This window comes from Lagopus muta, chromosome 4, assembly GCF_023343835.1.
Source record: "Lagopus muta isolate bLagMut1 chromosome 4, bLagMut1 primary, whole genome shotgun sequence".
Classification (NCBI taxonomy): domain Eukaryota; kingdom Metazoa; phylum Chordata; class Aves; order Galliformes; family Phasianidae; genus Lagopus; species Lagopus muta.
In genome coordinates, this window is record NC_064436.1 from 22,356,742 (window position 1) to 22,428,830 (window position 72,089).

Sequence of the window (72,089 nt, forward strand, 5' to 3'; positions counted from 1 at the left end):
AAAACACACTGTATAATGCACAGTTGTCATGGACTGAAGCCTATCTGAAAGTAATGCTCCCACCAAGCATAATATTGACTTATATTTCATTATATATTTGACTAACATAGAAGTATTGTCCAGCTCTTACTGGCTAAGTTAATAATTTTCTGAAAAATAAAAAAGGAATAGATACAGCTGTTATTAACATCCAACTTTTTATAACAAAAAGTGAGAAATAAGAGTAACCCCTTTTATTAGACAGGGAAGGCTGGGAAACATAAATGGACGTCTGTTTTGGAGTGGACTGGGCCTGGGGTAGAGCCAGGAAACATTGGGGCCAGGCCACAGAACGGGACCTTGGAGCAGCTGGAGTGAAAGTCCTGGTACCCTGGCTTACTTGGGAACCCTCTGCATCCCATCTGAGCTGGAGTGAAGGGGCAGGAGCCTTGATCCTTTTGGATGTGTGGTGAGTGTTGCAGATTGGAAACAGCAGAATAGCAATTGCATCTCCTGTTGTGCTCATCCTGCTTAGCAAGGATATTTTGAATAATATGTCCCTAAGTGGTTTGGTACTGTTCTCACTGTACTTAAATTCCTCTGCACCAAGAACAAATTTAAAATATTCATACTGTCACCAAATTAATTAACTGTACCTGTACTATTCCCACAGGAGTTTTCAAGCAAAAAAACCCACGTGTATAGACATATATATTTCTGATACAAAAGTACATGTAATGAGCAATTTGTCGCAAGTATAAAAGATACACTAGCTTCTGTGGGCTCCACTTTTTGTTGTTGTTCAGTAGATATAATTTGAAGTTCTACTGTCTCCAGCTTCCTGATATCTGTTTTTACAATCTCTTCATGTTGTAAGATGATCTACTTCCAGCTGGAGATGCATTTTCTCTTTATTCTATGGTTGTTGTCATAAATTACTTCCAATACATTCTCTCATTTGTTTGGTGACATATAGCAATATTTATTCTACATTCTTATGCTACTACTTGTATCTTCACTTCTTCATACTGTCTTTCAAATCTGAAGTGTATTGAACTTTTTCTGACTGTTCATCATATGCCAGAGAGAACGGAAGACAAATTTGAAAGGGTAAACATGGAGACTGACACTGTGATGGTATTTTTGCTGGTGGACGAACATCATTTTCTTGCTAATATATTGCTTATCAATAGCTGACACACATATGCATACACACTTTTTTTTGTTTGTTTTTCACAAAGTATTTAATTCTCTTTTTAGTATCTATTAATCCAATATCTTTTTCTAAAGACATAAAATTAAATCCTTGGAGGGATATGAAATAAAGATACTTAGAATTACTTGTAGATATGAACATAAAGCTGCCTAAATTTCAGAATAAATATCCTGATTAAAAGAAAGAGTAAAGACTTTGTTGATGCCTCTAAAGCAATAAACTGAGAATGAAGATTTAAGAAGTAATTATTAACTTGATGCTCTGGGTTCTTGGTTTTCGTTTTCCATCTCACCAAAGTGCTTCATGATATATGATACATCACAGCTCTGAAGAATAACGGGAAAAACTCTATTTAAATGAAAGGAAGAGCAGTAAGAGAGACATATGTCCATCAGAAAAATGGAATTTTTAGAGAAGCATATCCAGGAAAACAAAGGAAAAATGGAGATTTATTGTTGTCTAACAATAGACAGAAAGATATATTCTGGTGTAGTTTGTGCAAAGTCTTTATGATGAGGATATAGATGGGATGTGAGATAAGATCCAAGATCATTCAGAAATAAAGAAAGGGAAAGGCCTGCTCCCACCACAATTAGCTGCTTGTAAACTACATTCAAGTAGAACCATTATGGGAAAATAAACCAAAACAAAACAACCCATCATCGTCTTAGCTGTATTTTTTAATAAGCCCTAGGAAAAAAAAAAAATCTGTATTTTGGATTAGAACCCTTTCGTCAGTTTTAATTAGATTGCAAGTGCTCTGGAGACTCCATACCTTGCCAAGAACTATATTTTTAGGCCTAGATCCTGCAAGCATATGGATGTTCACCTTCATGTGACTATTATTGTGATATTCAATGAATGTCATGGATGATACTTTATGCAAATTGTGCAGTGAACTAATTTTCACAGCTGCAAATCATTTTATATAACTTCCATTTATGATCTGCCTCAAGCAGAGTCAAGGGTAACACAGAGAATATTAAAACTTGTGTATGAAGTTTTTATGTGAGTAGTTTCATGAGAGCTGTTTTTTTCAGGTAAGGAAAGGTAAATATCTTAGTGTTGCTGGAGATCTGCCAGTTTGCTCTGTGCAAAAATATCTGGATTAATGAGAATACTGAATGTCTGAGTATGTGCTCAAAATCTTGGGTATTTCCTGTTTTGACTAAAGAACAGTTCTGTTCTGACTAAAGAATAGTTGGTAGAAGGAAAGGTGGAAAGCCTATTGGATAACGAGATCCAGAAGAGGACTGGAGTATGAGAGCAACTGATATTTTACATATTTCTGTGAGAGAGGGAATTAAAATATGGAAGCACTGTAGACCCTATCTTGTGCAGTGTTGAGAAGTTACCTTGACGCTTTCTAGGTAGAAGTAGATCAGGCAAAAGACTCTTTGAGACAGCACTGAGAACACTCAGTGTCCATGATCTCTCGCTTATTTCTACTATTATACCTGCTCATCTTATTCATATTCTCTGCCTTTCTGCTGGGGCTTTAGTAAAAATACATTAAAAAAAAAAAAATTTTTTTTTTTTTTGTTTGGTGTCTTCTTTGTTTAAAAAGGCAAAACTGAAAGAAAATTCCCTATTCTTCCCATTTTGCCTGGTACATATGGATACAGAATGTGGATACTCAAATATAGTTTGAAAATTGACCTTAGAAATGTTAATATGTTCAGCTAAACACCCATGTTTCTGTTTCTGGATTCTTGCTTAGGTTCTTGTTGAATTTCAGTTATCTCTATATTGACTAATTCAGAGGGTCCTTTGGCCTGATTTTACCTATAGACACTAATACAATGCAAGCAACAAATATTGCTCTCATTTTACAACAAGAGTCATATAATCAATTACATAATTTCCACCTGACTATGCAAATGTGAAAAGTATGTTCAGCTCATGATCCAATCACTGAAAATTTAAGAATATGTAAAGGATACTTAAATTTCAAATGCTACAGTAGTAGAATGTAGTTTAAATTTGGAATGCTTTCATTTGACACCATTGTGATCCAGAACAGATTTTTACCTTTCAGTTCTTGAGTGAAGCCATTTGCAAGTAGAAGAGGCTGAAAAAGAGGTGATTTGCTGTATCTAAACATAAGAAGAAAAAAAAAGATTTTATTGTAAGAAATTCACGTTTTTTATTAAAAAAAAACAAAAGCAAACAAACAAACAAAAACAACAAAACATCAGAGATATGTTTCCTGTGCATAATGGTAACAGTCACACCAAGAGCAGTAGATGGTGTGATGTGACACAGGAGCCTGTGAAGAAGGAAATCATAAAACACAGGATAAAGCTAGAATGATTGGGTGTTTCCAATTTTTCCTGGTTGGCTTCCCACTTCAAATTTGCCTGGTTGTATGTGATGAGACTTATGATGCAAAGTATGTGAGAGAAATAGTGAAGGAGAGATAGAGAGATGAGAAGGCTTTGGTTTTGGTATGAATGCAAGGGTGGAGAGAAAATACATCTCTAACTTTTTGAATATCTCTGAAAGAAAGAAAAAGAAACAGCTTGGTGTAAAACTATAAAATCAAATAACATAGGATTAACTCTAGTTCATCATGGATTAAAAATAATTTCCTTTGAAAAATAATTTAAATAAAGCCACTTTGAAATTTTAAGTAGAATAATTTTAGAATTAGATTATTTTCCTATGAACTAAGAGTTGTAATAGCAAACTGCATTATTGGTAGTGGGAGTTCTTTGTGCTACGCAAGTATGTCCAACCCATAGCCTGCTGGCCACATACATCCAGCACAGCTTGCAATGTGGACACCTCTTAACCTGCACAATCATGTCTGTGGCTTTGCCCTGGGTGTGCACCCACCACTCAGTAAGTATCAAATCATCTGTGTGTGGTTGACACTTTGTGGGCTGGAACCAGGGGAAGAGAAGTGCACACTGTGTGCTGACTCTGTGTCTCACACCCATCTCATGCACTCGGTCACACTGAACCCCAGGCTATTCTGTGTGGCATATCTTGTTCTGCTTCTTGACAAAAACCCAGCAATTGCTGGTGCTAATATTACAACTTACCTTGTGGTATCTCAGAAGAAAACAGCACTCAGAAAAAGAAAAATCATGGATGAAAGAAGACTATTCAACAAAAAATGGACAGATGAGTATACTTTTTTTTTTTTTTTTAATAAAGACACTATGCTTGATTTGTAAACTAATTATGTCAGTTTTCAAAAACATGCTGCCAAATTAAATGTGTATCAAGGAATGCTTTGTAAAGACAAAATGGTGGAACTGAAAGAAGTCTGTCATTTCAACAAAATCTTTTTTAAAAGTTAAAACTCAGACTCTATTGTAAAAACTAGTCATGTGGTAGCAAATCTGATTAAAAAAAAACAACACCAACATTTCATAATAATAATTTTGTTAAATAATATCTTGATACATTATATCTGTTACGTTTTTTTTTAAAAAAAGGATTTTTCTAAAATCATTTTGTCTCACCAGAGTGTAGCCAGGTGAAGAAACAGGAAAATCTATAAACAAACAAACAAACAAACAAACAAAAAAACCTCAGAGAATAAAGCTGCTAATTTCAAATGTTATTCCTTGGCAATAGATGAAAGTACTGATGCTACAGATATGCTCACTTTGCCATTTTCATTAGAGGAATTGATAATGAATATAATGTCACAGAAGAAATGGCTTATTTGGTGCAACTGAATGACACAACTAAATCTCTTAATTTTTATTGCTCATTTGAGTTAAGCATGTACCTTCAAGGTGAAAATCACTTATCTTTGCTGTGTTTCAGACAATAGCAGCATTTGAAATGAAACTTAAATAATGGCAAGCTCAATAATCATTTCATGCATTTTGATACATTGGCTAAACACAGTCCTGTAAACAGTGAAAAATGTGCAGCTGTGTTTTCCATTGTGATAATGGAGTTTGAGAATAGTTTTCAAGATTTTTGAAAAAATCATCAATTTTTTGGGATATTCACAACTCCATTTTCAGTTGACATAAATACATTACCTGCACGTTTTCAAATACAATTTCAAATACAATTTCAAAAAAATGTATAGAGTTGCAATCAGGCATTCCATTCAAAGAAAAAACTGATTGCATCATCTCTTTAACTAAACTTTTATATGACCTGTCTTAACAGAGAAAAATATTCCATGATTCACAAACTCATCTTATTCATGTCATTGCTTTTATATTTGTGAACAAAAGTGTTTTCAAGGAGGAAGCACAGAAAGAGTAATACTTCATCGAAAATCTCTGATGAATGCCTTGAGAGTTCTCAAGGAATTGTAACCACTTCCATTGAGCCAGATATTAATGCATTAATTTCACAAAAAGTAAGGTCAAATATCTCAATGTTTCTATGTGGTATTTTTTTTGCTGTTTTTCATATTCTAACAAAAATATGTTTTACAAAAAGCTTTGTTACTTGTGTTTGTTATATTATATATTTTACATGCTGCTCAAGATAATTCCTATTCATTCAATGAGACCCAGACAAGCCAAAACGCTGAGCACCCATGTTGCAAAGTAATATGTAATCATAACAAATGTACTCATACATTTTTCTACTGTCAAGTGGAAATTGGTGAGTGGTGCTGAAATCAGGATGGTAACAGTTTGAAAATAAAAAAGTGTTATATTGTTCTATGCATTCTATATGCTACACGTGACTAAAACAGGAAAAAAAACCCTGCCATTTGAAACTGGCTTAGGCTTCATTGATTCTTTACTGTTCCTCGTAAAGCTATAGCTGAAGAAAAATTAGGAACAAAACATGCTTTGTGGCTGTGATAATGACATTAATTTTTTACTTTTCTATTTGTGAAGTTGGGTTATGGAGAGAGATTCCTTTTTGTTTTTTTGGTCTGTTGATTTGAAAAAAAAAAAGATTATACGTTTTTCAGACTTATTGTTGTCTCCTTTAGATTCATACTACTGCCAACACTTATTTTTAAAACAAAGTATACTTTTAATACTATTTAAGTTCTATATACTTTTCAAGGAACTCAAAATTTCTCTTTCATTTATCTCCAAAATGATTAAGAATTCATAGTCTTGGCTAAGATCTCCAAGCAACTGTGGTAAAAGACAAACTGTTTTTTATTGCTTTGCTGGTGGTAAATATTTGTTCAAATAATAAATACCTCAACAGTGACAACAATCTCAACAAAAATCTCAGAGAAGGAAACTGTGAGTAAGAAACAATAGATGATTTCTGTGGACATGTTGTTACTTACCAGCCAACAAAAAGGTGTAAACTGTGTTTAGGTGGCTCTGTGTGAAAGCTAGTGTGCTACTTCATGTCCTGTTGTAAAGGAAAGAGCCTAATCCTCAAACTAAAGAATTTGCCTTTGTCTCAGTACAGAGGTAAAGGATGCTTAGAGTGAACATAACCCAATGGTGCCAGTAGCACCCGGTGCTGTGTTTCTGCTCTGTGTGCAGTTGTGAATTTCACTGATACAGACATCAGCATTAGCTGCCTTATAGTCAGGGCAAACAGCTGAAGTCCCTTTTCTGGCATTCTGGATCAGCAGCTGGAGAGAGAACCAGTGCCTGAGCCACTGGTGCCTTAGAGAGCAAGTTGCTGAGGAACATGCCAGCTGGCCTTGCACTTAGGTCTTGTCTTCTCTAAGCTATCCCTGCCCATGTGTAGCTGGGCCTCAGGAGGACAAAGAAAAAAAAAAAAAAGGACAGCTGTGGGAAAAGTTTTGGGATACTGCACAAAGGGGGAAAGTGAGTTTCAGATTAAGGAAACATCTGTATTTTGTGCCTTCAGCATGTAAGTGAACAGAATTCTTCACTCTGTTTTGTTAAGACTCCATTGAAAATATACCTCACTAGCAAAACCAGTTTTTCCAGCTAAGAAAGGCAATACATTAGATAAAAATACTTCATTTTTTGGGACTGGAAGAGGTGAAACTAGTATTAGGAGTGATATCATTTTATCAGTGGAGCAGACTGTGTTCGCATTGCTGTTGAATCAATATGCAATAAATAATGGAAATAATCATAGATATAAAAATAGCCAAAGGAATTGATATGAGACTAAAAAGAATTAAAACAAGACTTAAAATTGAGCCAGGAGACTCCACAAAATGAATTAAAGCAACATCTGGAAATTTCTCCAAAACAATTAATGATAAACTATTCTTAGAAACATCTTTTCTGAGTAGCAACTACAAAGCTCTGTCTGTTCTTATAAAATGGATGGCAGCTGTGAATTGATTGCTCTATACCAGCAGGTTTTCCAGGAGTAGAGGAGACCAAGAAAACTTTGTCTAACTTGAAATTTGCTAACGGAGATCAGCACTCGGTGGTTTGGGCTGTTAAACAATAGCCTTGAAAAGAGAATGAGGGAGACAACTAAGAATTGACTAGAAGTCAACTCTTTGGGCGAGGAATTGGGCCAGACAAGAAGGTGATTGAAGCAGAGAGAACATTTGTTGAAGTTTTCCATCCTGTTTTTACTCAAAGATGCCTGGAGGGGAGAGGTCAGATTAGTTTAGCTCAGATAATACAACCCTCCACCTCTGTATGTTTGAAGGAAAACTCCCTGGGAAGCTTATTTGGCACAGTTCAACATCCTAGTCCAAATGAATGGTTGGGGAGATGAACAGATGAACAACATATGGTCAGAGACATGGAGCAGTTGTGAGAAGCACTGTTTGCTCTGAACCCTTAGGCACATTTCCATGTTAGCGGCTGACTGTCTTGTCTACCCCCTCATCAATTCCTTCTAAACACTGTTCTTAAGCACATTTGAATAATTTTGGCTAGCAGGAGAACTAACTAAAAGCTTAAAAATACCAGCCTTTCAAATTATTTATGTGTAGAGAATTGCAGCCAAGCAGCTGCGCTCCTCTGAAAATTTATCATCCTGATACAAAGTCTGGTGAAACACCTTTGCCTGCTGTGGTGCCCACTTTTCCTCCTCTTTAGCAACTATGAGATCAGAGCAGGTGTAGAGTTTCTTTCCATATTGCTGAACACAGTTAACATTTATTCAAACTACAACTGTCTTTCTGCACAGGTGCTGTGCAAATGCTGAATGCTGAGGGATAACATAAAGGCTTTGCTCTTCCTTCAGCAGTATGCTGTAGTTTGAAGAGTCAGTCCCAAAGGGATTAAGAAATTTCTTCCATGAAAAATTGTTTTTCTTTAACCAGTGCTCAGAATGCTTCCAACATCTTCAGCTGACCCCAGAATGATAAATGAGGGCATCTTGCTTAAGTCTATGTTACTTTTACATTATGCTACTGCAGCTCAATAAACACTCTTAAAGGAAAATCTCATTTTCATAATAGAAAAAAATGAAATGCCTTTCTGATATGACTTGCACCATTTCAGGTCACTCTGTTCTCTCTGCCATTTATTGAACTGCATTAGCATCACCTTCAGAGGAAGCAGGTCACCCTTCCTTTTATATGAACGTACAAAGTGAAAAGTGAAAAGGGTGGGTGAAGCAAAAGCAAGAAATCGCAATTAGTTTAAGTGCTGCTCTTAGAGCATTCCAGTCAAAATTGAGAACTGAAAGGAAGAAATAAGGGGAGGAGGAGGGAACAGTTCTAATTTGAATGGTAAGTTTTCATTTAAATTTCAGTGCCTAAAAAAAGGCCAAGAAACTAGGATATGAGTAGTGTGAAACTGTCTTATCCAATATACGTTTTTATCTGGAAATGGTCTTAGGTAGGTAGTCAACATGATTGAAATACATGCTGAAATTTGTTCTTCCAGAAATATTTAATCTCCTTCTCTAAATGAAAGCTATTAATTAATGAAACTGTGATTGTTTTTATCTTCTCTTAGATGAGGTAATTTGTCTGTAATAAAAAATGGCAGGATTATGCCCTGTCTGCTGCCTTTTCTATTAAATGACAATATTACTAAGGAAGATAACTAATGAGATCCTTGCATCCTACATTTATGAATACACTTACACTAAGCTGTCCCTCTTCCTCAGAGATACAGCTGTTCTTACAAGTCTAATTTGAAACAAAATTTAGCATTCAGATGTGTGGATCAGCATTTTCCAAGTTGTTGATGACTGTGGGGAGGCAAAATTTGACTTTAAAAAGGTGTATACTCAGAGAAGCCATTACAAATGTTTTCTTTTCTCGGGCAAAGGTTTGTCTTATTTTTCCTGCTTTGTTTGTTTGTTTGTTTGTTTGTTTGTTTGTTTTAGTAATTAACCATTCCAGCACCTTTGTTCTTCTGAAATCTATATCTACATTCGCCTATTTGTCTATTCATCTGACAAAATCAGTACTTAAAGAATACATAGTCTAAGATAGACTAAGAAAGAAGCAAACAGGGTATTTCAGTCAACAAGAAGTAAATCTTTACATAAAACTGCATTACCATAACAGATTGATATCATAAGGTCGTCTCTAGAGCTTCCTGAGTTTTTCTTCTCTACCTGCAACTGCTTTTGCATATCTTCATCCCAGAAATGAAGTATTTCAGTAATTCTCTGGGACATGGACATTCCTACAGGTTTGATCAAGACATTTATGTCTGAAAGTCCTCCCAGAAGCTTATCATAAGCAAACAAAAATCTTCATCCCTTTCAGGAGTGAAATAAGAATATACAGAGATTTTTTAGTATTTTTTTTAGGATGTATGGTGGGCTGTTCATCTTCTGAACTGACTGCCATGATGTAGAAGCTGAGAGCTGATAGTTAATCAAGTTTCCTCACAGTAGTTTGACAATCAAGTATTTGTATATACTATTCAAAAGTGTGACAGAAAAAAGAAATGGTAGAGAATGCAAAGTATAATCAGAAGAACAGAAAATATTCATATTTACTTAAACTGTTGAATCTGTTTATTTCAGTGTTCAGCTGTAGGATGTTGGCAAGCAGGAAGTGTTCTGTATGGATAGCATGTTTGTCCATGCTATATGACATAAAGAAATTAAATACATAATATATCTTAAGAGAAAAATTGATTTTCTAATATGTGTACATTTTGACAGATATTTAATAGCACAATAGATGTAAAGCTGCCCTCATTTTTGTTTTGTACCAGAACTGTATTAGGTAAAAGAACTGACGATCTCTCCCTAAACCTAAACTGAATCACACTTCTTATGCACTTAATGATTCAAAGCTGGGAGGAGTGGCTGACACATCAGAAGGCTGCGCTCCCTTTCAGTGAGACCTGAACAAGTTGCAAAGTAGAGTGAAGAAGAACCTGATGAGAATCAACAAGGGAGGTGTAGATTCTTACAAGTTGGGAAGAATAACCACATGCATCAGTACAGATACGGGGATGACCTGCTGGCAAGGAGCTCTGTATAGAAGGAACTGGGTAAACTGGTGGACACCAGGTTGTCCAAGAGCCGGTAGGCTGACACTGTGGCCAAGAAGACCAGTGGTATCCTGGTGTGCATTAAAAAGTCAGTGGCCAGCAGGTCAAGAGAGGTGATCCTCCTCTCTTCTCTGCCCTGCTGAGGCCACATCTGGAGTACTATGTTCAGTTCTGATCTTCACAGTTAAGAAAGACAGGTTACTTCTAGAGTTCAGAGGAAGGTCACAAAGATAGAGAGGGGCTTAGTACATCTCTCCTCTGGGGAAGGCTGAGAGACCTGGGACTGTTCAGTCTGAGAAGACAAGACTGGGTAGGATTTTATCAATTCTTATAAGTATCTAAAGGACAGGAGTCAAGCAGATGGTGCCAGGTACTTTGCAGTAGTGCCCATCAACAGGACAAGGGCAGTGGGCACAAACTGGAGCACAGGAGATTTCATCTAAACAGGAGAAAGAACTTTTTTACTTTGAGGATGACAAAGCACTGGAAAAGGCTGCCCAGAGAGGTTGTGGAGTCTTTTTCTCTGGAGATATTAAAAACCTGCCTGGATGCTTTCCTGTTTAACCTACTTCAAAGAATCTACTTTAGCAGGGGGCTGGGCTAGATGATCTTTGGAAATCCCTTTCAACTCCTGCAATTCTGTGATTTGGCAGTGGGAAAATAATTAGAAATAATATGCTATATTATTTATATGTAAAATGCTTTAAATGGAAGAGATATATAGAAAAAAATGAAATAGTATATTTTTTCTTTAAAACTAGGCATGCTGCATTTGACCACATCAGCTCTGAATTACAAATACTGATGATTCATCTTTAAGTCTTTTTTACGTATGGACAAGCTGTCCCTGAGACGAAAGATTAACACTAATTTCATATCCTCTAAATTTTCTTTATGATACTGTATAGGAACTGTTGAGTTATGGTCTGAACCACTGATTGATCACCTGAGGCAAGGACTCAGTCAGCCATGGGAGCGCAGGTGAAGGCAATTCAGCTGCATGACCAGAAAGGGTGGAGCCTGTCTCCACCTCTCCTAGACCCCATTTAAGGGCTGACTGCCTTTAGTAAAAGATTTCTTTTTGGAGAGATCTCCTTTTGGAGGTGTTTTTTTTTTTTGTGTGTGTTTTTTTTTTTTTTTTTTGTGTGTTTTTTTTTTTTGTTCTTGTTTTTACACTGTAAGCTTAGGATGTAGGTGAACATTGTCTCTTTTTGCCACAGTGATCTTTCTAAATATAAACCTGTAAAATACTATCTTAACCATACTGCTCTTCTAACTGTACATTTGTTAATTAGACGTATGCATAGGTACCTAATGAGAACATGGTGACGACTTTGTCTCACAGACAGAAAAACTAAAACTCATTGAATAATTTTTCTAGTACCATAACGTGAGGAGGATCATAAGAGCTTCTTATAGCTCAAGAAGTCTCAAAAATTAAACTTACTGAATTAAAAAAAAAAATCACTTTTTTGATAGCAAAACAACAAAGTAGTCAAAATGAGTAACTTAATATCTGATTTCTACTAGATATGCAAAAAGATTTTAGTGAATTTTGTAAACATGCTTTTTCAGAGTCTTGTTCTTGAAAGTTTGTCTTTGTTTTGAAATGTTTCTTCATTTCATTAGTCATTAATATGTAGTAATCAATATAGCTTGTTTTTACACAGCTTCAGATCTTTCAGGTTATCCTGCGTGCTTGAGGGAGAAAAGTATTTGCTCTTGAAGGTAATTTATTATTCATATTTGTATATGAATCTGTATGTTGTGATCTTTTTCTAGCTGTGCTGTTATTTAATGGTTTACTTCACTTTTGAAAATAGAAAAAGGTGTCTACATTTCTCTATCATCTTGTAATCCTCATTTTAGGACAATAGTAGAAAAAAATTGAGATTCATTAACAAATAAAATTATAAAATTTTTTTTGTAAGATTTAGAAAATACCATATCTAAGCATTAATAGGATATTTCTCAGGAGTTGAAAATGTCAGTGTAAATTTTTGTGCATTTTCTAATATCTCATGCTGTTTGTTTGTCTCTTTTCTCTACAACACGAAGATCAACATCCACTCTACTTTTCTTTACTTTGTAGCAAGCCTGTGAAATATTGATTTTTATATGTACTTAACTCCTTGAATAATAGATCTCTTAATTATCACACCAGTTGCTAGCCTAGAATACATTTTCACAGCGCAGAATTATGGAGAATGTATGTGGTTAGATTAGGAAACTGATTATCTGTACTTAAACCAGGAAGTTGAATTTGTGTTTTTCGAAGTCCACAAGTAGGTTGTTCACCTCTCTTAGGTCTGTTCTGGATGGTCTGCAGATGGCTTATTGTGCTATAATTTCAGTAGTTTCCCTGTTAGCCTGACATTTCAAAAGATTGGGGACTAAAAAGCACAAGTGATTCTGCTTTATGTGTGTGACTATTTTATAAGTAAAAAGCTGGGATCCCTTTGTACGATTTCAGATTTGTTTTTTTAAGCCATAAATATTACAAACATATGTTGAATGAATCCCTGCATTCTGAATCAAAACAGTGTATTTTGCTTTTCCTCCTTCTGTGGCCAATAATTTTTACTCAGACTGTGTCAGCAACCAAACAGGAACATAAATTTCTTTGAATCACTTCTCCTAACCTTTATTTCTACCAGCTGATTATCAAGAGGTTTTTTGACCATTCTACTTTTGAGACATAGCCTTATACTACAAAGGTTAATATAGCCTTTGGTATTTTCAGCAATACGAAAGTCCCGAAGAAATCCGGTGATGAGTATAATTGAACAAACATCTACTGCATTTCTCAATCTCAGTCTTCAGGTTCAGAGCTGATGGATTTTTTTCCTGTTCCAGCTGACATCATCCTGACGAAGACTGTTTTCACTTCCACATTCATTGCTGTCTGTGTCTGACTGGCCAGAGACTTATTGAGAATTTGTCGACTGTATTATCAAAGCAGACTCTTGTTTGACTGTCTTTGTCTATTGCTTCCTTTAATTTCTGCTACTCCCGATCCTCTATGAAACATGTAAATGAATTTTTTTTCACTGAATTGTTTGCAAAACTGCTAAAAGGAGAACTGAGCAGGGGTTACGCTTTATTTCAGGAGTCTTGCATTTTCCTCAGCACTTCTTAACTGACATCTGGGTCCTATTTTAGTTTGATAACAGGGTTTATTCAGTAATATATACCTGCGAGTTCTTATTACAGATGTAAACATATGTATGCCACAGAAGCCTCAAACCCCAGCTAATAACAAATGCTACTGTATGTTTAAATACTGCTGTTATTAAACTATTTCTACCAGTACAATCACCCTAATCACCTGTTTTTGTTCCAATTAAGTAATGCATTATTACTTTGTTTCTTTGAAAAACTTCTGAAATTTATTTTCAGGTGATTTAGGTACCTGACCCATTTGTACTTGATGAATGCTTAACTCACTCCTGTAGCGAGTTATTTCTGTCAGGTATGGTGTGACAGAGACAAGATAGGTTTCATCAATATTTGCAAAGCACAGCAACCTTCGTTTCAATTTAATGTCAGATTTTTTTCTACAGGAACCTGTAATCACCTCACCCACTATGTCATTGCTACTAGAACTTCTTAGACAAGAAACATGGTATGTGGCTGTCCAAAAGGGCAAAGCTGACAGGAGACAGGTAAAAATATCTTTGTTCAGCTCCAAACATCTGAGAATCTGAGACTATGAATTTTCTGAAACCTGTCTATAGCCCTCATGTTTAAGAGACATGTAAGAAACGGAAACAATTCCTGTCCTTCATCTTCTGCTCAAGATGAAAGAATTCTAACCTAACCATACAACATCAAAGATAATATATTTTAGAAATTCTTATTTTCTGATGTTTTCATGATCCGTGACTTTCATTGTTGGCATTATCAAAAGGCTGCTGGACATGTATTCATCCTTTTTCCCTCTATAAATCATAGTTGACTTAATTTGAATTTTAACTGGCTCTGAACTCTTCATGTGTGATAACCTCTTGCTATAGTTCCCTGCTTGTTACATGTTGCACTATGTTTCCGTGTAGATGCCTAGTTGTTTAGATGTTCAACATTTCCTTTTTCTTTTCTTTTTTAAATGTATACTATAGGTTTAGGAATGAACTTAAAGAAAAAAGTGTATACCTGCTATATTTACCTTATTTAAGAGACAAAAAGTAGGGAAAAAAATCTCTTCACATATGTGTGTGTGTGTGTGTATATATATATATATATATATATATATTATATGTATAATTCACAATACATATATTTTGGTGAGCATCAGTGACAGTTGCAAACAGTAGGAAGTATAAACATTTAGTTATAATAGTTAGAAAAAGCTTGTATGAAGACTAGCTTGAATAATTTAGTCATATTTTCATGACTGATAATTTTAAAAGTGCAGCACAGAATATTTTTAAAACTGTATAAAATATTCTAACTGCAGGGGCTTTCCAATTCAGTGTGGGTTTTTTTTTCGTAGATATATTCAGCTCATTGAAGTAGTCTTTTTCTTTAGTTTCTCACTCACAAAGATGACAATTTCTTACATCTGTTTGCTTCAGATCTACTTTTATTAATTTTATATTATATTGATAGAAAGCTGCTCGTTACAAGTTATACTTCTTGTTTCTTTTGATACTAATGAAATCAGTTTCAGTTGTTCCGTTATGCAGAATGTTCCCTTATACAGAATATGAATATAGACTCCATTTTTAGAGCATACATTTCCAATATCTTTATAATTTTTCATGCTTCTCACACTCTTTCCAAATAACTATTACTAACCACATGCAGAGGCAGAATTTTAGCTGTTCTTATGTCTTTTGTCTTCTCTTGTAAGCTTCTCTAAACTTTTGTGTAGACAGAGACAATATATTTTACCACTACTCTTCACAGGTAAAAAGAACAAAGGAAGAGTTCGAAAATGGAGTGTTCTTTCCGACTTGAAAGCAGAGTAGGCTCTAATAAAAAGTTTTATTTCTGTTTTTCCCAGTTAAATACGAATAACTCTTTCTTCCTAACTGCCTTTGCCAACTTATATTCCTTTGTACGTTGCTGACCTCTGTTATGCGTGCCAAGGTCCACATCACACACAGTACCACCATATCCTCACCTCCTTTCTTCAGAATTGCTTGTTACAGCATTTTCACCTGCTCTCCATATTCACAGATTATTCCTTTCTATGGGGTCAATACATCTTTTCCCCTGCTTCTAATTGCTTTCCATCTTCCATCTTATCTGATCCTCCAGCTGCTCTCTCACACAAACCCATTTCCAGTAACACAAACGTAGATGTTCTTCATGTTCCAATGAGTCTCATGTCACTATTTCTATATAGACTTCTCAGTTAGTATTGTTTAACTGCACTGAAAATTGTATTTTTCCTAATACCAAACTGAAGCAAGTTTGGTGTGGGGGGGAAAAAAGATGATCCTCAGAGTGCTGTGAAAGACAACTCTATCAGATGTCTGCAATCTATGCTTTATGAGTCTAATGAAGAGAAAATGCTGAATGTATACTGAAACACGTGTTGAATTCTGAGTGTTTTTTCTTTTTTACTATTTTCAGCAGAGCTTTTTCACAAAGACTTGTGGGAAGCCTATACGAAGAAGCTTAGATTCACTTACTGAAGAATAATTTGACAAATATTTATGAATTTAGCTAGGATTTTCTCTTTATTTGGAGAAGGAAAGGGAAATATAATTTTCTCTTCCCTCTCTCCTCTCCCTTTCTATTTAAAACCTTTGCAATAACTTTTCAAATTGATAAATACGTATAGCAGTGGAAGGTAAAAATCTGCAGCTATGTACTTTTCTGTGTCCTAGGCAGTGAAAGTAACCTAGTTATGTATTTCTGGAAAATGGAATTACTCTCCTGGAGTAATTTTATGTCCTTGAATTTTTTTCAGGTAATTCTAACTATTTACACTCTTTTGTTTCTCAACTCACGTTTGCACTCAGCATTTGGGACCCATTTGTTATATAAGGTGCAGTCACACATCATATTCCATACTGATTCAGAAGAAATGTACATATGTTTGGATGTACATAGTGGAAATATGCATCCTCCACACAGAAATTTCCTAACATTCCTGTAGAAATTTGAACATTGTTCACTTCCAGCTCCATAGGAAAACCTGCAGCTCTAAAACATACAAGCTGCCTGTTTCAACATCCTGCATGATCTGTTCCAAGGCATAGGAGTAGAAGGTTTTAAATGAGCTTAAAACTCAGTGTGAAAAAGCTCAGAAAAGAGTAACCCTCTAGTAAGAGGCCTGACAAATGCCTAGAAAGACAGCACTGTCAGACCAGAAAATATATTTGCTTTTTCTTATGCAGTCCAAAATAGGCTTCCATCTCTTTTGCTGAGCGTACTACAATATAATATTCTGAAGAATTTCTGTCATGTCACTTTCTCACAAGCTTTACAAAAAGCACCAGACCACTAGCTCATGGCAGCTTAACAAATTTCTTTTATAAGATTCACCTTTCAAATATGTCATGGAAATAGGAATGAAAAGTTCCTGCAAATTAATAAGAATCAAGAGGTCTCACTGGTAATGCTTGTAGGAAACCCTTAAAACAGTCCTCAGGGGCAAAATAATTGCCTTCACTTCAAGCAGAAAAAGTAATGGCCAGAGAAAGTTTAATCCCTTCAGACTATACTTGAACATGCTGAAAGAAAAGCCTTGGCAAGAAGTTGTTAAAATCTGTACAAAGAGGGAGGGCTTTACTAATTTAAGTATTTAATGAAGAAGCGCAGTAGTAAAACAGTAAATGTTTTGAGTTTCAGCTTACCTAAATTAAAGTATGTTTTCAGTGGTGGAAATGCTGGTTCTTAAAAAAAGACAACATTCTGTATTTTGAGATCAAGGCAAATCTAGCTAAAATGTAAAGGCATCAATTTTGCATATAATTCAACAATGGCTTAAAAAATAAGATGTCTAAAACTAGGTGCTAATGACTGAGCTACGGTGCTGAATTGCTTTGATAAAAGTAAACTTATTGAGTAGTATTTGACTGTTCATAGTACGCTTGGGAGCAAGAGAACCCGTGGGTACTACTGAATCCCTTAGAAGAGCCAGAATGCTTCAGCTTGATGAACCAATCCAGGCTGCCGAAACAGTGTAATCCACCTACAGATTTTGAAAATCCTAAACTAGAGTTTACGCTGAGATGAATTTATTACTTCTGCTAGGTTTGTTTGTGATAAAAGTGAAAAGTAATTTTACAGCAAAGTGAAATTTCATTTTCTTTCATTTTTCCATTGTCTGAGATCCAGTAGCAACACTTATATAAATACTAAGACTCCATGGTACAACAGTTATAATTTGAACATAACATTGGTGTTCATACTGTTAAATCAGGTTCTACAAACTGGGTATCTGCATATGCTTCCTCAGCTACAGAATGTCTCTACAACTCATTTCCACATCTGTAAAGCTGACATAATAATATTCATCTTATTTCTGAGGACCATTGTGAACATAAATTCAATAAGAGGATAATACTTGTGAAGATTTCTAGTAATACTTTTCAGATTGGAACAGGGATGTATGCTGTGAAAATTAATAAATTGGTCTTCTGAATTTGATTTGACTCCATTAAATAAGGACTAGAGGTATGCATTAAAAAGTCTAAAAGAAACATAGTTTAACTTTGAGTATTATTAAATGACAGGCAATCATGCTGATACAAGAATCTTAAAATATTATTATACTATCACGAAGCTGAATAGTGTACAACAATAAATAGAAGAAGACGCATGATCTGTTAAGGCTGTGATTCTGTAGTTTCCTGACTTCTAAATGCGTACTCTTGGGATACTCAAAATGCTATAATATAGGTCATCTCTTTATATGCATTTGGTATGATGCATACTATGGTCTATGTACATAAGATGTACATGTGAAAGACTTAACACTTTGAAAAATACCCTTCACGTTTTTGTGAAACTTCAATAAAGTGTGCCTTGTATGACACAAATGCTTTAATCCTTCAAGTGTATACAGTACTGAATACTTAGAACAAATATTTCAATACAAATACAATAAAAAATGCTGTAACATTATCAGTTTTTTACTGATTGGTTCTATATCCACACTCGGTTCAGCAATAAGCAAACAGAGAAGTTGAGTTTCATCTGTTTCTGATTTATGAAGTGAGAAATGATCAAGGGATGATTATTTAGGTTCATTTTAAAGAATTGCTTCCCATTTATACATAGCTCCCTTAGAGGGTCAGAGCAAATATGTTATAATCTATTTCATATTAGCACGAACTGTGCAAAAGATTTTGTTGTTTGCTGGTAGAAACAATATAAAATAAGAGGAAATAAAACATTTGATGTTAGTGATTTTTAAAAAAGAAACCTTTTGAAATAAATTTGGAGAAACTATGCAGGTAAAATCCACTTTCGTAGTGATACACTTTCCTCCATTATGATGCTATATTTCCTTAAGAAAGAATATTTTTGGTTTTGTCTGGCACTGAAAAGTATTTTCTATGGAATTTTCTTCAATTTCAGTGGAAGTTTCTGTTTCTCTTTCATATGAATTCTCCATTCCAGACAGAGGTCATCACAGCTGCTATGTTTTTGCAATAGCTTTACATATAATTGTGGACATTTTTCCTTTATAGCTATATATCTGGCATAATTTAGTATAACCTTGTTTAGATATGGTTTAATCCAAAAATCATGAAACAGGATCTTCCTGTCTTTTTCAGTTACTGTGGATCACTACCAAGTTTCATGTAATTTTCTGTAAACACAGTAAGTCCTGAGCTTCTAGGCTCAGCCTTCCTTTAAAAGGATGTCATGTCAAAGACGTGTTATTCTTTCAAAAGTCAAATCACTTTTTGAACCCACATATGCCTCACACAATTGCCTTAATGGATATCAAATTTTTGTTCTTGTTTTCTTATCAGAGAACAATTTTGCAAAACTACTGGAAAAAATGAAAGAATGCTCATTTTTTTAATTGGGAGGATGAATCCCAAAGTCTGTAGTGAAATATGAAATTGTGCTCTTGAAGGGACTTAAGTATAAAAGTTGAAAGAATTAAAAACGTAGCTTTTTTGATTTTCGAGTTTGTATTTGTATTGCCTTCAATGCTCATTTTGTTTTAAGATGCGTGTTTCTTTAACTGACTGAAAAAAAGTGTCAGCATGATGTTTTCCTTTGCTGCAACTGATAAGTTATCTTCCTGTATTTAATTCAACATACAGTCTTTTTGACCTTATTTTCTTCCGCTGTCAAACACAGGAATGAGATTGAAGCTGGATAGGCACCCGGCAGCCAGCCAAGATCAACCCATCACAGTAGTTTAAAACCCTAAATCTTACTGTAAGTAATGTTTTACATTAACATTAACTGAACTGTTAAACATAAAAGCTGTAGGAAAGTGGATCATAGATGAGCATTTTTGGGACTAATGTTTTGTTAAAAATGTAGAATTTCTTTTATTGCAAAATACACAAATATAGTCAGCGGAAATGTCAGCAAGGCTGGCGCATCTTGTGCATTCCCATATGCATAAGGAATAAGTTCAGCGCATCTGTGTGCTCTCTCCCCTACCACAGATTTGGTTCTTCACTTAGAGTTTCTAAGCGTTAAGAAGACGGGAGGGAAATCTGTCACAGAAGTGACTATAGCATCTACTCAGGCAAGGGAAATGGTAATGTAAAGGGCAGTAACCAGTATCTGGAGTCCACGATCTTTCCATCATCAATATTGTATTATACACAAGAGATTGTTCTTCTGCATGAATTGCAGGTTCCTCTGCAGAATTGTGAAAATCCTTTGCTGGAAGGAATGCTTGTTACTGCTTTTTCAAATATCTGCCAGCAACCACTGAGAATATAAGGCTTATGACCAACAGAAGTATCACTTCAAGCAACAAAAAGATAGGACAGTGAATAAACTTCCCTAATGGGAAACTGACTGTGACAAACTAGAAGAGAGAAACTTCTTGTCAAGCTGCAGAAAGTAGATCTACAAGCTGGCCTTGTTAGATAAATTCCCTGAAATAAAATAACTAGCTCTCTGTATCCATTGTCACACAGTTTCCCCTTTCTCCAGGATATTTAGTTCAAGGCCAAGTAAGCAGCTTCAATAGATGAACGCGGTCATTCAGGAAATTCAACTGCTCAAGTCAAAGCACTCTCATGGCAAGCTGTGTCCTCTCTTGGAGACGCTAGCAGAGCAAAAACTTGAGCAGTAAGCAGAGAAGTGATTGTGTTGCTTTTAGTGACTTTGGATTGCTCCTCAGCCTTTTAAATTTGTATTCTTGGTGCAACTTTTCATTGTACTGTTGTAGTACAATAAACCTTAATGATTAATCATCTCCTGCCACTGCAAACTCTTTTCAGCATGAATGCATATAAAAATAAGCACTCAGTTTTGCTAAAGATTAGTAAAAATATCCTTAAGTTTTTTAGTAAACAGCTACTTTCATTATTTGCAAAAATATATCTATGAAATTAATATTTGACTTGAAAAAGTCATTACTAAACATGTGAACTTCAGGCTGTTACTGAAAACTGATGACACTCTTTATTGAGCATTTAAAAGTTAACCCTGTAAGATTTACTACTACATTGGATTAGGATATTTAGGATATCATAATGAGAATATTAATGATAATGAATCAGAGAATGACTAAATAGTCTGTCTCTCTAGATCAAAGCCATCTTTTAACAACATAATCTGTACTCTTTGGTCTTTTGCCTGCACTTACCTGCACTTATTAGTCAAGAAAAAAGATATAAAGTTAATAAAATTACCTGGGTAAGGATTCTACCAGTCATTTTTACGGAATGGCCTAAAAAAAATAGCAATGTATGAAAAGGTCAAAGAAATTATAGCGTTTCTTTTACAAGCAGGTAAATAATCGTGGCAACTAGATATTAACAAGATTATTTCCTGTGCATTTATTCCTCTCCTTTATGCTTCAGAACCCCTTTTCCAAAGTAAGTTGACTGACTTCACTGTTATGTAGCATTTTAAAGGCCATATAGCCACATGCAAATGTTGACAATATTACAAAAATAATATTAAAACCAAATGCCACAGCATTAGGAATAGCTTCTGTATATGTTTTTAAGTAAGGTTACTTTTTATAACTTCCATGAGCATTTTGGAAAGTCAAGAACCATTCTGGATTCTCTTGTCCATTCCAGTAAGTTTAAACCAAAATTTCTTTGAATGATTGACACGGGAACATGCATTCAAGAGCTGTATTTTAGCATATATATGTATGCTAAAACGTTCTCTCAGGGAAAAAGCCCAAATCTTCAATTATCCTTCAGAACAAATATAAATTAGACCTGCAAACTTAGCTATGATTACAGGAAAGAACTCATAAGCATTTCCAGTATTTCTTCCAATATTCATTGTATTCATTGCACTTGTTGCTTAGGGACATAACAGGTGCTGATTCAAAATCAAACATGTACTTGAGTACTGTGCCCCAGAGTGGAACTAATACAAATTTAGTCCTGTCTAGAGGCCAGAAAGCTTTTGAAAAAGAGAAGAAAATAAGCTTTTGCCCCGTAAGAAGACTGTATGGAATGTCCTGGACAGGAAAAATGCTGGGAAATGCTGAAAAATCAACTTCCACAACTTATTAACATGAAAACTATTCTGACTTCTGGTCAACCATAAAAGCTGCGTAGGAAAGAGAGAGATATGATCTAAGCTATCTTTCAACCAAGTAAAGGAAAAGAGAAAGACTGTGTTTTATCACATAAGCTACCTGTGATACAGCCAGTGTACTTAATTAAGAGGAGTTCTAAGCTAGGAAGTTAAGATACTCTTCTTCCTTCAGAAAAACTACTTTGATTACTATATTTGTGTGAACTTGTGAGATGTGATTTAATTTGTCTACAGCCCTAACAATTGTTTAAGGGAGAACTGTTTTTTCTCTTGGTTTGTTATTTATTAGATGATTTCCTCACTATGGTTATTGCCTGTAGCATGAAATACACACTTGTCTTTTCTTAAGACAGAAGATTTTTCTTTCATTAATGCATCAATTTGAAGATGTTGTGGAAAAAAAACCAAAACCAACACTATAGAAATCAGTACAGAAATAAAAAATAAAAAAGCTCCATTGGCATGAAGGTTGAGATGAGATTAGTCGTCAATATTAGTTATGAAAATAAGGACTTTTACTGGGCTATTATTTTCATTCAAATGAAGGAATACATGTGCAGGCTAGTGACTATTTTAGATTATCTTAGACGGTAGATCTTTTACATCAGGAACCATATATTATATGCCTTTTACCTACATCACTGAAATCCAGAAAAATCTTACTCAAAGCTAACACAGTGCTTATCCAATTGTTGTTGAATAAGTGCCTTAATAATCATTATGAACAAATAATACTTTTTAAAGACTTGAGTGAAAAGGTGTTATTGAATATTCTCCCTTAGTACCACTTCAAATGCAGTGTAATAATTTCACCATAATCATAGACTCATAGAATCATTTGAATTAGGACCTGGGGGTCCTGATGGACGAGAGACTGAACATGAGCCAGCAGTGCGCTCTGGCAGCTCGAAAGGCAAATGGGATCCTGGGCTCCATCAGGAGAGGGGTGGCCAGCAGGGACAGGGAGGTGATTGTCCCTCTCTACTCGGCTCTTGTGAGGCCCCATCTGGAGTACTGTGTCCAGGTGTGGAGCCCTCAGTACAAGAAAGACATTGAGATTTTGGAAAGGGTCCAGAGGAGGGCGACTAAGATGATCAGGGGGCTGGAGCACCTCCCCTATGAGGACAGGCTGAGGGAGTTGGGCTTGTTCAGCCTGGAGAAGAGAAGGCTGCGGGGTGACCTCATTGCAGCCTATCAATACCTGAAGGGAACCTACACCCAGGAGGGGAGTAAACTCTTCAAAAGGGCTGACAACAGCAGGACTAGGGGAAATGGTTTTAAGTTGAAGGAGGGAAGATTTAGGTTGAATGTTAGGGGGAAGTTCTTTACTAGGAGAGTGGTTAGGCCCTGGAACGGGCTGCCCAGGGAGGTTGTGGATGCCCCGTCCTTGGACGTGTTTAAGGCCAGGTTGGACGGGGTCCTGGGCAACCTGATCTGAATGTGTATGTTTGGTGGCCCTGCTAGGCAGGGGGGTTGGAACTACATGATCCTTGGGGTCCCTTCCAACCCGGGTGATTCTGTGATTCTGTGATTCTGTGAATTAGAAGGGATCTTTTGAAGGTCCATGGACCCAATGGGCCTACATCTCTTCTGTACTGAGGACACCACATCTGGACATAATACTCCAGGTAAGGTCTCACAGTGCAAAGCTAAGGGATAGGATCTCTTCCTTCACCCTGCTGGCCTCCTTTTATTGATGCAGCCAGGGATGTGGTTGGCTTTCTGGATTACAAGGGCACATTGCTGGCTCATAACCAGCTTGCCATTCACCAGCCGATAGGTGATTTTGTGCCTCACAAAAGCTGTGGTTTACCGTCCTATTCTCACTGAAGTTTACCAGATAGTTTGAGTATGAAAGTAGACTTAAATTCTGCTTCTTTTGTATGATGGTTATGAGATCTACAGGAAAGATAGTGACCTCAGATAGATTTAAATGCAGATCTCCAACACTTTTCAGTGAGCTTATTGGCTATTTACTCTGTGGATTGTGGATAGAGCTGAATAATCTGATTGTAGATCAGATTATCAGTTATATTCCATTTTCATGTTCTCTTGGATTCATTGGACATTCGAGTTATCTGTAAAATTGCTACTTCTTACTTTGTCACGTTTTAGATGCGCGCATGCCTTTAACACTTGTAGTAAAGACTTCACCATTTCTGGCTTTGACAAATTTAAATTCCCTATATTTATGATGGTTAAAGTCTGTTCTATACGCAGCTGTTCTTTTTCCTAACTGTGTCCTTGCCAAAAGTCTCTGTCTTCTACACTGTTTGAATGAGGTCAGACTCATATATTTTTTCTGTGATGTTTGGCCATCATGTTAAAGCAAAGTAAAAAAGCCATCATACCTTTTTGCTATTCTATGGGTCTGTGTTGAGGAAATTATCCTGAATGGTTACACCTTTGCATATAGGATAAGTAATTTATACAGAGGAAAGCCTAACACAGTTGAATTTAACTCTGACTCTTTATCACAGCATGAGTTAAAAGAAGGATACAGAATCATTCCCCTTTCATCACTGTAAATGCAATCTTGTCTTAAGGAAGCTGAGTTTCACATGGGTTTGTTTGTGGTTCATCTCTCATTTCCCTCTGGATTCAATAGAAAACTAAATATCACAGGGTAAAAAATGACACTCAGTACATTATCAGGAATGAGACAGAGCTGTAAATGTGTTAGAGAAGAAAAAACAGCTTAAGTACATTGTGATTTGAATGTATGCTTTTATTTTTAAATTTAATTTACTTTTTTTTTTTTTTAATGCTTTATCAAAGGACAGTAGTTTCCTTCCACAATAATGAATACATGCTTTTGATAACTGTAAAATACTCTGTAAAACTTTGTTTGAAATATTAAACTGTTTGGGAATCTATAAGGTTTTTTTCAGAAATTTCATCAAAAATATTAAAAATATTTTTAAAAAAGTAAGGGAAAAATAATTTAATTTGAGTTCCTTTACAAATTAAAAATGTTTGTTATTGTTGTAATGTACAACAAAATATTATCAGACGGTATTGTTACATGAACCATATGTCTGCATCTACTGAAAAACATATGGTAAGATTTTAAAATAAGCAGAATTATAAAAATATGATGGGTTTTAAAAATGTATAATTTCTCACAAGTAATTTTTTAAAATTCTTTTTTTTTTTTTTTAAACAGGAATTTACAGTGCCTGATGTAGAATGTGACATTTTGTTTATAGAAAGTGTGTAATATTAGGAATATTTCTTTTATTTTAGGCTGCATATTTCTTCAGTAGGGATAGCTGAAATTACTTCATCTCATGACCAAACTACAAGAAAATGTCTTCTGCTGAAGAAAAAAAACCAACAAAATTCTGTAAGATATTGTAGATGGTATACCACCATATTCTACTAAACAGAGTGGAAAGCATTCTGCTTTGTGTTGTGGACTCTTCCATTGGATCATGGTCCCTCTTGTAGACAAATAAATGGCACAAAATTGTAAAGCACTCATTTGTTGATTCACCTTTAAACTCCCTTACTTTAGAAAAGATTTGTTACTTTGGGAGCAGGAAGATGATAAAGGAGCTAAAAAAGGGACAAGTCTTTTTCTTTCCATCCTCTCTACTAACAGGTCACTTCTGTATTGAAAAGCTTCATTCTGTACAGGTTCATATAATGTTCCTATTACAATGATGCTTTATATTTTTATTGTTGCTCCTTCTTATACGTCCAGTTATATGACACTGATATTGAATCTCTTTTGTAGTGACTACATTAGCTCAGATTTTATCATTTAAATTCTATCACCATTCTTCAAGAAATAGGTATTTAGTATTTACAAACCAGGCAAACAAAAATCTTTCTGTGTCATCTAATAAGTTACCTAATATTTTTGATATTCTTTTTAAATGAAAATTTTCAACTTCAGTGCAAGAAGGCACCATTTGTTTCTAATTTGTTCCTGTTTAATATACAGTTGTCAAGAATTTCATTCTTTCTATCTATCCGTCTTTCCCTCTTTCTTTTAGATCTTTTACTATTGCTATAGTAAAAAAGCAAATATTGATAAATGAATCTTGTCGTTAAGGGAGAGCAGTTTTGCAGCAGAATGAAAAGTTATATCTGTGCTTCAAGTTATTAGAAGGCAATTATTCTTTTGAGACATAAATGCATGTGATGTTGTGAGGGAGTACAAAAGTATTTTTTCTCCTTGTAACTTTTTAATTTTCTGAGTATAGGTGTAAATGTGAACAAGTAACTCACACTTCAATTTCTTGGTCAAATTTTATAAAATAGAAAGCAATCTACCATAATGAGTTGTTTGTTATCTTTTGTTTGTTTGTTCTTTTTATTTATTTATAACACTTAAAAGTTGATGGATTTTTAATGCAATGTTTTTTTTTAAATAGATTTCTTTTTAGTTTCAAGATTTTACCTTTGATAAATTCACTGTTCTGTAAACTTACAGAAATTCAGAACTGTTTCTCTACCACCGGATTTGTATGTATTGTGAACGGTTTTAAAAACAACGAGGTTGCATTTACTTACATACAGCAAATCACCTGATGGAATATTATCTATCTATTTTAGTCTTTCCTGTTTTCTCAATCTAGCCTTCCTATGTTTTCTACAAAGATTCTTTCAAGTGTAGTCCAGGTTGAAATTCTGGTTCTTATACTTCAGAACATTTCACCTATTTCTTTTTTTTTTTTTTTTAATGATTTCTCTACTTGTCTCTATTCAGACACAGTCAAATAATATAATCACTCTCCTGACAATGTTGTTTCCACTTGCGATCCATTGCAAAGTTATTAAAATGGGAATCTCTTAAAAATCTCAGAAAATGCCCTAGACATGTAGTTTTGGAGAAAATAGTGCAGAATTCTGCAAGCATGATTTTATTTTTTAAAAAAAGGTATGTAGTTTGTTTTCTTTATTCCCTGCTATGCACAAGATTAGATATGAAGGCAGGGGGCATTCTTTCTTTCAGTAGGAAAGAGAGGAAAATTGACAAGAATTAAAAGACACATCCTTAACAAAATTTTACCAGATCACCTGAAAGGGCTCAGCGTGTATTTTTTTCATGACTTATATAAATGGAAAGGTGAAGTTGTCAGAAATCCAATAAGAAATATAGAGTAAACTTCTTAATCCTCATTTCTAGACATCTGGTATTAATGTCTGTGGAAAATGGTTTGACATTTTGGCACTTTTCCATTAGCACTAATAGTATTAAGGGTAACAAAAGTGTCAGTTCAAAATTCTGGTTACAGTACAGAAGTGAGAATATGCTCATTCCATATTCATATGTTCAACAGCAGTGTCTATTTACTGTTTGGTCTGGTGACAATCACAGTGTTATAACTGCACTTGCAATTGCAGGCACAACATGGTCAGGATAAATATTGATGAATTGAAATGAACAGAAGGGGGGAATGCAGCTTAAGTGTCATCTAGCAAGGATACATAAGTAAGGATGACTTTGTGGATAGGGCACCTGGGGAAAAGAATCTGTAATTTGCTTTTCATTACCAGTGGGGACAAAGAATATTTCATCTCCACTTTGGATATTTGGGTGAATGGGTGCTTATCACATCAGCGGGCTGTGCTGACAACCTGGTAGATAAAATATAGCCCTAATGCCTTCAGCATTTCAACATGTTGAGGTATTGGTTTCTCTCATTTGTTGTGATTTCCCCTGCCACTCCCACAAAAAGAGCTTACATTAAAACTTTAAGTGAAATGCATTGTTCCATGCTGTGTTATGGCAGGTTGCATCTGGATCAGTCACACTAGGTTCTGTTTCACATCAGGGTGCATGTGTTTTCATTCTAGTCAACTCACATTAGAAAATGACATATATCTTGTTTTTTTTTTTTTTAGATTTGAAATTATTTGGGACCATTTTTGGGATCATTTTTGCGGGAATTGAGCTGTCAATGCAGACAGCTTTTTCTACTTGCAATCTGATATCATAATGCCCTTACACCTAAAATCTGCAAAATTACTTCCTCATTCTCAGCTACCCAAATTTCTTACCCCCGTGGAGCAGAAGCTAACTTGAAAAAATTATCAATGAGTTCCTCTAGGACTCTTTGATCAGAAAGCAAAGAACTAACTCTTTCCGTTTGTAATGGAAACAGGAATCTGCAATTGCCCTCTATTTTCAGAACTGCTCATTTTCTCATTCAGACTGTCTACTCTTCCTTCCTATTCAGTAAGAAGAAACTGTTTCATAGCCTATGTGACTTACTCTTAAAACAAAAATACAACTGATACCAGTGTTAGAGAAAGAAGTGTCTTTCTCGTGTGAGATGCTTACTTTTTTTGGATAAATATGAAAAGCAGACCTAGTAACGCAATATTTATTTATCCCCATGCTTAACATTAATTCCCTGTGTTCAGTGTCCTGAATGAATGCATCTTTAGCAGCACTGAGTATTAGTGCTTCATATATCATCTGATGCATGACTGCAAATCTATTATTTTAGGAAACTGCCTAAGCTCCAACTGCATTTTACATATTTATGCAAAAAAAAAAAAAAAAATCTGTTTTACAGACTCAGTGGTTCTGATCACATTACTGAGGAGGAAAATGGCCCCTTTCTTATTTCTTCCTTCACCAAGGTAATAATCTCTTGTTCTTTCATCTATGTGTTTTTGCTTTAGCACTGAAAGTGTTCTTTCAGAGGATTAGAAGGTATTGACCCTGAACGTGTGAGTTACCCCTAATTGTGTATGAGTAAGGCTTGCATAGCAGATTGATGGTAACATATGAGATCACATGGCGAGACAATTGATCAAGTGAAAGTGTGAAATCTTCCATAGAAATCTGAAATGATGACAGAAGAAGCAGCTGTTCATTTTTGGTGCTGCTGGTACTTCTTTCTCCTGCACCTGGAGGTGCATCCCAGATCATAGATAAGTATTTTCTGTGCTGATAATGCCAAAAATATATATTTTTTGAATTACTGCAAGGAACTACAGAAACCGCGAGTTTAAAAGCCGCACTCTTTCCAAGCAGAATATTTGAATGCAACTGGAATCCAATTGTCAGGTATTCTTCAGTGTTTTGAATTTTGTGCATCCCTTGGCAGAAGTAATAGCCAAAATACAGATGCAGTAACTAAAGTCAGATGCAGAAGACTAAGAAAATAAATAATTTAGCTAAGATTATCATCACTATTAACTTAAAAATCTCTTGAAAACTGTAATAGTTGAAACTTAGGTAGGTTCCTTTTACAATGACTTCCAGAAAATAGCATGGTTTTAATTTCCGAGCATGATGCATTGCCCTTTGCAGGGTTATGGCAGGCTGCATATGATCAGTCACACTGGATTACATTGCACATCAAAGCAAATGTTATCATTCCAGTCACATCAGATTAGAAGATGACATATCATGTTGGCAATTTGAATTCAAATCTTTTGAAGGGTAATTTTCGAGTGTGGGATTAAAATATCCATTCCAGTTAAAGGTCAATAGGTACACTTCAGATATCAAATATGCAGTATTTGGCACGATTTCCCTCTTTTTTACATGGGGTTGATGAAGCCAGATGCTATATAGCTGAAGGTGGGAGATCTAGGGCAAAAGGACACACTTTTAAAACATCAGTGTCTGAACTAAAGCTGAAAAATACGTGTAGTAAATGGAGAGGGAAAACTGAATGCTCAAAGCACAGACTAATATGTGGAAGATGGGTGATCACAGAGGCAATAGTATAGATATGCAGTGAGCATTAAGGATTTTTTTATTCTCGTTGAATGGCCTGTATAATTATGTGTACTGCATATGTGTATCCTCCATATGAATTTGTATCAGAACTCTCATTTTAGTTTCATGTTTCTAAACACTTGCATTTGAGGTGTTTTGGATACTGGTAATTTCAGCAAGTTTTAGGCAGTTTTAGCTTTAATTGTCCTTCGTTCTGTTTCAAGTCTGCGCTATTTTACCATGTACAATGTCATTTAACTTGGTCTGTTCAGCCTCGAGAAAAGAAGACTGAGAGGGGACCTGATCCAGGTCTATAAATATCTAAGGTGTGAGGGGCAGAATGGCGAGGCCAGACTGTTTTCAGTGGTGAGTGGAGACAGGACAAGGGGAAACGGCTGGAAACTGCAGCATAGGAAGTTCCGCACAAACATGCGCAAGAACTTCTTTACAGTGAGGGGGATGGAGCACTGGAACAGGCTGCCCAGGGAGGTGGTGGAGTCTCCTTCTCTGGAGATGTTCAAGACCTGCCTGGATGCCTACCTGTGCGACCTGCTGTAGGGAACCTGCTTTGGCAGGGGGGTTGGACTCGATGATCTCTGGAGGTCCCTTCCAACCCCTACAATTCTGTGATTCTGTGATTTATATAGCCTTAAATCTGACCTAGAATACATTGTCACGTCCTGTGTGTCAGTTTGTTCACAAAACCTGAATATCCCATCTGTAACTGTTCTTATCAGTCCTCCCAATGGAGGGTCCTTCTTTAGCTTTTTTTTTTTTATTTTCTAGACAAACATATAGCTTTTAATTTCTTCCAAGAGTTTAAGTTATTCTGTAGATTTAATCTGTTCTAGAAAATACCCTGAATTGATGCAAGGCTTAGATCATATTAAAATAGGCATCAAACCCTCAGTTATTCCTGTTCCTCTATGGACAGCCTTGTCATAAGGCTTCAGTCCAGTGAGTGAAGATTACAAGATCCCTATTTGGAAGGTCTCCCAAGATCCATCTGTCAAACCCATGTAGCATGACCTTTTCCATGTCATGAGTAAGCCTTATGTACATAATGCCAACAATGAAAAATGCCAACCATTAAATAGTGCATTTTCTTTCTTTTCCAATAATGTTTTTCTAAAGCTGTGGGGGATCTGGTAAATCAGTTGCTGGGAAGATCTACATGACCACATGTACAGTGGGAGGCCAGGTGGTTTGCACACACTACTGATTCATTCACTGTTGCTCTGTGAATATTTGTACACACACTGATAATGTGACTGTCCCACAGAATATACTGTTTCCAGGCATCCATAAATCTCAACACTGGTCTGAATGTGGCTGATTGGAGTCTGCTGAAGTCAAAGGAGTTTTACAGAAATCTAGGAATCCAGCTAGGTTGAAAGTACTGCATGGTTAGGGGTGTATTATGGCTGAGAGTCTTGAGTAAAATCCCATGCAAATATTCCATTAAAAGATGATGCTGACCTCTACTGCATTTAGTCTGAGGAAAACAGTATAACATTTTTACTACCTTTTTTTTTTTTCCCTCTACAGCCTTTGTGTTTATTTTTATGTAATATAAGAAACCACAATAAAGTCAGATGGTACACTTTGACAATCAAAGAATTGTTGCTTGGAAGAGACCACTTGTAATCATGAGGTTTAGTTTCTTACTTAAAGTACATCTAACGCCAACACTAGATCAGAACAGCCATAAGCTAGTCTTAAAAAACCTTCAAGTCTCAACATTCAGCAGGTCCCCAAGCAGCCCTACACACTACAGCTTCCCAAACTCTAGGTTAATGAGACCGTTTCATATAAACAAATGATCAGTTATGGTTTCCTTTTTCATTTCCAGGTTCTGTTCAAAGTAAGTGCAAAGTTAGCATTCATTTAATAAATAAGAACTGCAAACTAGGAAATGAATGTATTTCTGCTGACAAAATTGAAATTTTCTTCCTCTTATTTCCTTGCTATGCCTTCCCAATGCCATTTCTTCTGTTTGTTTTTGTCTTCCGTATTTGTCAACACGTATGACTTGAAAAATGCAATTTCTTGAATTCTTCCATAGTTTAGAGAAAAAGAGCATGAATATCTCGATTATGTTATGTTTAAACTGGTGATATCTCCTCTGTTTTATTAGTTGGTTCCTGGCAACTAGCCTGCTCATTCCCATTATAATGCATTTTCTAATCTAATAAGCATTTCAATAAAACTAAAGTTATTTCAGTAAGATCTCTTACCACTGGATTTCTTTGTGTTAAAACTAATGCACTTTCTGGCTAAGATTTTGAACTCTCTTCTGTCAATTGTTATAGCTTTACAAATCCAGAGCAAAATCCAGATCAAGATGATAAGATCAGGTAATGGTGTAAAGATGTGGAGACCAAGTCTAGATGTATTAATCTTCATTCTAAGTATGGAGTAATGTTGAGTATGACTATCAGTAATTACAATTTCTTATATTCACACAATTTATTCTGGAACATTTACCTGCTTTTTTATATGTAGGTGTTGATATGGAAAGATAGTACCTCCTAAAGACTAGAGGCTTAAAAGTCAGAGAGGCTTCTGCGTAAATACTCTTTACCAGTCTTAAAAATAAATGTGATTCCTTTTTTAATTTTCCTTTTTCCTGATGAGGCGCAACTGCTCCTGCTCCATTTTTTATTCTTTATTTTCAGGTTTTTGAATTTCATTAGTTCCAAGAAAAATTACCTATTGCTGCAATAATTTTGACGCTGTTCCAACTAAAACGTGCTGTGAGATTTTCCTCACGTTGTGCATTATTAGGTACTTGTTCAGGACAGAGAGTAATCTCTGAGTAATTTGTTGTAACTGCTGGTTTTCTTACCATGTATGAAAACTTTATTTTTGTCAGCTTCAAATGCTTTCTTTCCATTTTAGCTTGCTAGTAATTATTCCTTGTCCTGTGGCTTAGTTATTTCTAGTTAGAATTTGGCAGAAACTTTGTCTGGTGTCCAGTGAATATACACTGATGCTTACATATTCTCCAATTTTCTCTCTGTGAGCATATTTATTACTCTAATTCCAAACTAAATAGTATGATCTCAATTTGAAGATAATAATCTCCAAAGTGGCATTACGTATTTCATTTAATATCTGATTCCATATTTTCAGTAACTGGCAAAGATATAAACAAAGTTTGCTGCCTCATTTTTTATATTAATATGATATTAATCTTCATTTATCTTGCCCTCATCAACGTGACAGTTTTTGTTTGTTGGTTTTTTTTTTTTTAGATTTGAAATTATTTGGGACTTTTTTATTTTTTTCTTTTATTTTCCTGTTCTTGTAGACATGCTATGCACTCTAGAATTTAATAAAGCAAGATGTGGACAGGTGGATGAATCAGTATCTGTTCTCCATAGAATATATAAAACATCAATGTCAGATATTTAACAATCTTCAATTTTAATTGTATTGTATTGTATAAATATGTTATAGCTCTATAGCTACTTTTCTTGAAACATGCATTTCTGTCATTTTTAACTTTCTGTACATTTAGGCAACATTGCTGGGGAATGTATGCTAAGGTGTACTGAGAGAACTCAGGAGTCACTAACTGAATCAAAAAATGCAGTGCAAAGTGAAGTCAAGCTCTTTTGGGAAACAGCAAGCTCCCTGGATATTCCCTGAATGCCTGTGCTTTGGGGATACTGTGGATATCACTTTTTTTCTGAAAGAATACATATAAAAAAAACCAAATACTTCAGAGCAAACTTCAGACCTCATTATCATTCAAAATTTCCTTTTGACTTCAACAAGTAATGAAAAAAGATGGCAAGATGAGGATATTCTGTTTTCCTGTTCTTTCTATGCAAGCAGTGTGTAAACTTTTATAGCAAGAGTTTTTTGGAAATTTTCAATTTTCATAGGTGCTGAGACAAATGGAACAAAACAGATGATGTAAATTGTTGGACTGTTCATACAAATATAAATGCAGAAGCAGCTAGGTGTAGTCATCATATATCAGAATTATGCAATATATAAGAATGATTTTTAAGACCCCTGAAATGAACATCATAAACTGGCACGGAAGCAGAAAAGTTTGCAGCTTGTTGGAAGGCTGCCACAAATGTACTCTGGTGAATAGTGAGGGTAAGAGTAGTAGTGAATCTCTTTTATGGTGCTGTTATCAGGACATAATGTGCTGGTTTTATGGCATGTCACCACAGCCACTGCCCAAACTGCCAATGGGAATATAATTTAGGATCTAATGTGAGATCTTGCAGTGCATCAGTAATTTAATTAGATCTTTCATCATTCCCATATCTAACTGTCATTAGATGATAATTGCTCATCTTAAAAGAACTGGAGAATTTTGACAAAACTCCACATGTACTCCAACTCTGTGATTGTTGTGCTGGGCAGGAAAAAGTAAACTCTATATCCTCTTGGTCTCACCACTGAACTGTTTTCTTAATCGTTATGAATGTTCCTGTAAGATCACCATGTTTTTTGTTGTCTGCTGTACTTTATATTTTTCAATTTATCAGTTAAGAGCATAGTTCTTATATCCTAATAAAACAGTAAGCTGATCCAAAAAAGAGACATGTATTATATTAGATGTGTTCTACCAGACATTCCCTTGACTCTTGCAGCTGTTACTGTCATGAGTATAATATGGCAATCTGAAGAGAGGCAAAGGAATGCATTTTTACTCTTAAAGTTTTACTTATTCTGCTTTCACAGTAGGTGATTTGAATGTTCTCCTGACCAATGCTGCTGTGTACTGCAAAGGATGTCAGAGTAGACAATAATAGCAGTCTCTCATAGCTTTATAATCTGTGAATCTGGGGATCTGTGTATGCTAAGAAGTCTGCTTTAAAAGGCTAGATACTGAGAAGCCAATCAAAAATGACTTGGGAAGGCACCTCCTACCATAATTCCTAATAATGGTTCTAAATACATAGATTGGGGAAATTTGCGACACATATTACAGATGGATTATTTTTTAATTTAGAAATAAAGAAAAGCTGGGAATTTTCAAAAGTAGTCATAGACAAAGTTAATGATAAGGTGAACAGTAAAGGAGACAGTAAAGGAAACCTTGAAAAAAGTATAACTGGCACTTTAATTGTAGAAGGCATGCATTTTGAGAAAGACAATAATGGAAAAAAATAAAAAATATATTTTGCTATCACATGCTGACAGTACCTGAAATACTAGCAAAAAGGTAAACAAACAGTAGAATTAAGAATAACTCAGAATATACCAGACTGTATGGCTTACATTTCAGCTTGAATGAATAAAAAGAAATAAGTGCCAAAAGCAGAATGTCCACTAGCAGAGAATGGAATCATAAAGAGTAAGCAGCATTAACTTGTCAGGGAAGAAGAGATAGGTTTGTTGTTGTTGACATTAGAATTTTAATTAGTATAGAAAAATGAAAATGAGTAAGATCCATCTTTTGTATGAATCAGGCTCTAAAAACGAATCATTTGATATTAGCTGTCAAAATCCCTCTCTTAAAATTAATTAAATGTCATTTAGAAAGAGACATCATCTTATGGACTGAAATATGACTGAAAGGCCATTAGCAAAGGATAATGACACATAGCAAAGTATAAAGTTGTGGGAGAGCTGCCTAGTAGCACCAAAGGGACGAATGTTAGATCCAGAGTTGAGTTTTTATTTTTTTTTACATCCTCATCAATTATATGAAAGTGGGAGTAAGCAGCAAGTTAATGGGATTCACATATTATGCAAAATTAAGAGGTGTTGCAAACACCAGTGGTGACACAAAAACAGTGGGAAGGGACTAAGTAACATTAGAAATGTGGACATGACAGCACAATTAGATTCAATGTGGAAAAAAGCAATCTAACAGTATCTGCAGAAAAATAATCCAAAATATAGATATGGAGTGAGAAAGAGAAATCTGGAAAGCAGTAATGCTTAAAGAACCATGGAGGTGGTAATGGGTAGAAAATTAGCTGTGAATCTATAGAGTGATATGGCATTAAGAGAGGCCGATGAGCTTTTGGAATTCATACAAAGAGGCGTCAAAAAGCAGGAAAATAATAATCATTCACAGTATAACATTCATGCCACTAAGCCTGGAATATTGCATTTGGCTCTGTGCACCACTTTACAAGAAAAGCAAATGAGCAAATGAGATGCATTTCATATTAGAGGAGCAAAAATGAACAAAAGATGAGGGAGAACATTTTAGGAAGAAAAATGTGAAAGCTAAATCCCATTCTGTATACCTTGGCCAAATGTCAGCAGAAGAATGAGTTGATAACATTGTGTCTGTATAAAGGGTGTAAACTCCAAAGGAGAAGAAAGTATTTAGGAAGAAAGAAAGTGGTAGTAACAGATTTAATAAGGTCAAAATAAGAAATAAATTAAAAGAAAAATACTGGAAAACAAAATGCCTGGAAATAGTTTTTTGATTGTAGAGAAGTTTATTTCTGTTTATTTTCTGTAAAAATGTCTATTCAGGGAAATAAATGTATTGGAATTCTACTAACTGTGCAGTTTAGACTTTGTTAGTAAAACATTCTTTTCTTTCTTTCTGTTTACTGAAACTTAATTCCAATGCAACCTGGAGGTAAATTTGTACAGGTTGTGTTGCCTGGAACATTTTATAAAGGGCTAAAGAAATCAGCTCTCCATGTTTTAGCAATCCATGCAAGTATTAACTGAAATCAATAACTGGAAAGATATATGAAGGACAAAAATAACAGAATGGATGAGTAGAGCACTCAATAACCAGAAATACAGGTAGAATAAGACCACACTTGCTAAGAGGGTGGTGAAGGAGTGAAGCCATATTTTCTCCCACAGTGTGGGAAGTACATGAGAAGTATGAAGAAGTCTTGAGAAAAGAAACTAAGTCTCACCTGAGTCCCTAGGATTTGCAAAAGACAGATCTTTCCTATTCTGACATCCAAAAAATTTTCATAGAAATGTTTCCCTTGTTTCTCCATTTTTAGAAAAATGTAAACATAGATTTTTGTAAAGAGCTCCTTTTCACTGTTTTTGAAACTATCCTAGGAATTCTACACTGGAAATATACGTTGGTATAAAAACCTACTATTACTAAGGAAAGAAATTTGAAAGGAAAATATTAAGGCTTTCATAAAGAAAAATCCTTAAGGAGATGGACTAAGGACAAGTCCTTTCCCTTGACAAGGGAAATTATGTGGAAAAACTCAGGATTTTTCTAGATCTACGTGTTTCTGCATTATGTTTCAGGACACTATGAAGAAACGTCAGACAAATGCTGACAAAAGTTCCCAGTTCCTTGTGAGATGGAAAGAGAGTAGGAATATAATAAGAATATGTGAAGGCAAATATATAACATACTGATGTTCAATAGAACACTGTTACCTACATTTCACTGTCTGATATGACATCCCATACAAGCCTCTGCTTAGGAGCACATTTCACTGATGTCTGAGATATTCCCCAAGCCTCCCTGGTTAAAACCAGAAAATATTTCCTTAGGAAGTACTGTATGCTGCTTTGAACAATTTGATCTCTTTGTGTGCTTTGAGCACCTTGTTCAATTCTCATTTTCTATAGAAACTCATCTACTCTGCTCTCCATACAAAAGAGTTATAGAGTTATGATGTTGCTTATATACATTCTTTTGGGGTCAACGTGAAATCACCAGATTTCTAATTTCTGGCTTGCTAAATTAGATTTGATGGCATTTGAGATAAAAACAAATCTACATAGAAAACAGGAACAACAACAAACAGGTTATAGGAATAAATGATATTTGGCCTGGATGTATGATGATATTTATTCCATTTCTTATGATTGACATATCTTAGTTCCAATGTAGAAATCAGTCTTTTCTGACTTCTGAAAGAAAAGCTTTTCTTTTTAATGTGCTAACATGTCTTTGTGACATCTCTCTTTAGGAAAAAAAATAATAATAATAATATTTAAAAAATGGAGAAAAAAAGTGTCATTAATTTAACTTTGAATCATTATGACCGTAAAGAGCAGAAGCTTCTATCAAGATTATGTCCTCATGCCTCTATACAACGATGCAGATTTACTCCTTTATTGAAAAGCTTAATTACAAAAAAAAAAAAAAAAAAAGCTGTAATTACAGATCTTTAGAAAGTGTAGTAACTTGCATTGCAATAGTGAAGAGGAAATGCAGACAGGAAGAGTCTGGAGTTCTCTGCATCTATATGCCAAATAGTAAGTATAAAGGAATCCATTCGCAACTGTAGTATACTTTCTTATTAATTAACAGGCAATTCAGGAGGCAGAAAGGAACACAAAGTGTATTTTTTACTGATTTGTTTGCAATTGAAGTACAGTATCAGAAGATCAGATAGCTCCACTGCTTACCAACTCACCATTTATTACTCTGTGCCTTCTATGGTTTCTAAGGAACAGTTTTAAGGAAAAGATTCTAATCAGTTGCTAATAAGCTACTGAGAGAGCATGTATTTAGAATTTTGTGACCCAAAGAGAAATCTGAAAAATTGATGAATTTGATAAACAGTTAGAGTGAGAAAGGCATAAGAAAATAAGGGAGAACATTAGGAAAAGATGGAGTTATGAGAGCCACTGAAGGAAGGGTGAAACTATTGCATTGAAAGGTGTCACCAATTAATTGCATATTGCATCGGCTATAGATCATGTTGCATGAATTATATTTTGTACAATCAGAATTTTATTACAGGCAAGAGGACTACGCAATATATGCAAAATTAATGTTTTACTCTTAAACTAATTAAAGTATTACCAGTCTAATGGAAGAATAATTCAAATTATTCAAATTCATCCAATTATGCATGGTTCAAATTATACAGGATTGAAATAATGTATACACAAAATTCTACTGAACTTCTCTGAACTTACGTCAGCCTTCCACTGCCCTCCTGGATACTAAAGTCAACAATTTCAATATGTGAGGGAGATTTACAGCAAGTCTTCAGCATCCCAAGTCATTCACAGAGATGAGAAAGTTATTAATGTTGACAGTTTCTTCCTCCTTACTCTAAGGTCCTCTTGGAGTAGTTTTGGTATATTTCCTTGCATGCTTTCCTCATCTTTCTTCAAAGCCTTAGTATGTCTGAATTTAATATATAAGTACATAAATAATGAGGACTGTCCTGAAAGTAATGCCTTCTGTTTTATTATGTTAGCCTATGATGTCATTGGAGGATGGTGGTGGTATGTGACTGATGGCAGCAGAGAGGCAGTCAGACAAAATGGCATCTGAAGTGCGAATGAAGCACTGAATTCTTTCACTGAACTCACCGATATTCCTCAATGCTTGCTGAGCATTTAGAGAAACCAAACAATGGATGTGAGAACAATGATGCAGTGGGGGGTGCATTTCAGCAGTGGCAACAGAGACAGTGGGTCACCTGTGTCACCTCCTGTGGTGCAGATTTTTAGAAACTAGCATGCAAAATCCTGTTCACACTGGCAAGAAAGTATAGCTAATGGTAGTAACTATGCTGGAAAACAGTGTTTTGTAGCTGGGAATTTTCTCTATCAAATAGTGCTATTGTCTTTGTATTCCTGTAGTCTCTGTGGAAATAAATAGGAGGCATTACTTTTGGAGTAACCTACATAAATGTATGTTACTTCAGTTGGATGATAGCTTTCTGTTACTTTTAACACTGATTTTGCCAGTCTCCCAAAGCTGTGGTCATTTGATGATGAGTAACTGCCACAGCTAAGAAGTTGGTATTCCTCAGGTCTCTGTTGTCATCCTGTGTATGTATTCTCAAGGCATATTTGTCATTCCATGCATGTATTTTATCCTAGGGCCACAAATCATTCTAGCCAGTAACGTTATTATGCTACTTAACAACAGAAGTTACATCACAAGACTGTACCAAACTAAGTAAAACATAAACCAGAGTAAGCAATAACTTTGGTCATTTGATAGCTTATTACAAGTTATACCAATCTCCATGCAGGTTCAGATAGGCTTGAAGTCCATGCTGTTAACTTGGGACAAAGTCTGTGGCTGTTACAAATAGTGGTAATCCCGTACTGACTAGACCAGTAGGATGCAGTGATAAAACGAACAAGTAAGTATAGAATGAAATTTGTCAGCTAAAGAGGAAAGTGATCTTATCAGCTGTGATTAGAGCTGAGAAATTGGTGAAGAGATTATGTTAATAATTGAGGAAGGACTCACAAATCCAAATAATTTATTTTTTTTATTAACAGGAAAAAAACATCTAGTCTGGACACCAAGGGGAATAAGCTTAATATTTGTTGATTATTTGCACAATAGCTTAGCAATATAAATGTTTATTTGCAGAATTTCTGTAGATTTTTGTAAGGAAACATTAAGTGGGAGAAGAAAGCTTGGAGATGTACTTGGAATATCATCAATTATTTTACTGGTCTTTGGTTTTATTTGTCATTTACGTATCTTAAGTACATAAAATAATAATCTTTAAAAAGATGTTCTTTCCTTCACAGAACAGACTATAATTTCCAATCTTCAAAGTTGAATCCTAGGTGAGTGACATTTCCATAGTAATAAGTTGATGTTACCAATGAAATAGCTTAAAGTTGTTCTTCTGGATGCTTCAGCACTTCATTCCTATTTGCATACTAAAAAAGGATTCAATTCTTGCAAAATCAAGTCAGAAAGAGCAGTCTTATTATCTCACGAGGTCTAAAACATTTGGCTTGCTGGAAAATACTTATCTGGAGGAAGTAAATTAAAAATATTGCATTAGACTTCTTTTCAACTTCTTTCCAACTTAAAAAATTAAAATTCATTAAGGCTTGCTGGAATTAAAGAAGCTGAAACAGAGCTTGTTTTGATAAAGTACTCCAAAATGACATAAGAAAGCTATTATTATTAGGTTGTCTCTAGCAAAGTAGATCATTTTCACTTCATTAGAACAGGAAAAAAAAATGGTCAACAAATAACTGCCAACGGGGAGTTTATTAAGAAGATATTAAACCATTGTAAGAAGATCTTGAATATTTTTTTCAATTTTTATCTTAATTATGTTTCTCCAATCCCCTTGTTGTAAGCAGAAAATGTTTATGGTGTACATAATATTATTGAATTGGTTGAATTCAATGTGTGCCAAATCATTAGAACTTAGAACTGTTCATTTGGAACAATATAGTCCGCCTTAATTCTTGATTCAGTGGTGATATGAACCTCTATGATTCTAAAGTCTTAAAAATAGCTTTTCCCCTCTGTAGCAGAAATGTGAAGTCATGCCTTGAACCAGTGATTAAGCACCTGGTGGGAAAACAGAGCCAACCCAAGGGAGCTCAGGTGGATGCAATGCAGCTGAGTGACCAGAGCCAGGAGCCAGGATCCACCCCTTCCTAGACTTCATTTAAGGGTTGTCAAGAGAGGGGAGGATTTCTTGCTAGAGATCTCTGTGTACCTGAGTTGTTCCAAGGGTAAGCAGGTTTTTTTCTTTATTTCTCTGTTGCTGGCTGTTGTGTTTAAGCTCATCTTTAATCGCTGCAACTTAGGGTTTTGCTAATATGCAATCATTGTTGTGCTTTCCATTGTGCTATGCTTTCAGAAATATGATGAAGTATCTAGTTTATAACACAAAGGAAGCTCAAATAAGTGGGGAAAAAAAGGTCATGTGGCTCCCTACAGAGCTAGGAAAAGAGTGGTGTGCTAGTAGTAAGTCCCATCCACTCACTTTCCCACTGTCCTCTTTTTTTTAATTTTTAGGTTTGTTTTTTTTTTTTTTTTTTTTTTTTTTTAAGCAAGGAAAGGAAGATGCTTGCTGATAGGCAAGTCTCTGCAAAAGGAGTGTAATTTACATTCTCATAATGGATACGGAATCTATAAAAACTGTACTCTGATTCACCTCCAGACTCCTGCTGAGACAAAATGCAGTAGCACAGTCTAAAGCAAACACTGAGTTGGGACTTCATGCAAAATATTTGCCAATCCTAGATGAAAGGTGCTAAGTAAATATTATTGCTATTACTGCTGTCTGCGGAGAGCAGCAGGCCTTTAAGGAAGGCTGACTTGGTGGAAAATCTTTGTCATTTCCGTAGAAAATATTATGTTAGAAATTGCTATAGCCTTTATAACTTTATGGGGCTATCAAATGTGATGATTCTAATATTAAACTGCAGTGGAAAGTAATGTAAACAATATAAAAAGGTATACAGGAAGCAATCTATTTACTAATGATACCTAATATATTCAGGGAAGAAATCCATTCATTAACATTTGGAGGTCTGAGCAGCAGACAGAACACCTCACAAATGCTTTTTTGTTGTTGTTTTAGCATGATTGATTGCATGTCATAAGCACATTAAATATGACCACCAGCAAGGTAATAACACCTCTTCGGTGTCTACTGAAGGTTTAAGAAGGAGGGGTAACATGTTACAGAGATATGATAGGAAAGGAATAAGCAGGGCTGGAGTTTCCAGTCTCTCTCTTGTTCAGGCCTTATCCTACCTGCCTCACAAGTATTACTAGTTCAGTGTCGGTTAAATCTTATAACTTAAGGGAAATTTCAATAATTTCAATGAGCTAGGGAAAAGATTAGAGCTGAAAAGCAAAGAGTAAATTAGCTTTGAAGTCTACAAATGTCTACTCATTTTTAAAAGCTGATGCTCTTTAAGAGTTTAATGGATTGCTTGCACCGCAACATATTATGTACTGCATTATAAAAGTATACGTTGGTCATCTATCAGTCACTATCACTAGATGTTTCTTTAAAGAGCACAAATTAGAAAGAAAGTCTGTGCATTTAAGACCCAATTGTGTTTATTATGTTTTTGTTATCATGAAAGAAAGGTCTTTAATCAGCCAGAAGGGCAGTTTATAATGCTATACTCAATCTCTAATCACTAAGAATTAATTCTCACCTTACACTGCTGACATATATTATGATCTTAAAGCATTTGGAAAGTAGAACTGCAAGCATTTCAAGGTTTTTTTTTTTTGGTCATGACTTCCAAATAAACAGCATAAATTCTTTTTCAAAGTAATTTTGCTGAAACTTCTTTCACTTTTGTGCATTTTTAAAACAAAAGTAAGTTTGCAATTACTGCTATAGGATAAGGTGATATCTGTCGATGGATCTTCTCTCACTTAATTCTCCAAGTGTAATTAAGCTTCTCCAAAATATTGCAAAATTGTTGGCTAAAACATTATTGTCAGATTGCAGTTTACATCAATGATTCTTTATGGCAGTGTCTGTTTAAAAAAAAAAAAAGTCTTGTCAGATTGTTTTCTCTCTCTGATCTGATTGTTGAAGTGCTGGAAAAGAAGAAAAAGCATCATATCATGTAAGCAGGAATGACTGAATGAAAAACGCATTTGTCCTGACTTATAGATAGCGTAGCTGTTGAACAGCAAGTGAACTTATTGCTTGCATTTCAAATGTAAATGGAAACAGTTTTATATATCACAGTTCTTTACATTCAGAAGCTGAGAACCTGTTTAATTAAAAAAATCACAACTTTTTTTACTGCAAAGCGTTGGGGTATTTTAAGGCATTTTAGCTGGTCTTTTTTGTAAGCTAATTTTTTTTTTTTGTTCTGTGAACAGCCATTTTTTATTAACAATAGTAAACTTTTGCTGGACCGTTGTTTGCATAAGCTTTGGTTTTAAAAGCAATATTTTAACATTCAGCTACAAACTGGTAATAGTGGTTCTAAATGACATGATTCTTGGATTAGAAATAGGGATATTTAAATTTTACTTAAGAGTACACCTATACAAGAGGGGAATTACTTGCTAAATGCAAGTCTTACTTATATGACAGTTATTAAGTTTATTGCTTTTCACCATCAGACTTCAAGTCCAACAAAACAAGTATGATGCTCATTGTCAAATAGGCTATTTAATTTGAGTTACCATCATTTTAGCTGGGTTTGGTGGCCAATTTAATAGAAATGTAAATATCTAAATTCAAATTTAACGTTTGACATTGCTCTGAAGACCAATACAATCATACTTGTAAATCAGCTGATTCAGACATGTTTTGATCTTGATTAATATTATGGATCAAAAGTATTGAGATATGAAAGCACCATATTAACCTTCAGATCTGGTTTATTTTTACAAAGATAAGTAAAAGTATAACAAGGAAAGGAAGCATAGTAGACAAAGTTCCATAACGTATATTGGAAAATGTACAGTAAAGTTTGTTGATATGATGTATTATATCATAAGGAAATAAGTCTTGACTTGCTGGGCCCCTACAGTATTTAATGATATGGAAGATATTCCATTAACTGTAATAACTTAGATTATTAACTCTAATAATTTAGACAAGAGTTTTTGGAAGTTGATAGGATGTCTGGCATGTGTTAATTGCTGGGCTGAGAAAATCTTGAGTATTACTGCAAGTTTAAATGTTTAATACAACTTTTGGGGATTGAAAGGTAGAGTTGCTATACTGCACTGAATCCCATATTTGGGTGTTTTGTTCTGGTTTTTTTTGTTGTTTTTTTTTTTGTTTGTTTGTTCTTGGATCTGTTTTATTTATTTCTCCTACAAGAAGTAGAGAAGACAAAGAATAAATGTCCTGTGGGATTTTCCTTGATGCAGAATGGGAGGTATTTTGCAGAGACTTACTGTTCATCCATCTTTACTGGAAAAGACCAGAGTGAAGATAATAAACAAGGAAAAGATTTTTTTTTTTTTTTTTTGCATGATGACTGAAACAACTGCATCTTAAGTTCAAAAACAAAGAATTAGAGAAAGAAAAAAGGAATCTTAGGAAATTAGCTTACCAGGAAAAGGAAAGTTTTTTTTTTAAAAAAGGTAAAACTTAGAGCAAAATGAGAGAGAGTCCTAGTGTGTTAATGGAGTCCATGACACAAATTCTGCCAGGAGGTAGCTTGATTGTGGCAATTTGTGCACTGGACTTAACATCCAAGTGATGTTGAAGGGCTTCAGCATTAATAGAAGAAGGAATCAGAATATGAAATACTTTAATGCTTTCTATTCTTCTGCTAATAGGTCTGCAGCTTTTACGTTACTTTAAGAAGACTATGAAGTGAAATTGTCTAGGGTTGCGTATTCCACACAAAGGCAGATTATTACATGAAAAGGGCCAAACGTAATAGGAAGTGCCAGAAAAATGTGTGGAGATCAACATTTTACCCCTGGAGTCCACAGTCTTGCTATATTTACAAAATATTAAAAGGAAGAATACTAAGAGGCAGTATATGGTTGGCATACGAAACATCTTTCAGTGCAGTTTCAATTTTAGACCAATCTTACAACAGCAGAACTTATAATAAATATCTCATTTCAGCAGTATGACTCAATTGAGCACATTCAAACCTTCTTTAGATAATACTGAGCAAAGAAGAAACATAAAATTGTCATAGCATCTACATTAATAGTGAATTTCAGTTAGGAACTTCAGAAGAATCACTGGGTAGCCCTGTAACTAAGGCACTGACATTGTTAGTAGCAGACCATGAGATGTACATTGTTCGCAAGGCCTCAGAACTGAGGCTTTTTCAGTCTTTTTAATTTGAGCTTCCCTTGACCTGCCTGCAGCTTTGTTTTACTAGGTTTAGTTGTGGCAGCAATCTCATTAATTATCCAGGTGTCTAGCATTTTTTAATTTATATTTTTCTTTATCATAGAATCATTTGAGTGTGAATGCCCCCTGTCCCCTCCCCCACTCCCCCTCAGCGGTCATCTGGTCTAATTCCCTTGCAATGAACAGAAATATCCACAGTTCAGTAAGATTGCTCAGAGCCTGGTCCAGCCTGGCTTTGAATGTTTCCAAGTATGGGGCATTCATCACTTCTCTGGGCAACGTGTGCCAGTGCCCTATTACCCTTATTGTCAAAAACTTCTTTACATTCAGTCTAAATCTTTGTTCTTCTAGTTTGAAATAATTTCTTTTTGTCCTGAGATAACAAACCCAACAAACCCTGCTAAAGAGTCTATCCCCTACTTTCTTATAGTCCCCTTTTTAGGTAGCAGCCTGAAAGGCCACTCTCAGCTTTCAGAAAAACCCAAACTCTCTTGACCCATCTTTGTAGGGAGAGTGTTCCATTCCTTGGATCACTTTTGTGGTCCTCCTCTTGACACGCTCCAGCAGGTCCATGTCTCTCCTATATTGGAGACTCCACATCTGGATGCAGTACTCCAAGTCAAGTCTCACCAGCTCAGAGCAAAATGGTGGGATTACCTCCCTCAACCTGCTGTCCACATGTGTGTTGATACAGCTACTAATTCGATCGGCTTTCTGGGCTGTGAGAGCACATTGCTGACTTTTGTACAGCTTGCCATCAATCAATGCCCCCAAGTCTTTTTCAGTAAGGCTGTACACTATCCTTACATCCCCCAGCTAGTACTGATAGCAAGGGTTTCCACTATCCAGATATAGGACCTTGCACCTGTCTTTGTTGAAACTGATGATTCTTCTGGGCACACTGCTTGAACCTGCCTAGGTCACTCTGAATGGTCCCTTGAGCACGTTGTCCACACCACACAGCATTGTGTCATCCACTGACTTGCTGAGAGTGCACTTGACCCCACTGTCATTGCCACTGATGAAGATGTTAATGAATATCCATCCCAGTATTGACTTCCGAGAGACAATACTTGTCACCAATCTGCATCCATTAAACCACCACTCTCAAGATATGGTCTTGCAACTAGTTCCTCCACCAAACATTCCACCTGTCAAATCCTTACCTTTCCAATTTGGAGAGAAGGATGTTGGGGACTGTGTTAAAGATCTTACTGAAAATTCGGATAGATGACATCAGTGGCTCTTCCTTTGTCTATTGACACAGTTTCATCACTGTACAAGGCCGATTGTTGGTCAGACAGGACATGCTCTTAGTCAAGTCAGGTTGGTTGTCTTTCATGACCTCTCTACCTTCCGTGTGCCATAGCATACCTTCTAGGAAGATCTGCTCCATGATTTTCTTGGGTAGTGAGGTAAGACTGACAGGTCAGTATTTCCCTGGGCCATTCTTTCTGTCCTTCTTAAAAATAGATGCCATGTTGCTATTTTTTTTTTTTTTTTTTCAGAGCCACTAGGGACTTCACTTGACTGCTAGGACTTCTCAAATATCATTGAGATTGGCTTTGTAGCTGCATCAGTCAGTTCCTTCTGGACTCTGGGATGCATCTCATCAGGACCCATAGACCCTATGGATGTAACAAAAGCTTCAGAAACTCCAACAGAAGGGAAGAACAGAGAAACTTTGAAGCATGTGATAAGACATCTCTTCAGGTAACACAAATTTTTCTGAAAAAGTGAAAAATGGAGAGTATTACCTGAAGCATATTGTACTGCAAGTACACACACAGTTGATCCTTGAGAGGAGAGGGAATTTTGTCAGTGAACTACAGCAATTCTGTAGTGCCAGGAGCTGCATCATCAGCTGTAAACAGCTAAGAGCAGACAACAATATGTACATAAGCATGAGTACAATTAATCAAAATTTTTAACATCTTCTCAGCAAAACATAAATTAGGAGATTAGGAGCAGTCAGGTAAGATTCTACTGCAGGCTAGCAGCTCCTCACTGGCTGTTCACAGATAGCTCCTTGTGACGCTGAATTATTATTTACTCAGATAAATATAGAAAATGTTCAAAACAATTTGAACAACAAATATTGAGCAAACAGAAAATCAAGAAGCCATTTCTCAAGTCGTGCAAGCTGTTTCAGCCTTAAAGAAACTACTGATTATATCTCTCCAAACTAAGATATCTGTTAAATGGATATATTTATGGGAGATTTTTCTCTAATTAGCCTCTTTGTGTAACACATATTAGATCTTGCTGCTCACTGTGAAAGTCCAAACCATCCCTCATTTTCTGTTCCCAGAGAAGACTGCAGCTCAATGTATGGAGCAGGTTGTGTGAGTGTTCTTTACCTCCATCCAAGGGTCGCCAGCTGTAATAGAACAATCTGGGTATGTGAAAGCACTAGCCAGCTTAATGGAAACTTTTGCAGCTTTGAGAACTTTGGTAAGAGAATACTGAAAAACTGGTGCAACAGGCTCAAGTAATAAGAAAGAGGACTCAGGCACAGCCTGCCAGAAAGTGCTACCAAAATTCCTCACAGAAGAGAGAGAGTGAAAATGAGCCTTGAAGAATAATTTGGACTGTAAATGACAATTAGATGTCTAAGTTAAGGAGGGACCATAGGTCCAAAGTGGTGCTATTAAACACAGTTTCTGAATGATGAATGAGCGGATACATCTGTCTGCAATTCTGATTTACAGGCAAGATTTCATCAATTCAAACTATTTTCTAATTTTCATGTGTACCATTCAGGTTTCTTTTCTGTGATTTTCATGTGATCTAAAGCAAGAGATGGTACTGTAAATGTCTCGCATATGATTGTTATGACCCTTCATTTCTACAGAGAGTAGTTAACCTGCGGTGAGAAGATCTAAATTTTAGAGAAAATGAAATACTGCATGATTTCCTAGCACTTTTCTATTAGTCCATCACAAACAAGGAATAGAAGATACACTTGAACAAAGTCTAGGATAGCTGATGTCTGAAAGCTTGGCCCCAAATCATGCCATCAAAAATGTCTGCTTTCACGGTCTCTTTTTAAGCATCTTGCCTGTCACCCCAAGTCTCTTAATGAATAGGTAAGACACTGAATCTGAAATTCACACAAATTATTCAAAAACTACCTTGTAAGGCAGTGCTAAACTTCTGGTCTGTCTCTTTAAAAATGAGAAAAATATTGAGTAGGAAAAGTAGAATATAGGAGAAAGAATGAGGAGGAAAAAAAAAAAAAACAGTTAAATTGTAGTGGTTTTCAGATTAATTCAAGTAAAGCGTTAATCTTGGAATTTGACTTTCTTGGAACAATAACAAAATCACTGGCCAAAAAAGCACTGTACGATGTAACTATTTTTCTGTTATTCGTCTTTTATAACTTCACCATTTCCATTTCAACAGCAAGGAATCTTATTAACTCCTCTTCCCGATGAAAAACAAAAAGCTATTATTATTTGCTTATTTGCTTATTCCTATATTTGTTTGTTTTTTTTTTTTTTGTTTATTTTAGATTATCGGTATTTTCATCACCACAAATGCCTTTTTAAAATGACAGTACTATGTGATGAGAGGAAATTAGGTAATTTTAAAGGGTTGCTTCAAACTTTTGTTGACTTTTTACCTTGGGGTTTTGCTGTGCAGGAGTGCTACAAACACATAGAATGACTTCTTGAAATTTTCAGCTGCTAACGAGACCAGGATTAAGAAAGTTGGTACATTTCACCTACAATTTATTTGTCAAGAAACTTCAAGTTAATACCACTGGAGAATAAACAACAGCATCTCGCTCTGCAAACTATATGAATGTAATTGGGAAGATGAATTTTTTTTCCTGTGCCTGATTAAAACAAATCCAATAGTGAATGTGAAAATGTTTTTGAGTTTTTACAAAGTATTTTTGGGTGAGTATTTTTACTGCGTTTGTTTTGAAGATGCTGTCATATGACCAGGAATAACAACTTAAAAAAATGAGTATTACTAAGTAAAATACAACATTTAAATAGAAGATTTCAAAGTTTATTGTTGTTATTTTTAGGTTTTGTTTTCTTTTTATCCTCTTTGTTTTGTTTGACAAGCTCCTTGCAGAAAGAAAGCAGACACTGTGTGGCAACTGGGTCCCACCTTTTGGAAAATGTAAATGAGGAAAAGTGTATGATATTACAGTAATTTAATGTATTATTTCCTAAAAGGTTAGCTTCAACTCTACATACGACACCACAGATGAAGTAACACCAATTTTCATTTATTAATTTTATTTTCCACACTGTGGTTTAGATTATTTAATATCATTGCATTATTGATGTGTATTACTGGAAATGTACATATCCAATTCCTATTGTTTTTGATAAATCATCTCATTTTTTTTCTCCTTCGCTTTTTTTAATTTTTAATTTACTTATCCTTTTTTTCCTTTTCTTTCTTTTTCTTTTATTTTTCTTTCTCTTTCCCTTTCTCTTCTTTTTTTTTTTTTTCTTTCATTTGAAGCATCGTTTTTCTTTTCTGGATCATTATTTAAACTTAATACTAGTGAGAAGAATATACATTGAATACTGCAAAAAAAAATTCTTCCTAAATATTATGTAGACAGTACTGAAGATCAGAAAGTGCCAAAAAGCTCATATGAGTTAATTAGGGGAGAAAAATGAGTGCATGCTCTGTTGTTAAGTACAGTAATCACGCAGTGCTGGGCCTTGAGAAACCCTAGAAACTTAAAAACCCTAGAAAATCCCAAACATTTTCTCATAAACAGCTCTGACAAAAGCTGTGATTTCAGAGTCTTTTGAATAGATGTAAACATGAGGAGATACCAACTGCCCTGAAAAATAAGGTAGAATAGAAAGTAATAATCCATTTGTGTCATGTGTCAATGACTTAATCTTATTTTGTGCAAACATCAGGTCCTTTAGATGCTGAAAAGATATAGGGAGACATAAACCATTATTCTTACAGCCCTATCAAAGAACCAGAGACAAATATGAGTTGGTAAAAGAAATACATTTCAGATTGCTTCACAAAATTCTTAGCTAGAACTTCATGTAGTGCCTTTAAGATACTACAAACAAATATTAAGTTTTTTCACAGTGAAAATCCTAGAATTCAGAAAGGAATTAAAATGGCTAGCTCCAGAACCTGTACTTCTATAACTCTGTTTCATGTTTATATGAATCAAATAAAAAGTAGTAATTGGAAATACAAGCAATACAAGCAAATAGGTCAAAATAGATGAAAAATAATTCAAGAAAGAGAAAAGTGGTTTGTGAGATGTATAAAATTTTATCAAGTCATGGCATAATGTACTTAGAATATCTAAGATTTCAGAAGAGTTTTGTTTTAAATGCACCTCCTTAAATTTGGTATTCTTTTGAAAGAAAATTTGCACATCTTATTTTCAGAAATAGTCCCCTATAAATATTAAGAAATGAGAATATATTCTTGATTGAATCTGTCATTAGGAATGAATGCAGAGAGAAACTTTGACAGACTTCTACTTAACTCACTGTTTAATTGCTTCATAATCCTATTTGTTTGTATGTTTTCCTACAGAATTGAAGATATGAAGACACCAGTCACAACATATTGTGGTAGTGACACAATTTAAATTACTCTCCCATACATGGTTCTGTCCCAAGAGTTTTGATGGCCATGAGGCATTATCTCCAATGAAAATAAGAGTTCATGGTATTGCAACCTCTTTCAATGCTATACAACATGATTCAAGTATCTACATAATGAATTCCATAGTGTTAATACATATGCACATTTGTATGTAGTTGGAAATGAAGAAATATCTTTAATTTCAAAGAGCACATCTTGATGTATTTTGCATAATGACTGTGAACGTAGTACATCAGTTAAATGAAAGGAAATAGCTTTTAGTGCAGTGTTCTGTCACAGAAAAATAATAAATCAACAACCTATGAACTCTATGTCCATTTGAAGCATATTCAGAGCCCTCATTAACCTATGGAGGCCAATTTGAATAGAAGCCATTTAATGAAGACACAGAGGGGAGTCTTAATAATTTATTATGATGGAAGAAATGGAAACAAGCTAGAAATGGTAAAAATTACCCAGGTGCTAATGAGATCCAGTAGTGGCTACAGAATCACCTGACTTATGCAACAAAAGGTAATTGCTAAGTCACAGCCACTAAACTCCATAAAACTTTGTACAACAAAAGGAAGGGGCTCTAGAGATAGGTAGTTTTGCAGGAATGAGTAATTTCTGAGTCAAGATCCACTAACTTGCGTTTTCTACTTGTTTGTTGTTGTGGTTGTTTTTTGTTTTAATTTACTGGGAATATTCCTTAGTAAAACATGGAGTGAAAATTTAAGCTTTCTGTGACAGAACCAGCTGCTTTAGACTAAGTGCCGTGTGTTATATTTAATTTGACTGAAATACCTGCAAGGTAATGATGGCATGATTTTAGGTTTCTATAACTGGGATTAAAAAAGAATCTTACTTAATCTTTTCAAGAGATAAGTGCCACCAAAAAAGTGCAAAGAAAGCTTCATATAAAAGAGGAAAATCATTCTAGAAGCTAAATTTCCTCTGCCCATCTAATTACCCCAATCATCAAGTGGCATTGCTTCCTAGCAGCTTTCTCATTCCCTTTTTCTGTTTCTTCATTGTTATCTCCATTGATGATCAAATTCTTTCTTTGATGCATGGTGGTGAAATTTCAGGAACATACATTTTGAGTATTTTATACAAGGGCTGCTCTGGAATTAATATCTCCTGTTTTATTATGTTGGCTCACAACATCTGAGGTGGATGTTGGTGGTATGGCAGTAAAGCTTGCACCTTCCCACCAATATTCTATTACATTTTGTTGCTGTATGACAGATGACAGCAGAGGGGCAGTCTGACAGATTAGCATCTGACATGAAAATGTGCATGAAGCAAAGGTGTGTGTCACTGAATTCTTCCATGCAGTAAACACTGCACTGATATATTCACTGAGGCTTGCTGAGTATTTATGGAGAACAATGGGTATGAGTACAGTGAGGTGGTGTGTGCAGCAGTGGTCACAGAAAAAGGGGACAACTGGTCATGTAGGTACTTATGAGTGTTGCATATAAACTCTTTTTCATTGTTGGCAAAAATGTGTAGTTAATGGTGGTCACTATGTTGAAAAATAGTGTTTTGAAGTAAGAATTTTCTCCATAAAATAGTGTTATTTTTCCCCTTGTATCTGTTGTTTTTTCTAGGAAATAAGTAGGAGGCATTACTTTTGAAGCAGCATTCACATTTGCATCTAGAACACCTGTAATGGCTTCTATAATGCCATCCCTCAGGAGATGAAGGTTTGAGTTTTGCACCCTGTATGTCCAGGTAGGCAAATGAACATGAGTTTCCTTCTTAATAATTAACATGTAACAGGATGCCACCGTGACCCGTTACATTTTAAAGAACAGAATAAACTATGCTTGTTTTTTGAAAGCAGAGACAAAAATGTCTGTCTTCAGGAGAGGCTTTCAGTCAATACTTGGGGCTGCTTCCATAGAGCTCTCAGTAAGCTATGTGAAAGATCTGTCTTCACTCTTTCCTAGCTACTACCCATCAGGTGTACTCTAAAAGTGCTGATTTTACCTACCTATTTGATCATTTTACATTTTCACCTTTATTCTCTTTACTTGTATATAGTGGAATCATCAGTTCTGTTCACAAAGATGGATGTCGTATCATAGCAATGCATTAATGGTATATACTGGAAAGCCAACTCACTAGATAAAAAATGAGCAGCAATGTAATTAGCTGATATGCCTAACCAGTTTTCATTTATTTGCAGAATTTTGTGACTAATGAAAACGTAAAAGAGAAGTATTACATTGATAGTTTTATACGTATTTTCTTAGATTCTAAATAATGTTACAAAAACCTGATCTTACTACAGACAAGAAAGAAATACTGGCATATGTTCTCCTCTGCACAAGAGGCTTTTTCAGAGAGCAGAAATTACTTCTGCTGCTCAGCTGTCTTATGTACAGAGTTTTGTCGGGTTTCTTGGAGTACCCACACACAATCAGTGATTATCATGCTTATAATTGCCAGTATTTTGAAAAGATCCCAAGACACAGATACAGTTGTATAGAGGTAGCATGCAGTACATTATTTCTATAACCTTAACCAGTCCAAATCACAAGTTGCTCCATAGCAGTCATAGGCCATGTCATCAACTTTGTCACTGTTTCTCTAGTGAATCTTTCTTGCAAATCAGCTCTGTGTTACCATGACTACCACCACTGTATAAGACATCTACTCTGATACTGATCTAGGCGGACGTTACTGCAAAATCAGGTTTAGTACAACATTGTTGACAATGTTTGTGATTCACTAAAATAGCATTTTCCATTACACTACAAGCAGTTCAGTAAATCTACTCTTGTCTCCTACAATCACTCCTGAGTACTTGGTTAAAAAGCGCTCTCATCCTATGTTCAACACTTTTCTGTTTTGTTAGGAGCACTAACATGTAATCTTAAGTAAGGGAAAAGCAGCAGAACAAGACTGAGCTTCTAACTTAAGATTCTTACGTAGTAGATCTACGTTCTAGTGCCTATGCGAGCATTAGAGTGTAGAAAAAGAACTGAGCAGAATAGAATTACTATAAAGGAGATAATAAAAATATCCCAAAATGCAAGCTACTTACGAGTTTATACCAATTCTGAAATGTGGCAAAGGGGAGATAGGAGGTTGTAGAAGTTTTCCTAATTCAGTGATTTTTTTAAAAAAGCTATTGTTAATTTGGTGAGCGTACATGTATTTTTGAAGCTTTATAAATCTTGTAAATTGTTCTACTTACGGTCTTAAGTAATTGCCTAAAGTGATCTTACTTTAAAGCCAATGGTGTTGAGCATTACTTTTGATTCATACTAGGTTTGGATGAAATGTGACTACCCATGGTTTACTTTTGGAATCACCACTTAACTGGACAGAGATGACGAGATCCTGGTTTTAGAGGCTCTGCACTGTATTTCACTAGATTTACATTTGCTTTATGTGCCAAAATCACTGAAAATTATATAATATTATATTTGTTAATCAGTGAACTAAATGAGGACTATATGAACCAAACTATCTAGAATAGCACAGAGAAAAAGTTACAGTTTACGTGAAAATTTAATTTCTTGATGACATTCAACGTGACAAATTTTTAGTGCATTTCAGTCATATTTATGTGAAACATTTGGTACAACAGGGACCATGCAGATTTTAGAAAATGCTTCATCTCTGTGCTAGAATATTTAATAGAAAACTGAAGCTACCAATCTCAACCCAAAGCGGTAGTACCTCTTTGAGTATTTCAGTATTCTAAGCTGTGGCCAAAACTAATATGCATTGTCAACAAGCCTGTCTATTATTCAAAAATAAATGAATTATGGTTAGGAAATTGAACCATCTACTGAAATGGCTGCTTGATTAGGTATTGTTACTAATCAGTGCAATTCATTGGGTTGTGCAAATACATCTGAAATGGTCTTGCTACCAGTGAACAACATCTGTCAAGAGAAGAAAAAACTCTGAAGTAGACATTTATCAAACTATACTGATTAAATGCTGGCTCTAGGAAATAGCGCCATATGAGCTGGTGTTTAGTCAATAAGAATGAGATGAAATCCATATTACAGCTTTCCAAACAATCATCTGGATGATAATGCAAAGTGTTGCCTGAAGAAAAACAAAGGAGTAGAAATATTAAATGATGTGGTATTTGATGATGATGGATCTTCACTCTTTAATAAGAACAATTGCACATGAGTTACAGTTTCTTTGTTGGGTTTTGTTTGTTTAATACAGAGTTATAATTAAATGTAACACCACCATCATAAACATAGAAAATCTATGAAAAAATAGGATAGATGCCAATAATACTTGTAATAGAAGAGTCTCTTTGAACACATCTATGTTTAAAAATATATCCTCTAAGAGAGCCTTTGGTTGACCTTCATCTTGATACATAACCAAGCCTGGAATGATAATTTAAAATCATTTCATACTTTTGGTTATTTTTTTGCTGACTGTTTTTGTTGTTTGCTTGTTTTTTTTTCTGCAGTAATGTGATCCGTTTTTCTGATGGTAGACTAAATAGATTAACCCTGTCCATCTCTGAATTCTTGCTTTCCATACAAGGCAAAAAGGCTGGAAATGAATCCTCAAGCCAATTATTAACTGGCTAATAATTTGGCCTTGAAATATTCTGTGCATGTGCAAAGTCACTAACGCCTTAGAAAACATCACCTCTTGCACTTTTGATATAGAACATCAAGATTTATTACTTCTGAGATTCAGGAAGTCTGGAAACTCATTAAAATAATTATTTTATACATGATCTTTCAGAGACATTATCATCTTTTGAAGTTTCATCTGGAAGTTACAATAGTTAATTCAGGACTGCAGTTTTGCAGTTTGTACTATTAGTTTGATTCTAACTTTTTCTAAGCATATGGAAAAGTTATAAGAACACTATTTTCAGAGAATATTGCCTTCAAACTGGCGTTTACATGATTTATTTAGAAATATTAGAAACCTTCCCATAACTTATTTGCTTATTGCCATAATCATTAATAAATTCTAATCTCTTAAAATCAAAGTTATTGAATGAACTACAAGGTACGTCTAAGAAATCAAACTAGCACTGAGATTTGCACTGTTGTTTAACTCCTGAAAAAATAATTAACTATCATATAGTACTATATGTCATTTAAGTGGTGATGAACTAAGAACTGATTTGTCTGTTCAGTGTGATAACATTAAAATTCAAAGCTTTCCAGCAAAGGGGTAGAAAGTTGTTACCAATATGTTATATTTCAGAGGCACAAAGAAGAGCTCCTAACTGGAATATGAGAAGAAAACTTTGCTATACCTAGAACTGTGTGACCACTCATAATTTGCCTGTGATAATCTTTCAAAGTAGAATTTGCTTATGGAAAGCCAGAGTCACAAAAAGATAATTTATATTTCATATTCTTTCTTAAAAAGAAATGGTTTGAAGTCTATAGGGCTTTGTAACAAATCTCTTGATAAACTTTTCAGTTATTATTCCAAATGTATCTGTGGCAGAAATAAACATTTGTGAGGCTTTGAAAGCTTTTGAAAGCTTTTTATGAAAGAATTGTTCAATACTTAGCTTTGTTCTGTTATACTCAAAATTAGGTAATTGATAATAACTCCTCACAATATTGAGTACTGTGAGAAAGCAAATGTACAAAGAATATTTCTTTTTTCTTTCTTCTCAAGCATGATGTTACTGGTGATCCTACCAGATCCTACTGGTGGTCACTAGCCCACACAAAGAAATCAGGCATGAAGTGGAACTGAATATTTTTAGAGCACAAAGAAACACACAGCATTTAAAGTACTCAAGCATCTTTGTGGTTTGCATTCACTTAGGTAGATGAAGCTTAGTGGAGGGAAATGGGCGAAATACAGATCTATCTGTACTATGTGATTCAAAATTCTTTGTGGAGTGTTCCATTTTCTCTAGCTGGTAGAGTCAGAAATATATACTGGGAGCAAGTCTAAGACATTTTGATGTAGACACATTGCTAAGAATGAAGATATTATGAAGATGAAGATTAAATGAAGATTAAAATAAAAAAAAACTTTGCAAAGGCATACTCATCTATTTTTAAAAAACAATTCCAGTAGTTTTGTGATATCTCAAACCATTATTTCTTAAAAAGAAGAAATCTTTGTTCTTATATTCAAACCCAATATTCCCTTTAGGAAAATATGCAAAAGACACTTAGCTATCAAAACTGAAATGTTTCAAGAAATGACAAATTTGAGTGAGACAGAAGAAAAAAATATAATTTACTTTATTGAGATATCGTTAATTTGGATGTTGTTTTATTTGCCTTAATGTCCTATGACTAACTTTATATTTTCCTTCTTGTGTATATACTTGTGCATAAACTTTTGCAGAAAAGAGACTTATGTTTTTACACATACATATATGAATTCTCTTCAATTGAATGCTTTTATGTATAGATAAAAATATTAACTGAGACAATGAATATTTGAAAATTGTAAGAAAAAAGAAAATATTTCAGGAGTTTCAAGTGGCTGCATTTTCACATTGCTGCCTTGTTTACTTCAAATGCTGTTTCCAATCCTGAATTTTATGTCAACGGTTCTTGTGTTTTGAACGCCTTTTGTTAATATGTTGTGAAAACTGGAATCTGTTTTTATTCTGCACTGGCCTTAATAAGTAAATAAAAAGCTATTTTTAGACATTTTTTTGAAAATCATGTAAGCTTAGTGTGAAGAATGTCAGTGAATGAAACTGTTGATCTTAGTTGTAAAAGTTAGAATAATATCATTTGAGGAGTATCAATATTGGAAGAAAACAAAGTTTTTTACATAATCATAGAATCACAGAATGGCCTGGGTTGAAAAGGATCGCAATGATCACCTAGTTTCAATCCCCCTGCTGTGTGCAGGGCTGCCAACCACTAGACGAGGCTGCACAGAGCCACATCCAGCCTGGTCTTCAGGGATGGGGTATCCACAACTTCCTTGGGCAACCTATTTTAGTGTGTCACCACCCTCTGTGTGATAAACTTTCTCCTAATATCTAACCTAAACCTCCCCGTCTCAGTTTAAGAACATGTGGAGGTGACCTGTAGCAGGCCCCAATTACTAGATGCCCTTTACTGAACCGATCTTGATTTTTACCCACAAGCTCTCGACCTGATCATGGCTGTTCCTCAGACACAGCTCTTTGCAATCTATTCACTTCCTAACACAGAGGGTAACTCTGCCACCCTTTCTATCCTGTCTATCCCTTCTGAAAAGCCTTTAGTCCTCAATCAAGTTATTCCAATTGTGGAATTCATTCCACCATATTTCTGTGATAGCAATTAGGTCATGCTTTCCCAATTGCACCAAAGTTTCTAGCTCATCCTGTTTATTTCCCATGCTGCACGTGTTGGTATAGAGACACTTCAGCTTAGCTTTAGGCTTCATTGCCTTCTTGGAGGAGCCCTCCCTAATACCTCCAGGACAAGTCTGAGATTTTCCCTTACCATATGCCAAGGTGAAAGTGTTCCTATGTGCATTTCTGTCACCCAGTACACCCTCTTCCCCCACCATATATAGTTTAAAGCCCTGCTAACCGGCCCAGCCATCTTGTTCCCAAGAATATTTGTAGCCCTTCTAGTCATTCAGCTCCCATCCGCCATCAGCAAACAAACAGGGACCATTTGCATGTCAGGCAAACATGGTAACCACTACACTACAAAAACAATAATGTTGAATAATTGCAATAATAACGTTGAATGGTTTTGCTTTTTTGATGTAGGCATAATTTCTTTTATCTGATGTTTGTATTTCTACTTTTATAATAATTCTTGTAGTTAAGGATAGGAAATACAATCTTCCATGTGTTCATAGATAAGTGCAGTGCTTGACTTTGTGCCCACTGACCTATCAGTGATTATTTTGATTATGTGGCATCTGCAATATATAAAGAGCTCTGAAGGGTAAACACCTGTGAAAATTACATTGAAAGCTCACACAATGCATTATAAGCTAACTTCAGTTGTTCTCTTCAGTTGTTAACTTGCATCAAATTCTCATTTTTTCATGACTTCCAAGGTTTGATATGAATTAGGTTAAAATAGTTTGCCATCTTGGAAAAAATCAGCATGCTTAGAATGCTTTAATATACTGAATTCAAAGAAGAAAGCAAAATTTTGCTTTATAACAGAAGGAAATGGCAACTGCAGTGACAAGATAAGACAGAACAGGACAGGTACAATGCAAGTTAGTTCCAATCCCATTGATAGCTGTAAGAGAACAACGCAAATGTGAGAGATTCTGGAATATTTTTGCTGCATTATTTTTGATTGTCAAATAGATATTTTGATAGTGTCATACTTTTCTCACAGGCAAATCTCATATTCTCTCTCCTTTTTATACATGTCACGAAGAAAAAATCTTTATAACCTGTGGTCTAACAAGTTGCTCTGTAGTCTAAATATAGTAGGAGCTATGTGATGTTCATAATGAAAACAATCAGAGGGCAGAAAAGAAAAAAATCCATTTATTTAGTTATTTGTTTTTAAATAAGGGATTAAAAATCAAGTGTACTTCAAGTATAGGAAATCTCATTCTGTATTTTTTTCTGTAACAATTCATAACATTTGTTTATCTCTTTCTTCTTCTCCCCTGCTTCAAGGTCTTCGTACTTTAGTCATCTAAACTTTGAGTGTCCTGGAAAGGTTCATGGTCTTCCGGTGGAGAGAATGCTGAACCAAGAGTGGCAGAACCAGCGTATTTCCAATTTTGTAAGGAAACTGGTACAGCTACACTTTCTCCTGTATAACTAGGTCTAGAGAGGTTGTTTAAGTAGTTCATATGTTTCTCTTCTCAAATATGGAAATGATCATTTAGAATTTTTGCTATACGTTCTGTTCAGTTAGCTGCAGGAATACCTTTCATAATTTGTAAAACTCATGTAACTTCAGAATTTCCTTTATTCCTAGGAGAATAAGCATTTCCAGACTTTCATTAGAAATTTTAGAAGTGTTCTACTGAAACTAATTCTTCAATGCTCCTAAACCCCAACGTGCAAATATAGTCTTATACTTTTAAATACTTATATCTACCACTGCATCCAGTAATTCAGTTAGCCCTCTCTATGTTGTTTGCTTTCTTTCAAGAAAATCTGCTTTGGGCTACAGTGTTTCCAGAATATCACTCTTTGTATTTCTAAACAGGAAAATAAGAGTTATATTTATACTTTATGGTGGAGTGAAGAAGTGTGAGACATAGAATTTGAAAGACTGGGTGACCTGGGTCTGTTCAGCCTTGGGAAAAGAAGACTCAGAGGTGAACTTGTTAATGTTTATAAAAACCTTAAATGTGGGGTGATCCTTCCCCTCTATTCTGCCCTGATCAGGCCTCATATGGAGTACTGTATCGGTTCTGGGCTCCCCGGTACAAAAAAAGACAAGGACCTCCTGGAGAGAGTCCAGTGGGGGGCCACAAAGATGATAAAAGGCCTGAAGCATCTCCCCTGTGCAAAAAGGCTGAGTGAACTGGGTCTGTTCAGCCTTGAGAAAATGAGACTCAGAGGGGATCTGATTAATAAGTATTTAAAGTGCAGGGGTCAAAGGGACATGGCCAACCTCCTTTCAGTGATCTGTGAGGACAGGACAAGGGGAAATGGCCATGAACTGGAGCAAAGGAAGTTCCTCACCAGTATGTGAAGGAACTTCACAGTGAGGGTGACAGAGCACTGGGACAGGCTGCCCGGGGAGATTGTAGATTCTCCTTCTCTGGTGATGTTCAAGACCAGCATGGACACCTACCTGTGCAGCCTGCTGTAGGGGGCCTGCTTTGCAGGAGTATTGAACTTGATGACCTCTAGAGGTCCATTTCAGTCCCTACAATTCTGTGATTCTGTAATTCTGTGATAGTAGTCAGGTGTTTGTTTCAACTGTGGTCTATAGAGCCCTTAGTCCTCAATTCAAACTGTATTATTTACTGTGCAATTCCACATTGTACTGTCAGAAGTGGATGTTCTACATGTACATGTGTAATCTAGAAATGACAGAAAGTTTAATAATTTTCATCAGAATGGTGTAAGCGGATTTGATAGCACTAATCTTCGGTAGCACTGTCCAAGAGATCATACATTTATTTTTATTATCTTCATTTTTATTTTGCAGAACTCAAGCCTCTTCATGTATCTTTTTGATTAATACTTACAAATCAGGAAATCCAGTTCTGTTTACCGATTTTATATCCATAGAGCATATTTGTCAATTTATGAAAAATATTCTCTATAATACTGTATCAGACAGTAATGCAATTTGTACAACATTTCTAAATTCCAGTAAGATTACTATTAGTAAAAAAGGAAGGGAAAAAGGAAAGAAAAAAAAAAGAAAGAAAATTCTCACAAAAAACACTATAATAATGATAAAAAACAGAGAAATAAGTGCTGAACATTATCACCAATTCTCTTTAACTAAAAATAATGGTACTTGTTATGTTCAAGCATGAAGAAGCTTAAATAAGAAACAGGTTCCAGCTCCTAGTCCTAGAATTACCCACAGACTTGATCATGTGCTTTATTTTGTTATTTTTTACTCACCTACTGAGAAAACCCAGGGTCCACTGAAGGTCATGGTAAAAATCCTGCTGACTTCAAAGGGAGACAATATTAAAACCCTAAATAATAAATAGCCTGAGGTAAATGAAAAGAATGGTGTTTTAGTCTGGATATTGCTAGAAGAGGGTGGAGAGAGAAGCTGGACACCTGTATTGCAGGATTCCTTAAAACAGCCTTTCAAATTCCTCTTTATAGGTAAGAGTTTAGGTCTGACACAAATTTTAGACTGAGATTTGCCTGTAAATTCAACCATTCACCTTCACGTTTTATTCCAGAGGCAAATCATTAAAACTGGTCCAATTTTTGTGGGATTCTTCAAGCTTATCAAATTTGAGAGTGAAATGCAGTCTGATTGTCCAATTTTTATAAGATTGTTTATCTCTAAGGCCAGTCATATCATTAAGATGGCTACTACTGTAAGGCTTTTTGGCAAGAAATGGACAAGGCATAGATATCTCCCGGTTTGTAAGCTGGTAAAGCACCAAATCTAGCAATAAGCTGCTGTGATCAAGAACAATAAAAGGCAATAAAAAAATAGAAGAAAATTTAGGTTGGAAGTTGCAATTTTCTCTGTTATTCAGATACATCAAAGGTGAAAGAAAGTCAGAGGTCACTCAATGATATTTTAAAATGAAAACATCAGGAGCTTTTGTGTGATTATTTTTGACTTCATACAACAATTGGTTTTCTGAGTGTACACTGGTTATATGGTCTAATTTTCCTTGCTTCCTCACTGGAAGAGAGTTGGTGGTGGTAGAGATAAAGAGAGAGATGAGGAAAAATGCACGGAGATAGATAGACAGAGACATAGAGGTAAGGATAGGGATATAACTGTCAAGAAAGAAATGGGATATCCCATTGGGGATGAAAATGAGTAAAGGTGATAGAAATTTTTGATAAGCCCTAAAAAATTACAGCCTTCTTAACTCCACCCTTTAATGCAAGCATAACATATCTGGGCTGTATAGTACCATACACTTATGTTTTGTAATCTGTTCTCACAACTCAATTTTACACAGTTCAAGAATATGGGCAAGTTTGTATATGTGCTGAAAAGATGTTTCAGAGGGGAAAAGAATGAAAAGTGTTGAAGCTGCAAAAAATCAATTGGACTATATTAAAACTAAACAGATGATGCCAAAGATGAATGTAGAGACAGAAACAGGCACAGAGATTACCATGGGGTCTAGACACATACAGTGATTAATTATCATACACATCCAGAAAAGAAAAGCACAAGTAACATTTTTTTCTTCTTGGGCTAGACAGTCTGCAGAGAAAAAAAATCATATTATGTTCTCCATGGATGAAGAAAAAGATGAAAAGGATATTAACTGTCTCTCATTTGCACCAAACTAGAAATCCATCTTTCACCTAGCTTTATTTCTTATTACTTGAAAATAATCTCATAACCAATTTTTAAATTCAGAACATAACTACATCTGTTTACTCTTCAAGGACTCATTTTAGTTCTAAAAATTGTATTAAATAATTATACTAGGTTTAATGTAGAAAAAAATAATTAAATTCAGCAAATCTGAATATCAAAAAGAGCTGCAATACTGAGATTTTTGTTTCCTGTAAGTTTTGCAATTACACTATAAAATTTATTCAATGTAAGAATTGCTGAATGGAGTTCTAAATACTGGGAACGTGACTCTCTTTGGATACACAAGATAAATTAAAATGGAAACAGTTTATTCATAGATTGTTTTCTTTCTGCAAACACAGAATACTGAGACTGCACTACAGTGCTCAGAAAAAAAAATGATGCATTTTCCAGGTTTGGAGACAAATTCCACCTTCATACAGTGACTGATATAACAAATATACTCGAAGCACTTTATGATAAATAGAACGTATTAGTATGAAAACATTATTCTGCAGCATTACCTCTGTGGATTAGGTCATACGAATATCTGCAGATTGGCTGAGTGCAATACACCAAATTTATTTAGGATTATTTGATAGTTACCAAGTTCATTGGATAATTATTTGTATTTATCCAAGAGAAGGTTGCAGGCTTGGTTTTGTTTTGTTTGGCTGTTTTCTTTTGTTTGGTTTTTGGTGAGGTCAGTGCGGGATGTGCACCCAACCCAGGGATAGACTTGTTGTCGTCCATATTTTCTCATGAAAAGTATAAAAATTTTGTGAATATATATACACCATTCATTGTCTTTATCCCACCCTGCTCAAGTAGTTTAGTGCTGTTAAAAGAGAACATGCTTTAAGCCTCATTTTAAAATGTCTCCAGAAATGACATAGTTATTGAAAAAAATAGCAGGGTAAGCCAGGTGGAAAAAAATAGGATGGTAGAATGAAATACCTCTGAGGACAGTTTTGTTGTACAACATTTGGCCTTAAATAAATGTATGGGCCTGCTTCTGAAAATATATTACGTATGTCAAAGGAACAGTAATTAAACTGCTCCCTCTAAGCCTTTTTGATAGGCCATTTTCAGAATGAATGGTTGAGGCTGAGAAAGGGCACTTGGCATTTAAGAACCCTACCTTTAGGATATTATTCTCCTTGCTTTCTCATGCTCACATAATTTTTCCTTTTTTTCCTCCAACTTAGAGCAATGCCAATATCTACTGTTTCACTTAAGGAAGATCTGTAAAATCAAAATTGTGTCATATGAATGTAATTGTTCTTCTCATAAAATATATATATATATGTATATATACACACATATACATCAGTCAAATCTTATATCAACCTTGAAAAGAGATACATAGCAGTTTGATCTTAGTGAAAGTGGCAAATTTTGCATTTTGACATTGATTAACAGAATCTAACAAAAACCAATCTCACTCATACTAAATCACTCCAAATAATTACTACCTGTTTAATATGGCGTTATGCTGAAAAAATAATGATAAAAAAGCCAATGCCACAGTCAGGCACAAGAAGTTTCTTCAATTGAGATAAGCAAAATGAATTGAAGCCCATAATTAGCTCCAAAGAAAGTGACTGATTTTATAAAATTTTTCTAAAATTGATTTAATATAATTTGTGTTTAAGAAAATCATTTTGATCAATATTACTGTTTCATAGCATCTGTATCTTGGATCCAGAAAAAATTCTCACTTTATGTTATGATTACTTTTAGAATGACATTAATGTATATAAAGAAACAAATTATTTATTGCAAGTCATAATATTATCTTTAATGCTGAAATTACAAGAAAATAAATTGCAACTGAATAAAATAGATAAAATTTTATGTAATCTCTGGCAGAGATTTGCAAAATGAAAATGCCAGGTGCTGGAAAAATATTTGCTCTCTGTATTCTGCTACAGAACATATGTTATATTATTCAGACAATATTCTCTCTATTTAAATGATTTTACATTTTTACACCATTTGTTTTCCCATCTGTGTATTGCATAGGACAATTCATTTCCATGGACTATAAATGTGAATTTTCACTCTAAAACCAATATTTATGCATCTTATCTATTCACCGCAACATTTTTTTTTTACTTTTTTTTCTCCCAGTTTTCAGAATGTGATGTTATTGTGTTGTAAGACTGAGAAGATATAAGAGATTTTCCTACTATGAAGATGGAAAAAATTAATTATCTATTTATTAATTCACGATTTCTAACATAAGATTCTCAGTACGTTTGTTATTCTCCACACTGTAGCGAGAGGTATTAGGCTTGATGCACGGTAATGGAATGCCAGTACTCTTGCATAGATAACAGTCATTCTATGAATATCACAGAACCTTCTGGATTTTGTTGTTTTTATTTTTTTATTATCTATTATCTATTTTTCTTAAATAATTCTTATTTTCCTTTTCTGTAAAGCTTGGAAACTCTAATCACTAATCAACTGTCCTTCGTGATGCACCATACTAAACATTAAAGCCTTCTTTATTTGCCAATCAAAAACAGAGGCTGTCTGAAGAAAATATAGAACCAAATGACTCTCTGATTACAGGCCTGACAGAAATAGCCAAATGAAAAATATTGTATAATGGGAACATTTACTGGAACTCAGAGTGAGACAATGGAATTATATAATGCCAGAAATGCTAATAATCCATGTTTTTGTCATTTGTAGAAGTATATTCTTCTAGCTGAAACAAAACAACATAGAATTTTATTTCCCTTTTGACAAATTCTTTCTGTTAATTCAAAAAAAAAAAAAAAAAAAAAAAAAGTAATTATAAAGGCAAGGAAATAGGACAATTCCTAAGAAATATATTAATAATTCTATTAATGTTGCTACAAAAAGTGGTGTTTTATATTTTCTTCCCAGGCAAGTAGTTATGTCTAAAATCTTACATTAAATGACTAACACCTACCATCCATATGCACATTTGCTTTTCTGAGAACTTTTAGAAGTTTTGCAATTGTGTTTCACAAGAGATGTCAAGACATCATCTGCCCCTGGGTGCTCATATATTTCTCTGATGGAAGTTAGGAAGCTGCTGATGAAGAATTTCCACACCCTTGTTCCATTATTTCTTTTCACAATCACGGATACGACTATTCATTAAAGGCTTATAGAGCTTACAGGTACTTTTGGTGGTTATTTTACACGAAAATTGACATATGGAAGATATTGCATGATTTTTATTTTTTTTCTTCAGCTTCTCTCTACATATGCAAGCACACATGCACTTGTGCATCAGTTATCAACTTAACTACTTATTGGTGTCTGCTGCTATCTCTTAATAACACCTCTATCTCTAAATAATTCTTAATATGTTTTCTCCTTATTGTGAAATATATGTAGTATTTAATTCCAATTTCTTTTGCATTTTGCAAAAATGTGTATTAAACAATGTAACTCTAATTGTCTTTCTCTCATAGTATTCATTTGCAATCTCTCTCTATATACTTAATTTTATTGAAGGTATTGCATCTTTTATTCCTTTCAAGTTAGAAGTAGTACACAGTGAGATATCTGAAATGGTGACAGACATATCTTTAACAGCTGTGCATTAACAGATTCTGTTGTTCTTAGACTAAAAGTAAGTACAACTTTAAATGTCATAAGCCAACATACATTCCCAAATTTTGATGCAGAAAGTTGAGAAGAAGTGCATGAGCTTGTTGACAGACAAAATATTCTTTAATAGAAAAAAGATATAAAGATATGGGCAGCTAGGCACAATTATCTGTGTAGCATCATTAATAACTAATGGCAGTATCATTAACTGCTAAGCTTGTTTTGTATTATTTTAAGAAAAATTGCACTGGTTGTTTTGGAGAAGGAGGCTGAAGTGTATTCTGAATGTATCTATATCACATCTGCAATTGTGTTGGAAAGAATTAATCTGTATCATAAGATCTTGGCTCAGGGATATTTTCACTGCTCCAGAGATTTTTCACAAAAGTTCTGCTTTTCATCATCACTCTATCAGCTAGAATAAGAATATGATAGATTTCTTTAAAAGCTGTTTGAGTAATAATTTTCCTCTTTTTAAAAGTAAATATGCTGCATAGGAATTTTATCAGAACATTCTACCTATAGCCCTTAGATCTTTTTATAATTGTTTGTATAGATCTTTTTTTACTTTAAAAATGCCTTCTTGTTCACCTAACATAAACTGAAGTAACTGGATATTTAATTTTTTAAATAATCTGGGATGGCAAATATGATTAGGCAATATAGTTATGGAAATTCATGGAGGAATATTGATTTATATTTACTAATTATGTCCTGCACAGCTGAATATTCTATGGTTTCTAATACTGCATAATTTTTTTAACCGTATGTTCTAAACACTTAAAGTAATATTTTATTTATTTATTTTTAAAAGAAATATCTTTGAAAGAGATACCAGACCACAGAATATGCTGTACTAAGAATTCAGATATGTGATTCCTAGAATAGAATTCTCGGTCTTTAGGGGTAACTTACTTTGGTTATAAGACTAGTGCCATGCATAAATACATACTTTAAGAGAAGGTGGCATAATTTTGCTATTGAAGATTAATGATTAAATTGATAATTTTTTTTTCAATGTATATTAAAGGAAATTAAGAAATTCACAAATGAAAGGTTCAGTATTCCATTTCAAAGATACTGGTGTGTCAGTAAAAGAAGGAGATGACTTTAATCTTGTGTGCATTCCACTGGCTGGGAAAGACTATGGTCTTTAACTATAGTCAAACTACAGCCTCTTCATTACTCTCTGCAGCTTCTTAAAGATGGTAAAAGAGGACAGAGGCACCAGTTTTTTTTCTTGATAATTAATAAAAAAGCTCAGCAGTTACAACCAGACTCAGTGTAGGATGTGAGAGGTACTTTCCATCTTCTTACATCTTTTGTAGGATCATGGATGCGAATTAAAAGAAAAAACTCAGCAGGTGAGAATTACAAAATGTCTCAGAAGGAAAAAAATAAAACGTTGCTGGAGTAAATTTGGCTTGTTCACTATTCTGATCACTGAACTCTCTGTCTGTATGTAATTGTGTAGGCACATCCACAGGAAAGGAAGCAGCTGCTCTAGAACAAAATTATCAAATGGATTTCCTACCTGTGAGGCTTGTAAGGAAGATGGTTCGCTAGTAAACTTCATGATATTCAGCATTCTTGGAGACTATAGCACAAATTTCTGCAGTTCATGATTTTGGCTGTGATTTTGGCACATATTTGTTGTAAACTTAATGACTGAATGAAAAATCTAATATGGATCTTCTCAAATATACTTACTTTGTACCTAGAGCATCTGGTCAGTAATGATCTTAATGAATATACTTCCTAATCTGCTTCTTTGTCTCATAGGATTTACATTCTGGAAGGATAATATCACAACTCTTTCCCATAGTCCGTCTTACCAAGTAGAAGTACATGATCTAGTGTCATCTCCCACTGTCTAAATGACAGAGTAGGAGTAATTGATTAATATCACAGGACAATTTTTGTATTTGCATGTCAAAACGATTGATAAGCAAGCTGAGCAAAATTGCTACTTTAATAAGAGATGTATAAGCAAAAGAATTATTAGGAAGATTAACTCTCCTTGCCCATGCCTGTGAGTAATTCTTATTGGTGTTATGTGAAAGAAAAGAAATGGACTGATTTGGTAAGTCTGATTATGTGTTCTTTGGGCAAGATTTTATCTTTTGCTTTGGCATGCCACAAACTGGAGTGATGGAAACTGCATGTCAGCTCAAGGGCAGAATGTAGCAGTTGGGATCTACAGTGAGCATTCAATTTATTAAGTGCACTGTTAGATCCTCAATTAGAAGTGTCAAAACATATCAAGTTTATAGCAATACATTAATGTAAACGGGAATCTCATGGATATGCCCTCACATAGTGCTTCAAAAGCCTGCCTTTGGCTTTTGACTCAAAAGGTGTGTCAACTCAAATAGATGTCAATTAATAAAAAGTCACATTACTAACTTACAATTAAATCATTGCTAAGTCTTCTGCCTTTGAAGATTTAGTTGAAGATTTAGTTGAAAGTAAAAAGGCTTAGAAAATTAAAGACAAAGGGCAGAGTAGTTTGAATCAGAAAGAGATGATAGAGGGACAGTAAATAATGAAGGAGAATGTAACTAGATAGAAAATATAAAGAACATTTAAAAGACTAATAAATGACAAAGACAGTTCAGTGCAGATAAATGTAGAACAGTGGTGACTTTGATGAGTTTTTATAAAACAATTGTGCATGTATTATAAAATAGGGAGAACAAAAATCACTGAAAAGTCAAAAGAAAACTGTGTCATTGATGTAGGAAAAGAAAGTTACCAGACAAGTCTTAACACATGGATGAATGATGACTTTGAGGGATTTCTTACGACAGAAGTCAGTGTTTTTCATAGAGTAGAAATGTGAAAGAGTAGAATATAAGAAAAAAAAAAAAAAAGAATAAAATTAAAAATGATAAATTCTGCATGGACCCTAAAATATGAAATGACCACAACAATATTTCTGTAGAGAAAAAAACTGAGGCAGATGAATTGGCCTCACTATATTTTTATCACTGATCTAACCATGCCCATTACACAAAAGTAGTATTTACAGGAAGGATTGCCTTCTGTTTGGCCACTATGCAGTGATTATTTCTGAAGTGTTTATTTTTCATGAGAAGTGAAAGTGCAGTGGCAGCAATAATATTGTTCACACACAAAAGACACAGATGGGTGAAGAAAACAGATATAAATATATAAAAACATATGGAGGAAAGGAGAAGAAGAAATAAGAATCAACAAAGAGAGCAGGAAAGAGAAACAAACAGAATGGGTAGATGGAAGAGAAGAGAAAGAAAACAGATAGTATTTATTAGAATAAAAACAGAAGATTACTGGAATACAAGTCCAAATGTGCATAGTTTATGCTGTGACTTCCTGACATTGTTATAAAAATGGTCAGCATTAAACAGCTTTAAACGATGAGATATACTTTCTGGAACACATTCATATGATGTGGTTGAAAACATGGACTGTTTATTTCAGTGTTTTCCACTGATTGTTGTGGCCATACACTGTTCCTTGCTGCACTGTTTGGTTCCTTAACCTCCCTCTTTCCTGAGCTGTTGCTGCTTCAGAATATTTAGCACAATAAGGAACAGAAGCTGACTAACTTCTTATCTAACCCACAAAATTTCCAATAACTGAAGTGGCATCCTAATGAATCTTTAACTAAGCATGGCATAGTACAGAAATTTCAGTCAGGAATTTCCATTCACTTCAATACTCCTCATCACTCAGGAAGTATAAGACTGAGCATCTGAAGACAGTGAGGTTTGTTGAAACCATACCCAGGCTATTTTTGTAGTAAGTTAGACTAATGTGTAAGCAGGTACTCTTTTTCCCTGTGGGATTTTGGTATTAGATTGGCGTCAGACCAGATAGATATACTAAGAATGCAGTTGCCATACTGAGTCCTTCAGACCTTTTAGGGGTAGCAATCCCATGTTGTCACTAGCAGAGTTAGAAAATTCTTAGCCTTGCAAAAGCTGGTGCTCTTACACACAAGGACAGAAGTAGAGCCTCAAAACCTGGGAAATGTAAACAAAAGAAGTTAGCATTTCTAGAAATGCAGTTTCTTTTGAAGATCAAAGCCTCTAAATAGTCATGTTTAGAACCAGTTGTGGATGTAGGCATCTCAGGTTTAACAGCATCACACACTAGACTCCTGAAATATTTAGTCATGAGCTGCAGTGGACACTTATCTGAAAACGCTACTGTATCACCTATGGTGTCAAACACATACTACACATGAATTTTAATTCCAGATTATTAGCCTCACCTCTGTGCCTAGGAAGATCATGGAACAGATCCTCCGGGAAAAATGTTAAGGCACACGAGGAACAAGCAAGTGATCCAAGACAGGCACACAGCTTCATCAAGAGCATATTGTGCTTGACCAATCTGGTGGCAGTCTATGATGGAGTGATGGCACTGGTGGACAAAGGGAAGGCAATTGCTGCCATCTACCCTGACTTGTGCAAGGCCTTAAACACGGTCCTGCACCACATTCTTATCTCTAAACTGGAGAGATATGAGTTTGGAGGGTAGATTATTCATTGGATAAGGAATAGGTTGGATGGTCACAGCCAGAGGGTTGTGGTTAATGGCTCTATGTCCAGGTAGAGGCCAGCAGTGAGTAGCATCCCCTAGGGGTCTGCCTTGGGACTGGTACTCTTGAACATCTTCATCAGTACCATAGGCAGAAATATAAAGTGACCTACCAGCAAGTTTGCAGGTGACATGGGTTGATATAGCAGAAGGGAGGGATGACATCCAGAGAGACCTGGAAAAATTTGAAAGGTATGCGAAAGACCCAGCAAGGTTCAACAAAGCTAAGTGCAAGGTGTTGCACTTGGGTTAGAGCAATCCCAGATATGAATACAGATTAGGAGAAGAAGGTGGCCCCATGACGCCCCAGCTAAAATACAGCATCCAGGTCTGGGGCCCCTAACTCAGGAATTATGTTGAGCTTTTGGAATGGGTCCAGAGGAGGGCCATGAGATTGATCAGGGAGTTGGAACACCTCTCCTATGAGACTGGCTGAGGGAGTTGGTCTTGTTTAGCCAGAAGAAGAGACTCTGTTGCACCTCATTGTGGCTTTCCAGTATTTAGAGGGAGATTATAAACAGGAGGGAAATCAACTTTTTACATGGGTAGATAGTGTTAGGACAAGGGGGAATGGTTTCAAACTGATGGAGGAAAGATTTAGATTATTTTACAGCAGGAAGTTTTTCTTGGAGAGGGTGGTGAAGTGATGAAACAGGCTGCCCAGAGAAATTGTGGATGCTAAGTCCCTGGAGGCATTTAAGGCCATACTGGATGGGGCCTTGGTTAACGTGATCGAACAGTTGGCTATCTTGACTGTGTCAGGGGGGTTTAGAATTAGGTGATCTTAGAGATTCCTTTCAACACAAGCCTTTCTGTGGTTCTATGATTCTGTAGTTCTTTGCTTCCATGATTCTAATTCCAATCTTGTTAAAAGCTTATTTATTTTAATTATAAGAGAAGAATTTGTCTGAAATGAAAGCTGGAATTTTAACATCATTGCATAATATGCCCTTCTTCTACCTCAGACTAACTTCATTTAAGAATCGAGGTAAATCAGCTTCCTAAACTTGTATAGAACAAACTGCACTATATTTCCATTTTGGCAGAGTTCAATTTGTGTTGAGTCTGGCT

The 72,089-nt window shown here is 35.1% G+C and overlaps 2 long non-coding RNA genes across 3 annotated transcripts; both read left to right on the forward strand.

The window, feature by feature from the left end:
* Positions 1 to 12,096: 12,096 nt before the first annotated feature.
* LOC125692185 (uncharacterized) lies at positions 12,097 to 26,321 on the forward strand. 2 transcript variants are annotated; one of them, XR_007376510.1, is made up of 4 exons: positions 12,097 to 12,234; positions 14,070 to 14,171; positions 19,783 to 19,863; positions 25,420 to 26,321. It is a non-coding gene; the product is annotated as an uncharacterized LOC125692185 (long non-coding RNA). The 2 variants fall into 2 exon arrangements; XR_007376511.1 differs by lacking the exon at positions 25,420 to 26,321 and adding an exon at positions 20,293 to 20,603.
* Positions 26,322 to 41,191: 14,870 nt separating this feature from the next.
* On the forward strand, positions 41,192 to 49,482 carry LOC125692184 (uncharacterized). Its single transcript, XR_007376509.1, has 3 exons — positions 41,192 to 41,254; positions 46,845 to 47,049; positions 47,648 to 49,482. It is a non-coding gene; the product is annotated as an uncharacterized LOC125692184 (long non-coding RNA).
* Positions 49,483 to 72,089: the final 22,607 nt, after the last annotated feature.